We start from the raw sequence: 62,341 nt of genomic DNA, 5'->3' as shown, positions 1-62,341 counted from the left end.
GCTTTTTTGTTGAAGTATAGCCACTCTTAGGTCTGTGATCGAGTGACCAGAGAGATTGAAGTGTTCTCCAACTGGTTTTTGAATGTTATAATTCTTGACGTCTGATTTGTGTCCATTCATTCTTTTACGTAGAGACTGTCCAGTTTGGCCAATGTACATGGCAGAGGGGCATTGCTGGCACATGATGGCATATATCACATTGGTAGATGCGCAGGTGAACGAGCCTCTGATAGTGTGGCTGATGTGATTAGGCCCTATGATGGTATCCCCTGAATAGATATGTGGACAGAGTTGGCAACGGGCTTTGTTGCAAGGATAGGTTCCTGGGTTAGTGGTTCTGTTGTGTGGTGTGTGGTTGCTGGTGAGTATTTGCTTCAGATTGGGGGGCTACAAAAACTAGACAAGCCATTTACAAAACACACTTTGATTCTCTACAAAAGAAAAAGGACACTAAGCTATCTAAACTACTATATGCCACAAGGGGCCACAACAATGGTTCCCGTAACCCACCCAGCAATATTGTTAATCTATCCAACTATACTCTTAACCCAGCGGAAGAATCTGTCCTATCTCGGGGCCTCTCCTTTTGCCCCTCCACCCCCACGAACATGATACAGTTCTGTGGTGACCTAGAATCCTATTTTCGACGTCTCAGACTCAAGGAATATTTCCAACACACCTCTGACCAACATATTAACCCACAGAGACCTTCCTGCCAACACTACAAAAAGAAGGATTCTGGGTGGACTCCTCCTGAAGGTCGAAACAGCAGCCTGGATTTCTAAATAGACTGCTTCCGCCGACGTGCACGAGCTGAAATTGTGGAAAAGCAGCATCGCTTACCCCATAACCTCAGCCATGCAGAACACAGTGCCATCCACAGCCTCAGAAACAACTCTGACATCATAATCAAAAAGGCTGACAAAGGAGGTGCTGTCGTCATCATGAATAGGTCAGAGTATGAACAAGAGGCTACTAGGCAGCTCTCCAACACCACTTTCTACAAGCCATTACCCTCTGATCCCACTGAGAGTTACCAAAAGAAACTACAGCATTTGCTCAAGAAACTCCCTGAAAAAGCACAAGAACAAATCCGCACAGACACACCCCTGGAGCCAGGACCTGGGGTATTCTATCTGCTACCCAAGATCCATAAACCTGGAAATCCTGGACGCCCCATCATCTCAGGCATTGGCACCCTGACAGCAGGATTGTCTGGCTATGTAGACTCCCTCCTCAGGCCCTTCGTTACCAGCACTCCCAGCTATCTTCGAGACACCACCGATTTCCTGAGGAAACTACAGTCCATTGGTGATCTTCCTAAAAACACCATCCTAGCCACTATGGATGTAGAAGCCCTCTACACCAACATTCCACACAAAGATGGACTACAAGCCGTCAGGAACAGTATCCCCGATACTGTCACGGCTAACCTGGTGGCAGAACTTTGTGACTTTGTCCTGACCCATAACTATTTCACATTTGGTGACAATGTATACCTTCAAATCAGCGGCACTGCGATGGGTACCCGCATGGCCCCACAGTATGCCAACATTTTTATGGCTGACTTAGAACAACGCTTCCTCAGCTCTCGTTCCCTAATGCCCCTACTCTACTTGCGCTACATTGATGACATCTTCATCATCTGGACCCATGGAAAAGAAGCTCTTGAGGAATTCCACCATGATTTCAACAATTTCCATCCCACCATCAACCTCAGCCTGGACCAGTCCACACAAGAGATCCACTTCCTGGACACTACGGTGCTAATAAGCGATGGTCACATAAACACCACCCTATATCGGAAACCTACTGACCGCTATTCCTACCTACATGCCTCTAGCTTTCATCCAGATCATACCACTCGATCCATTGTCTACAGCCAAGCGCTACGATATAACCGCATTTGCTCCAACCCCTCAGACAGAGACAAACACCTACAAGATCTCTATCATGCATTCCTACAACTACAGTACCCACCTGCTGAAGTGAAGAAACAGATTGACAGAGCCAGAAGAGTACCCAGAAGTCACCTACTACAGGACAGGCCCAACAAAGAAAACAACAGAACGCCACTAGCCATCACCTTCAGCCCCCAACTAAAACCCCTCCAACGCATCATCAAGGATCTACAACCTATCCTGAAGGACGAGCCATCGCTCTCTCAGATCTTGGGAGACAGACCAGTCCTTGCTTACAGACAGCCCCCCAATCTGAAGCAAATACTCACCAGCAACCACACACCACACAACAGAACCACTAACCCAGGAACCTATCCTTGCAACAATGCCCGTTGCCAACTCTGTCCACATATCTATTCAGGGGATACCATCATAGGGCCTAATCACATCAGCCACACTATCAGAGGCTCATTCACCTGCGCATCTACCAATGTGATATATGCCATCATGTGCCAGCAATGCCCCTCTGCCATGTACATTGGCCAAACTGGACAGTCTCTACGTAAAAGAATGAATGGACACAAATCAGACGTCAAGAATTATAACATTCAAAAACCAGTTGGAGAACACTTCAATCTCTCTGGTCACTCGATCACAGACCTAAGAGTGGCTATACTTCAACAAAAAAGCTTCAAAAACAGACTCCAACGAGAGACTGCTGAATTGGAATTAATTTGCAAACTGGATACAATTAACTTAGGCTTGAATAGAGACTGGGAATGGATGAGTCATTACACAAAGTAAAACTATTTCCCCATGGTATTTCTCCCTCCCACCCCACCCCCCACTGTTCCTCTGATATTCTTGTTAACTGCTGGAATTAGCCTACCTGCTTGTCACCATGAAAGGTTTTCCTCCTTTCCCCCCCCTGCTGTTGGTGATGGCTTATCTTAAGTGATCACTCTCCTTACAGTGTGTATGATAAACCCATTGTTTCATGTTCTCTGTGTGTGTGTATATAAATCTCTCCTCTGTTTTTTCCACCAAATGCATCCGATGAAGTGAGCTGTAGCTCACGAAAGCTTATGCTCTAATAAATTTGTTAGTCTCTAAGGTGCCACAAGTACTCCTTTTCTTTTTGCGAATACAGACTAACACGGCTGCTACTCTGAAACATAAGAATAACAATTTCTTCTTAACAGGCATTGTTATTCTCTTCCCCTAGTGTTCAGGCTGTGAGCAGATGAGGGTTTGTGCATGTACCCTCTTCAGGTATGTGGGGGAAGCAATCAACAAAGTCTTAGGTCCACAATGGCTTGTAGACCTTCTCTTGTTGGGGAGGAGATGACATCTCTTGTGGTAAATTAGTATTTCACGCTTGGAAATGCTTCCCCCCTGACGGTGGGGGATTTACAGTCTTAGCAAACATTTTTAAAGTTAGAGACTAACAAATTTATTTGAAGTGAGCTGTAGCTCACGAAAGCTTATGCTCAAATAAATTTGTTAGTCTCTAAGGTGCCACAAGTACTCCTTTTCTTTTTGCGAATACAGACTAACACGGCTGCTACTCTGAAACCTATTTTTAAAGTTACAAAGCAAACATTTAAATATTACCTTGTACCATGGGATACAGATATTATAAGTAGGTTTAATACAAGCCGCAACCTACAGTCATTTCATAAAGTCTGAACACATTCTTATAAAACTAATATCTATTGTAACTATACTAACCCACAGGTGAGCCAGACGGGTTCCAGCTATGCATTTGTCAGTGTTCAGTGAGACCTGGGGACTTGGCATAAGCTGGCACCACACCTCTGTCCCAGGGACTGGCTTGGGGGTGAGGGAGAGTTGGGGGCAGATTAGGGGCAGGAGGAGGCCTAAGCAGGATATTCCTATACCCCACCAATTGCCCAGCTGCTCCACGGCTCACAGAGGCTGTGACAAGCAGGACACAATTTAGGACCGTCTTCAATTTAGGACAACCTGCCCTAGGGCCATAGCATCCCCAGCAGCCACAGGACAGGGGTCTGATTGGGTGCAAGATGCCCACCCTTGAGCCTTATCCTGGCCTTTTACAGATGGGGAAACTGAGGCACAGAGAGAGTAAGGTGTCCAAATCAGTGGAAAAGCTGGAAATTTAACCCAGGAACCCTGATTTCCAGTCCCTGCTCTAATCACTGAGTAGTGGTGCCTAGATTCTACCAGCAGGTGGGAGGGGCAGCAGATAAACTGCTTCTTCCCTTTCCCTGCCCAGTCTTGCATTGGGTCCTAGCAACCATGTGTTTTTTCTGCTTTTCCACCCTCAGCCAGTGGCATGCAACTCAGTGATGTATGTCCAGGTCATGCCAACTTCTCAAGGTGTTCCACCTAGTCCAGTTAGACACAGCCCCAAACCTGCTAGGCAGACATTGATCATATACACCAGGGGCCACCGAACAGACAGATTCAAGGAGCAGCATAGGAAGCTCTGGGTGAAATCGCAGGGAAAGGTGGAGTGAGTGAGTGCGGTGCTGTGAGCCCAGGAGACCGACATGGCTCTCTCCACAAACAGAGATGGAACTGAGCTGCAGCAGAAAGAGCTACTCAAATTTGTACCCTCGTCCCGAGCATTTGGAACTGGGATTTTGACTTCAGTCCAGTGGCAAATCTGCACTGTTAATAATCAATAGGATATCACCGTTGCTCTTACTAGGCATCTCCAAATCAGTGATGAATCCGGGAGTCCATGCGGTGTACCGCACTCGCCGCTATATCAGTTCCTCTTGGGGAGATGGTTTTTACATCAATCTGCCAAACAACCCCCCCCCCCCCCCGGCTGTGAATTGTTTGCTAACCCTCCAGGCAACAGTGACATCAACATGAAGATGGCGGGAAGATTTATGGGTGAGGACAGGAGAGCAATGCTTAGCTCCACTTTCCTGGGCCCAGCAGGAGCTGATCAGCTAACAGCAGGGCAGGAATCCAGAGTAGCTGGAACCTCAGATTCATGTTCTATTTCTGGAGTGTCCGACATGGATACCAGCCAGTCGAGACAGAGTAACCATGCAGAGTGACTTTAAGGACACAGGCTCAGCTCGTGCAGGGAGGGAGGTGCACATGCAGCTTTCAGACAGCCTTGGGGGGGCTGGGGGAGAGGTCTGGTGGGGGGATGGATGTTCTAATTAAGATTGAGAGGAGAGGAAATCATTCACACTTCATGAAACTATCGTTTCTCTCTCCTGCTCAGGAGCATTTGCCCTGAAGAAACAGAGCATCTCTCATCCATCCACACCATGTGAGAAGAGTTGGGGGGCGGGGCTCAGTAATATGAGTTGGGTTGCACCTAATAAATCACATGCTGGTGAATGGAGCTGCTCCTGTTCCCCATCACTAAGGCAGGGCAGGGGTTGGGAGGGGAGCGGGGACTGGGCTTGCTACTAAAGCAGTGAAAAATTGCTATGCAATTACTCATAATTAAAAAATAAAAATTGCGATTTTCATGCTGGAAAACAGTTCTGGGTTCTAGCCCTGGAAGCTGAGGGCTGCAGGGAAAGCTCACCATGCTGCTTCGTGCCACTGTGCCACCTCGGAGAGAAGGCAAGCAAGGAGTTCAGCAAGTGAGAGCCTGGAAAAACAGATTAGCCCTGAAGGTCAACAGCCTCAGACTCAGACCAGGTGGGGTGAATGTCAAAGCTGCTGTCCTTTGAGAATGCCCTGCCCTGAGCAGCCAACCTAGGGAATGCAACAGCTGACCTCAGCTGTCATGACAGTGCATATGGAGGTCAGCTGGTCTCTCTTGGGCCCAATCCACCGAGCGGCTTACATAGCAATATTCACTCCTCGTCCCTCAGTCTTGGTCACTTATGCCCTGCACTAAGCACAGGAATGGAGCTGGGGCAGACATGGTCCTTCACGTCAGTAGAGCTGTGGCATAAGGGCCATGGGAAACAATGCATATTTATTATTTATCTTATTAAACCTGCCCCCTCCCTCCCCGACATGCCTCTTACACCATGGGCTTGGGCTGGGCTGATATAGGGCTACTCTGGCAGCTCAGTGTCAGGGGAGAGGTCCCTTATGCAGAGGGTATTTCTCCAAGGAATGGGCCTGCCACCAGAGTGGCATAAACGGGCATTAGTGCAGGGAAAAATCAACCCCCTTGGCTTCCATGCTGCAGTGAATTGTAGGCCAGTTCTCTGGAGAACAGGATAATATGGTCCAGACGGCTATCGAAGAGCCGCCTGGCCCAGCTCCCAGTGAAGCCAATGGAAATACTCCCATTGACTTCTCTGGGAGCTGGCTCAGGCCCTATCTCAGGGGTCAGCAACCTGCGGCATGCGAGCTGATTTTTACTGGCACACTGCTGCCAGAAGGGGTCCCGGCCGCCGGCCCCACTCAACCCGCTGCCTGCCTGGGTGAACAGAACCCCGGGCTGGCAGCGGGCTGAGCAGGGCAGGCGGCCAGGACCCTGGCTGGCAGGGGCTGGCAGATGGAATCCCAGACCAGCGGGGGGCTGAGCCGCTCAGCCCGCTGCCAGTCTGGGATTCTGTCTGCCGAACCCACTCAGCCCGCTGACGGTCTGGAGTTCTGGCCCCTTGCCAGCCGGGATCTCGGCTGCTGGTCCCGCTCAGCCTGCTGCCGGCCTGAGTGAATGGAACCCCCAGCCAGCAGCAAGCTGAGCCGGGCCAGTGGCCGGGACCCTGGCTGGCAGGAGCCGGAGGAACCCCCAGGTTCTGTCCGTCACCCAGCTCAGTCCGCCGACAGTCTGGGGTTCTGGCTGTTGGCCCCTTGCCAGCTGGGGTCCCGGCCATCTGCCCTGCTCAGCCTGCTGCCGGCCTGGGATACCAGTTGCCGGCCCCGCTCACCTCGCTGCTGGTCTGGGGTTCCAGCCGCCCGGCCCCGTGCCAGCTGTGATCCAAGCCTCCAGCTCTGCTCAACCCTCCTGCCAGCTTGGGGTACTGGCAGCCAGCCCAGAGCTCTGCTCCTGGACTGGGCCCAGTGCTCGGCAGCCCTTATCAAAAATGAGACTACAATTAGCTTAAAAACTTGAAAACTTAAAAACTTTGTATATTACAAAAAGAAAAGGAGTACTTGTGGCACCTTAGAGACTAACAAATTTATTTGAGCATAAGCTTTTGTGAGCTACAACTCATTTTATTGGATTCATGCAGTGGAAAATACAGTGGGGAGATTTATATACACAGAGAACATGAAACAATGTGTATTACCATACACACTGTAATGAGAGTGATGAGGTAAGGTGAGCTATTACCAGCAGGAGAGAAAAAAAGCCTTTTGTAGTGATAATCAAGGTGAGCCATTTTCAGAAGTTGACAAGAACGTCTGAGGAACAGTAGGGGTGGGGGGGGGAAAATAAACATAGGGAAATAGTTTTACTTTGTGTAATGACCCATCCACTCCCAGTCTTTATTCAAGCCTAAGTTAATTGTATCCAGTTTGCAAATTAATTCCAATTCAGCAGTCTCTCGTTGGAGTCTGGTTTTGAAGTTTTTTTGTTGAAGAATTGCCACTTTTAGGTCTGTAATCGAGTGACCAGAGAGATTGAAGTGTTTTCTGACTGGTTTTTGAATGTTAAAATTCTTGACGTCTGATTTGTGTCCATTTATGCTTTTACGTAGAGACTGTCCGGTTTGGCCAATGTACATGGCAGAGGGGCATTGCTGGCACATGATGGCATATATCACATTGGTAGATGTGCAGGTGAATGAGCCTCTGATAGTGTGGCTGATGTGATTAGGCCCTATGATGGTGTCCCCTGAATAGATATGTGGACAGAGTTGGCAATGGGCTTTGTTGCAAGGATAGGTTCCTAGGTTAGTGTTTTTGTTGTGTGGTGTGTGGTTGCTGGTAAGTATTTGCTTCAGGTTGGGGGGCTGTCTGTAAGCAAAGACTGGCCTGTTTCCCCAGATCTGTGAGAGTGATGGGTCGTCCTTCAGGATAGGTTGTAGATCCTTGATGATGCGTTGGAGAGGTTTTAGTTGGGGGCTGAAGGTGATGGCTAGTGGCATTCTGTTATTTTCTTTGTTGGGCCTGTCCTGTAGTAGGTGACTTCTGGGTACTCTTCTGGCTCTGTCAATCTGTTTCTTCACTTCAGCAGGTGGGTACTGTAGTTGTAAGAATGCTTGATAGAAATCTTGTAAGCGTTTGTCTCTGTCTGAGTGATTGGAGCAAATGCAGTTGGATCGTTGAGCTTGACTGTAGACAATGGATCTTGTGGTGTGGTCTTTTTTTTTTTTTGCAGATACAGACTAACACGGCTGCTACTCTGAAACTTGTATATTACAGTAATTATTAAAAAATGTATAATGTTAATAAATACATAAGTCTGATGAAACAAAATAGTTGTACTTATGTGCCTGTGCTTAATTTATGTTTTCGATGATTTACCTTCAAAAAAAAATATGGCATGCCTTGCCCCCCCAAAAAAGGCATCTTGCACCCCCAAGGGGTGCGTGCACCCCAGGTTAAGAACCACTGCATTGAACTGATAAGATCTGCACTTTAATTTAATTTTAAATGAAGCGTCTTAAACATTTTAAAAACCTTGTTTACTTTACATACAACAATAGTTTAGTTATATAATATAGACTTATAGACAGAGACATTCTAAAAATGTTCACATGTATGACCGGCAGCGAAACGTTGAATTAGAGTGAATAAATGAAGACTCGGCACACCACTTCTGAAAGGTTGCCAACCCCTGCCCTATTTGAACATGTGCTGCAGTAGGTGTTGTCTTCAAATGGTCGTCAAGGGTAGCCTCCAGCAGAGCCCATTGTGCCCATCTCAGGGAGATTATGTTGTTTTGGGTGCCAACAGCTCATCTCCAAGGTGACTGAGCATAATGGAATGTCTGCCTTGCTCTGCCTCCCCAAAGCCCCTCCCAGCCGCTCTAGAAATCAGCCTCCTAACTTGTCAGGATAAAAAATCCAGACAAAGCATCCTCTCCCCACACCCGCGAGTCAGAGATTAAACCAGGATTTTGCCATGCTCAGTTCTTGTTGTGCAGTAAAGCTGGATAACATCAAAGCTGCAGCAGACACAGGAGTCTTTTCTGTCTTGTTTCCAGCTGCATAAAAGGCCTGAAGAAGACATTTTTCATAACAAGTCACACTGGCTTTCAGAGGCAGCCCCACTGGGTACGTGGCTAATACTCTGCATTGTAGAGAAACCCAGATCCACTTGCTTGCTCCAGGCTAGCCAGGAGTGGGACTGCTACAGAGATTCTGCTTCTTTCCCATTGGCTTCCTGGAAGAAAAATTTCACTGCAATTGTCGAGAAGAATCGGAATAAAGCCAGTGTCCCAGCCAATCTTCCCTCTCTCACAAAACCTAACAAGTTCCCACGGCGGTCGATTTAGCGGGTCTAGTGAAGACCCTCTAAATTGACCATCGATTGCTATCCCATCGACTCCTGTACTCCACTGGATCGAGAAGAGTAAGGGGAGTTGATGGGAGAGTGTCTCCCATCAACATTGCGTAGGGTGGACCCCGCAGTAAGTAGATCTAAACTACGTTGACTTGAGTTACGTTATTCACATAACTCAAATTGGGTAGCTTAGATCGACTTTTCCCTGTAATGTAGACAAGGCTGAAACGTGCACTGCCACAGCTTCACTACTCCAGCACCTGAACTAGCTTGAGCAAAGCTAGCTCGGGCATGCCTCCACGTGTAGGTATAGCCAGAGGAAGCCACCTTCTATTCCACACACCCAATTCCATCCAGCACTTAATCCCTGGCTAGAGGCACACACCCCATGTACACCTTACCATGGGGCTTCTTATTTCCTGGGGCAATATTGCCTCTGACAGGTTTTTCTTTTTTTCTTTTTCTTGCTTGCCTTCAGTCCTTTTATCCCAAATGCTACTAATTCTCTATCCCAAACCAGCTTTTCCTGGGGAAAAGTCACTTCTCAGCCTCACAGTTCCACCCAGGCTTGAGGTGACAGTGTTGGGAATGGTGGTGGCGTGCCAGTCATTCTGTTGCTGATGGCTTCATTAAACAGGGCTTTTAGTGGCTTCCTGCAGAGTCAAAGGAACTTTGGCAATGCCCACCCCTGGCTCTGAGCTTTGTATGGCTTGGGGCTGCATGGCAAGAGATTCTGAACATGCCTAAAGCTCACAGAAAAGGCCTTTTCCCTGTCATGTTTCCATCTCTACTTGTCTTATTGAATAAGTTCTTTAGCAGAATTTCTACCTGCATTTGAGCTTCAGCAGCCACAGGCCAGTGCCTTCTGCCCCAACATGTATGTCTAAATCAAGCAACTTCTTCTGTCTACCTGAAATGCAAACAATTCTTATTCTGCAAATGAGCTCTTTACTCAGGGGGGACAATAAAGGGAATGATGGAATAAACATGGAGTTAGTGCCCTCCATAGGCAACAGACAGTATAGAAAATCATAGCAAGGTACAAGCTGTCAGCATAGTCTGTGTGGTATGCAGATTGTAATGGATTTTTTACCTTCAGTCCTTTTGGTATGATGTCCATCTGTTTGCATTTGGAGAGGAAGATGATGTCTGTCTGTATCTGTACGAGTTTTTTCATGAAGTGGATAGATTTCCATTCTATATGGCTAAATTCAGTGCCTTGCATAATGACAGGTTTCAGAGTAGCAGCCGTGTTAGTCTGTATTCGCAAAAAGAAAAGGAGTACTTGCATCCGATGAAGTGAGCTGTAGCTCACGAAAGTTTATGCTCAGATAAATTTGTTAGTCTCTAAGGTGCCACAAGTACTCCTTTTCTTTTTGTGAATACAGACTAACTCGGCTGCTACTCTGAAACATAGCAAGCTACAGTACTTTATTGAGCTGGCCGAAATCAACTCCGGCAGAAAATGCTGATTTGATGAAATTGAAACATTTAGTGGGAATGTATTGATTTCATTGAAACTTTGGGTAGGAAGTTATCAAAACACCTATAATATAATATAGTATAATATTCTAGATGATAACATCAAAATGAAACATTTTGATAAGGTTGAAGCAAAACAGTTCAGAATATTTTGTTTAGCAAAACATTTCCAGTTTTTGACATTTGTCCCAATTTGGGATGAAACCAAATTTTAAAATCTCGGAATTTCCCACAGGACAAAAATTCCATTTTTTGACACGTTCTAGAATTTCACTTATTCACCAATAGACTAACAGCCATTAGTTGTTTACCACTGGCAGATTAATGTGGCAGATTAATGTTATGATTGGACAAGTAGGTCACATGACCTGTCTCTGCTCCCTGACTTGATCAATATAATTCATAGAATCAGGTTTCCAGTTGGAACACTTGCAAGTAGGAATTTGTATTCTATGAATGTTCAGTGGTATTCACGTAAGAGTTGCTATTTCCATGCATGTGCCTGTCAACAACCTCTACCTCAACAGAACACCCAGAAAAGAAAGAAAGCTAAAAAAGGGTATTGACATACTCCAGGTGAAACACTTTGTTCAGTACTTACCCAACCCTGGTATCAACAAAACACAGATGCTGCTTATAGAGAGGTACATGTTAGGTGCATAACTTGCTTAGGTTGCTTTTGAAAAGCTCACTCTCCACCTATCTGCCTCTTTGGGTGCCTAAATCCCTTTAAAAATCTGGTGCTAAGTGCCTGAGTGACCTTTAAACATTGGACTTTGGCACCTAAGTCACTTAGATGCTTCTGTTTTTTTTACCCAAGGCGCCAGACAGTGGAGAATCAATCTCCTATTCTGTAATGCTCTTGGTGCACACTCAGATTCAAGCACAAACACCACTACCCCCAACAGTAACACATACAACCTTGCATATAAACAAGTCCTAGGAGCAGATGAACAGGGGGCCACTGTACCACGCAGAAACTTCCAGGGGCAGGGGCACTGTACCGCCCAGTCTTTTTGTTTGTTTGTTTGTTTTGGGTTTTTTGGCCACTTTTGAAACTGGAGGTGCCAGAAACATTTTTTGCCCTCGCCAGCAAAACAGCAAGGGCTGCTTCTTGCAGACAAACACCTCCGTTTACAAGGGGCCAAATTCTCTCCACTAAACTGTGCTGATTCATTGAAATCACTGAGCTATTTTGTCTGAGTAGGGCAGGATTGGGCCCATCTATAATATTCTCTATATGTACTAGCTGAGCCACTGTACTGATTTTCTTTCAGCTAAAAATCAAAGCTTTAAGGCTGCACTGCACAGAGGAGATATCTCGATGCCCTGCCCTTCCAGTGAGGATGTTCCCAAGAGCCTCTGAAACGCCTTCTGGCTTGCAAAGTCAAGGTGATGGTGAGAAGTGCCTGACAGATAACGAAGGGCTCTGAAGCTGTAAAGTGACCCTTGCCTAGTTCCACCTGAAATGCTGCAGGTAAAGAAGCTGCCAGCTGCAGAGCCTGTAGGCATGGAAATAGGGTTGATTGTGCCAGCCAGACAGCTCAGTGCAGCAGAGCTATATAACTGGGCACAAGTTATGAGCTTCACTGTTTAAAAAGTTTAAAATACTTACTAAGGAGATAGACTGTGGAGAGAGAGAGAGAGATTTGCCATCTTGATTTCTCAGGCCTGGTCTATGCTACAGAGTTAGGTCGACATAAGGTAGCTTGCGTCAACCTAACTCTGTAAGCGTCTACCCTAAAATGTAACTCGCCCACGACACCGACTTACTAACTGCACCTCAGCGAGAGGCACAGTGCTTAGGTTGTTGTAGCTAGGTCGACGTAGTGCCAGTGCTTTTCCTTGAAGAGATATGCAGCATCAGGCCTCGTGGGTTTGTAACCTCTGGAGCAGGGACTGTCTCTTACCATGTGTATGTACAGTGCTTAGCACACAGGGGCCTCCATCTCAGCTGGGACCTTTCAATGCCACCATAACACAAAGAATAACAGTAAATATGAAATGGACGGATTGCTTTGCTCTTTCAGGCTTATCCTCTGGGGCCCGTGTGGTAGGGAGAAGGGGGGTGCCCCTTGTGATGATACCTGCTGCTTTGCTATGGCTGGTTAAAGAGCCAACCTCCTTCAATTTGATAGCCCCCGCCCCCATCTCATCTCTGCACTACAAACAGCAGCCATAGGTGACGTGCAAATATGTGCATTCCAGCATGAGCAAAACTTCTTTGATGGACTAAGGACTAACTGCAGGCTAGAATTTATGAGGCATTCGGAAGGGGCTTGGCACTGAGAGCAGCTGTCTGAATTCAATCTATTTCTGTGTCTGAGAAGCGTAGCAAATCCCTGCCACTGCCTGTCTGAGATAAACACTTTTTATTTTAAATAACGGATGGTATCAGTCAGCGAGTGTTTGCCTTGCTTGGTGTCCCACATCCTCGCATCCACTGAACCCTGAGTTGGTCTAGGCCTAGAATCCCAATCACTTCTCTTCCCCTTCCCCCTCCTCCTCTATGCCCAATGGCGATAATGTTCCCGAGAGCCTGGCTGCACCTCAGCTAAAGTTCCTTGACTTCAGTCAATCAGGTTTTCAGGCCTGGGTACTGAGTGATCTGAGACATCACTGCCTGCTTTGGTTGCTGATCTCTGGGGGGATGGAGACAGCCCATGTTGATTCTTTTACCTCTGACAGCAGCTTTTGATGCCATTGACCATAAGGATTTTAGGGGTGTTTGGAGTCCCTAGCAGAAGTGGATGGAGTTGCCCTTATCTTATTTCTTTGGAACAGCCTCTGCCTCATGTCTGCAAAGACAGACAGATGGACAGACATCTGAACGGATTCTTTTTTCCAGAGACAAGCTGGGTGAGGTTATATCTTTTACTGGACCAATTTTTTCAGACGCTGACAGCTTCCTACGCAGTTTAAAGACTCAGGCTCTGACACAGCTATTTATTCAGATTGCTGGCTATTCATGCACAGTCCTAACCTTTTCCTCACCGTTTGAAAATCCTGTTTGTTGTCAAGAAATTGGGAACTGTTGCTGGGTAGAAGCAAGGCTAATAGCAAGAAATAGAAAGCCAGGGTTTAAGCGTTTATTCCACTACAAAACGGAACATAAAACTTCCTTTCAAAATATTGCTTTGAGATGCTTGGAGAACCTATTACTCTGTCTGAAGTGCTTCATTGCTAATGGCAACATCCCTTCCCTTTCAGAGAAATAATGAGATGCGGCAAAGTGTTTGTCCTTTCCCCTGTCTCTATAGCAACAGCACAGTCGGTGCACAAGTTGTGAAGTGGGTATTAAAAGAAATTGTGTACTTAGAAAACCAGCTATAAGAGGGAAGCCTCGTTAACATGGTACGCTGGCCAGGGAGCTGCCAGGGAGCACCAGGAAGCTGCTACTTCGATGTGGAGTTTCCATCCAGAGGGTCAATAAAAACACCTGAGAACATGCCGCTGATGTAAGACAATTCAGGGCATCCTACAGCTGTTTTTCTATCCTTGCCTGTATATCAAATAGTGTTGACAAGAAATGCTCATATCCATAACAACCCCTCACATTATTCAGCCCTCTAAACTTGGATGCAGACCTGGACTGGTGGAGATCCTCCCTCCTCGGCCCTACCAGTGTCAACTTTGATTAGTCCATATCTGTGCACTGTGGGATTCTCACACCCAGGACCGGCTCTAGGCACCAGCAAAACAAGCACGTGCTTGGGGTGGCACATTTCCAGGGGCGGCACATTCATAGGCGCTGACTTTACCCAGCGCTGGTGGGTGCTCGCGCCTCCCCCCTGCCCCAACTCCTCCCCTTCCCCGCCCCCATTCCAACCCCTTCCCCAGATCTCTGGCCCCGCCTCCTCCCCCGGACGTGCCACATTTCCCCTCCTCCCTCCAAGGCTTGCCACACAAAACAGCTGTTTTGAGTTGCAAGCCTGGGAGGGAGGGGGGAGCAGCGGTGCACTCAGGGGAGGAGACAGAGGTGGAGCAGAGGTGAGCTGGGGCAGGTGCGCGGGGTGGGGAGTTGCTGGTGGGTGCAGAGCACCCACGAATGTTTCCTTGGGGTTGCTCCACTCCCGGAGCACCCACGGAGTTGGCGCCTATTTCCAGGGGCGGCACATTTCCAGGGGTGGCATTCCGGCCAAAAATATTTTTGCTTGGGGTGGCAAAAAACCTAGAGCCGGCCCTGTTCACACCTTCCTCTGAAACACATGGTGTTGGCCACTGTCACAGGCTGGACACTGGGCTGGATGGACCTTGGCAGTCTGGCAGTTCCTATGTTCCTAACTGTCCAGCTCAACCCCACTGAGACTCAAAGGACCTGATTATGCCACCGTAATTTACACTGAGTAGTACGCACCTGACTGTGGAGGTCACCCTACAGATTCCATAAGAGCGTGGGTTATGAATGAATGGGACTACACCCAAGGTAAGGTGCATACAAAGGAACATACAAAGGGGAGAACCGGGCCCAAAGACAGCAACGAAAGGGAGTCAGTGGCCCAGGGGATAGAAAGAAAAGAGCAGAGGGGAGAGATTGCCATGAGGTGGGGGTTCATTTCTTTAAAGTGTCACCTCATGCTTCCATTTCCGAACTAGCTAACACAAGGAACAGGGCACCATGTTTGCACATGACTCAGGGAAATGTCGGTGAGCAGGAGCCGAGCCCTGGTTGATATCTGTGGCTAGAGATAAGCGCTTCCTCCCTCTGGAAAGGAGGTGGGAAGAGACATTCAGATATTGTGATGGTGGGAGCAGTACAAGCACCATGGACTCTGCTTCTCTAGCTGCCTTTAAGTTGCCAGGGAAACAACCCTGTCTGGGAAACAAACTGCTCAACAATGATACAGTCTTAAAGTCAGGAGCCACGTTGACCCCAGAGGCAGTCAGAAATTCAGCTGCTCCGCTGCAATGCATGGTATACAGGCTGCATCAGACCAGTCCATATATGATGGGTCCAAAGCCCTTTAAAGCTAACGGAAAGACACACACTGACATCAGTGGGCTCCAGCTCAGGCCCATAGAAATGAGATTTCCACGGGAGTATTGCCAGAGCAAACAGTGGCTACTAAATACTCACTCCTGCCATCTCAGTGACACAATGAAGGTGTGGACAGGTAACATCAAGGTGGCACAATGCTCAGGTGTCCTGGGGGAGTGTGCTTCCTACTCTGATGGGGGTACAACATGCACACACTCCCTGGGGTGGGGGCTCGAGACCCAGGGCAGCCACTTGCTTGTGCAGTGAGACAGCAACACAGCTGCAAGGGAGGCTGATGCTGTGGCATCCTCCCTCGGCAGCACTCCTAGGTTCTCCTAGATTCTCCAATTGGGAGGTCTATGTAGCCAGCCATTGCTCAGACAGATCAGCCAGCCAGAACCTTACCAGTGCACCAGAGTAGAAAGTGCCTCTTGAGCTCAGTGTTGGGGAGTGTTGCTCATGCAGCTGGAGTGCTCAGAAAAAGTATTCAGCTCCTTTATTAAATTACTCTGTATTAGAAGGGCTCCTATATATACACATGGTTTGACGCACGGCATGTTTAAATATACTTGTGAAATTGAATGCCTTGATTAAAAAATGTGCTGAAGAGCTACCACTGAGCACTCAAAATCAAAGGACGAGGGTGCCAAGGTATATATGCTGATTGAAAGCTCTCTGGGAGTCCTTCAAAATAGGGATTGCAAATTAAATAAATAATGTTTGATTGATTACATGAATATGGCTGGGACCATCTCCTCTCACCAGGTATATGCCTCCCAAGCTGCTCCTTAAACTGCAGCTATTTGGTTTGCTCCCAGATTGTGTCTCTAAACTAATTAGCTCAGAGAAGCAATCTGGGACCAGATAATTTCAAATGAGCCATATTTTACTTTATTATTGAATTTGAGGTGCATCCACTCTTCCCCATCCTTAAATACTGGCTGTCCAGTTATTCAGATCTCCAGCACAGCTTTATGGAGCCTGAGCATTATAAGTGAACTGTATTTTTACTTATTTTTAATAATGTGCTCCCTCCTCTTTATGAAGGTGTTTGTTCCTGATTTGTGGCTATGTCTCCGGTAATGATGCCTATTTTAATGGGATTTCAAATGGACCAAGGAGAGCTATTAAATTGCAGTCTGAGTCCCACAAAGAGGATCTCAGCAGTATTTGCCTCTCGGCTATCTGCCTGCAGATCCTGGATGTCAGGGGTTTGGAGTCTCTATTAAGGTTATAGGCACCAGTGGCCAAATTCATCCTAGCTAGCTCAGGGAGTGATCCAATGCTCACTGAGGTCAATGGGACTCTTTTGACTGACATCAGTGGGCATTGGATCAGGCCTTTAATTCTCAATCACTAGACAGTTTGACATGAATAAAGATGGGATGATTTGGCTGCAGGGGTATGAAACAATGGCAAGTAATCACATGGGGAAGGGTTTGTAGGATCGAGCTCTAAGATAAATGTATTACTGTTGTACAGTGTAACAATTAACAGAGAATGAAGGCAGAGCTTTATGGGGAGAGCAAAAAAATGGAGAGGGAATGTCCTATCTGTTATACAAGAGGGAAGGAGTGTGCCTGACCCATTTCCAAGAAGTACTGTGAACATGGAATAGCTGAGGGGACCAAAGAAGTTAATCCAATAGTTAAAATGCATCATGATTACTGGCTTCATTTCTTAGGCAGATTGATCTTGGGATCTTTACCTGCTGGAGGGAAGGTTAAAAAACACACCAGCTTTGAACCCTGATTAACTCTGACTCAATTCTGTTATCGATTCCTCTCAAAGTTACTAACTGCCCAGTCCTGCCAAGGTTGCCACAAGCGAGCAGCCCCAGTATGGTCAGTGGGGCAAGGTCCAGGGGGACAAGTTTCTTGTGGGAGGAAAGGTTTGCCAGGATGAGTCCTGAACACCCAAAGCAGATGCCTCCAGCGTAGAGTTAAACAAGAGCTATGATGGTCTGTTCCTATTGCAGGGAGAATGGTTAGTTCCCAGAGCTTTTCCTCCCTCCCACTGAAAGGGAAAGGGCCAACAGTTTAAGCATAGTTTTATGAATTTATTTTAGCTTCCATGTTTTCTGATAACTACCTCTGCCCCGCCCGATGCTTTAATATAACTCGCCCCCTACTGGCTCAGTTGTACCTACTTGACAAACACTGATCAATCCTTGCCTTCTCAGTTTCTCATCTCAATTGCATCTTCACCAGTATTTTTCTTACAGCTGCTTATTTAACGTTTACTCTCTTGGCTGGCTGGCTGTTCTGTAGCTAGAGAGCAATAACATTGCTGGCTCATGCATTAGCAAAGCCAAGTACTGGACATTTTTAAACTAGATATTTAGAACGGAGGACATTCTCCTCACCTGCCAGCCTGGAACACCGGGGAGGTAATTACCTTGATGGTACGAAGGCCCAGTAGCTATTTTCAGAAGGAATTGGTGCACATCAAAGCTACTTTGGGGCCATACACTCCAGTCTTCACATAGACCTTACACAGGCAGAACGCCAACTGACTTCAATGGGAATTTTACCTGAGTAAACATGGGACTTAGGTGCCTCCATAACTCTCTGGATCCAGGCCTTATATCAGTAACGGGGAGTGTGTAGGACAGTGGACACTATTAGACACATGCACAGGTAGGTGCTGCAAAACAGATGTTGAACCGTCTCTGGTCCGCTTTACAGCAGCGATCAGAGACCGTAGAGTTTGATAAGAGGCTGCCTGGGTGGAGAGAAATTCAGGCAACTCCTCGGACGAGTTAGCAGGACTTCTCTTGAGGCAAATGTCAAGTTTTGTCCTGAGACATTCAAATTTCCTCTGCAAAATCTACAAGCCAAGTCATACAGCAGGTAAAGCAAGAGGCAGTGTTATCTAGTAGATAGAGCACTGGCCTGGGATGCAGGAGTACCATGTTCTGTTCTTGACTGTGCCACTGGCCTGCTGGGTGACCGTGGCTAAGTCACTTAACCGCTATGTACCTCAGTCTTCCTATCTGTAAAATGGGGATAATGACACTTGCTTTCCTTTGTAAAGCACTTTTTTTGAGCCCTACTGATGAGAACTCAATATAGTTATTATTTTAGATAGTTGCGGTGAGCACTGCTGGGCTTACCTCTTGTCATGTAAATTTGAGAGCCTGTCCTGGTAAATGAGGAGATTGCTAGTATTTGCACACACAAGCAGATTTTTTTGAAAGGGGAGTGTAAGGGAAATGTGTAAAAGAGGATCCACTGATGAAAACCGCTGCAGGAATGAGCAATATGAAAGGGGAAGCCTGCTGCTGAAGGACTGGAATCCCCAAGCATTGGTTCCACATCCAGTTTATGGCCAAATTGACTTTAACAGTATTTCACATGGCATCTTTGGGCATGATCCTGCCATTTGCACATCTTCTAACTATTCTAGGGCCCTGGGATATAACTGAATAAGTAACTGTCTGCCCCTGTTTCTTTTCTTCTTATCCCCTTCTCAATCACATGTATAGATTTCGATTACATATTCCTCCCCTGATCTGCCTTCACAGTTTCCTTTAATGCCTGAATGAGAATAGATTATGTCCAGATCCACTGCATGCCCCACAGCTCTGTAGTGCAGAGCAGTGAACTTCTCCCCAGGGTATAAAAGCTCCATTTTGAAAAGGTCCCTATAGTACAATAGTTTCCAAATTTTAACAATCAGTGAACCCCTTTAACTAAAATGTTGTCCCATGAACCTCCTCCTAAAAATGAAAATTTCCCAGGATTTTCTCCTTTACCTGAGTATAATTCATAAAAGCAGTGATCTTGGAAATATAAAATTTGTTTTTATGACATGCTTATTACACATTATTTATTATTAATTATTAATCATTACAGTATTTTTATTACATTATGAAAGTGGCAACACTCTTCCAAGGTTTCACTTTTGTAACTTGTATCAGTTTGATTAAGCCTGTTAGAAGACAAGGCTCCTATGTTTCATCAAGGAGTATCAGATGTGAAACAGCATGAAGGTATTTAAGAAGCCAACTCAAAGAGTTCCTCCTACACAAAAAGAACAGGAGTACTTGTGGCACCTTAGAGACTAACAAATTTATTTGAGCATAAGCTTTCGTGAGCTACAGCCCACTTCATCAGATGCATAGAATGGAACAAATAGTAAGAAGATAGATATATACATACAGAGAACGAGGAAGTTGCCATACCAACTCTAAGAGGCTAATTAATTAAGATGAGCTATTATCAGCAGGAAAAAAAAAACTTTTGTAGTGATAATCAAGATGGCCCATTTCAGACAGTTGACAAGAAGGTGTGAGGATACTTAACATGGGGAAATAGATTCAATTTTTGTAATGACCCAGACACTCCCAGTCTCTATTCAAGCCCAAATTAATGGTATCTAGTTTGCAAATTAATTCCAGTTCAGCAGTTTCTTGTTGGAGTCTGTTTTTGAAGCTTTTCTGTTGCAAAATTGCCATCTTTAAATCTGTTACTGAGTGACCAGAGAGGTTGAAGTGTTCTCTGACTGGTTTTTGAATGTTATGATTCCTGATGTCAGATTTGTGTCCATTTATTCTTTTGTGTAGAGACTGTCCGGTTTGGCCGATGTACATGGCAGAGGGGCATTGCTGGCACATGATGGCATATATCATGTTGGTAGATGTGCAGGTGAACACAAGCATTCAGGTCTTGAGCAGTCCAGGCAAACAACACATGTTACAACAAAGCTTAAACTTGTTCTTCATAATAATTTTAAAAACAATACTAGCTGCCTATTTAATTTTAAAAACAGCAGAAAAATGTCCACCTCCCTTTCCATTTCTTATAAAGAGTCTTGAAGTTTAAATCACCTCAGTGTGATAGATGTTTGCTTTGATCTGCTTAGCTCTTGGAAGTCCAGGGGCTTCAGGACAGCTCTGTCTGCCATTAGGACTTTTTTTTCCTGAGAACCCCCTGTAACATTTCGCGAACCTCAGTTTGGGAACCACTGTTATAACAGAATGAATGGATCCTCTGCAGGCTCTGGCAGGGTTGGGGTTAAAACCCTTCTCCAAACAAGTGCCTTGAAAAAGCTTCCAGAATTGCAGGAGAATGAAGCCACCTAACTGCCTGCAATCTACTACTAATCAATGTTAATTGCTCAGCTGCAGAGTGGTCAGACAGGAGTGTGAATTAGCTCCACCTTCTCTAAGAGGAAATATAAACCAGAGCTGGGGGCTGTAACTAGAAGCTGCTGGAGTTGTCTTGTCTTGTCTGTGGTGGAGTGTGGTTGTGGGGACAATGAGATTGGGGAGGCTGAGCTTTTGCAAACACCCTCCCCCATCGAGCCTCTTTTTTGAAGTTTGCAAAAGCATCTACAGATAAACCTTTCTCCTGTCACTTAAGCCTATGAATTTAAAGAGGGAAAATACCAGAGTACATGTTTTCCTGTCATTATAGGGAAACTTGTACTGAGTATCAGGTGAAGAGGAGTTCCCTGAAAGTTAGGCTGGCATCAGGGATGCCCATTTTCTGGGGTATTAACACTAGAATATTCCTCTCCCTTAGTATTTTGCTCTTGATCAACTTTGCATCTCATTTCTCTCCCTCTGTCTGTTTCTTTGCTCCTGGTCACATGACTCAACTAACATTTGTGCTGAACTTCCCAAGCCTGGTGGATGGGATGTGGCTGGAATTAGGAAGAAAGAATTTGCTCCTCTCTCATTTGTTTGGGTGCTGGTTGCAGAGAGCCTTTTCCCTCCACGCTCTGCATTAAGAGTTCTCAAATGTTACCAAGCTGCCCAACCTGAGTCTGTGGGCGAGGCTGCTGGTCCTTTGTTGGGCCTGATCCAAGGCCTGACTATTTAGACCCAAAAGCTGCTGCTGCTGCAAGAAAACACTGCTTAAGGACGACCCCAGGGCACACTAATACTTTACAGTGTAATGGTTGTCCAGGAAACACCGGTCTCCCAAATAGCCACAATAGGGAGGGGGGATGCATGTTTATGTAAAAGAGAGTTTCAGATTCTGGGTACAAAACACTAACAGTCTGTGGTCAAAGCACCCCTGGTTTAGCAAGACAGGTTGCTTTCCTGCTCTCTGCAATGTAATTTCATACAGAGGATTTTGCTCCAGCCTGCTTGTGCATATTTGTACATGCCTTTTGGTATTAGTCTCCTACAGATTCTGCCTTCCCCTAAATGCAACTTATCATAGAATATCAGGGTTGGAAGGGACCTCAGGAGGTCATCTAGTCCAACCCCCTGCTCAAAGCAGGACCAATCCCCAATTTTTGCCACAAAACTCTAAATGGCCCTTCAAGGATTGAACTCACAGCCCTGGGTTTAGCAGGCCAATGCTCAAACCACTGAACTATCCCTCCCCCCAGCTTCTAAACTTCTAAAAGGCCTAGTCTCATCTTTCTTTAGAGCAAGACATGGTATCTTTCTAAAAGTCATGCTGTAGCTCAGACAGAACTTACGGGTTTGATGCAAAATTGACTGGTGAGGTTCAGTGGCTGTGTTATGCACAAGGTCAGACTAGGTAATTGGCATGGTCCTTTCTGGCCTTAAATCTGTGGACCTTTCCATCTCCTACAACCTCTGCCTTTTGGATGCTTTTCTATTTGCTTTGTGAACAGGGATCAGAGGGTGCAAATATCTGTTTCTCCCCTAGAGAAGAAAAAGAGAATCCCTAGGATTATTTTATTCATTTTTAGAGCATCAGAGGTGAGCTGTGCTCTGTACAGATAAAGAGAAACGGACCCTGCACCACAGAACATCAATCTGAGCTCAGTGCTGATAAAATACAGAAATACTTAGGATCAGTGTCCAATGGAGCAGCTGTTTTAAAAAGGAGGGGTGTTAAGGTCAACACAAGCTAATTCAGTTTGTCCACTTCTATGGCTCCTATCTCCACAGTAGCCGTGCCTGAGTTGTGACTAAATGCTGCCTGAGTCATTTCTATCAAAGACAGGATTCCCAGTTCTAGTGCCAGTCGGGAGCACTTTACTTCTAACATCTGAATTCCCACACTGGCCTCACATATTCAGTTGCATATTGTGAAGTCCCGATGCGCTGCCTTTGGCATGGTTCAGGTAATCTTGGTAATGATGGAATCCTATCGGTTTGTCTCCTTTTATTCTGCAATTGTTGCCATTCTGACACTTGTACCTGCTTGGTGAAGTGCCTATATTAGGCCATTCCTTAGCTTCCTTCATTGGTCTCTCTTTGGGAGGAATGTGTCCCAGGGAGAGGCTCATTGGAAGTATCTGGATATTACAAGTGCTGCCAGTCCCCAGGACCTTTCCACACCCTAAGAAGATGATGGTTACTTCACAGCCTCTCATTATTTAATGCAGCTCCTTGCAGCTGTTAATTTATTATTAATTATTTGTATTCCTGGCTGGGATGATTTAGTTGGGGATTGGTCCTGCTTTGAGCAGGGGGTTGGACTAGATGACCTCTTGAGGTCCCTTCCAACCCTGATATTCTATGATTCAATGGAAGCTCGTAGACATGGATCGATGTAACCTCATTCACCCCTGTTGACTGCATGGTAGCAATGCAGACAGTCATACACGTGATGGAGGAGTGAATGATTAGAAAATTGAAAGGGTGAGGCAAACCTGCAGACCAGGGCTGCTCACCAGGGCTGGCCTTATCATGAGGCGAACTGAGGCGGCCGCCTCAGGTGCCAGACTGGGGAGTGGGGGGGGACCACTAGGACCCAGAGTGTAGAAAATTGTGTCTGCTGCTGGTGCATGTGTATTCTCTCTGCTCTCAATGCACAGAGATGGTGGAGTGCTGTGCTGGACGAAGGAGGTCACAAGAGACATAACAGGCAGGCAGGAGAAAAGGTGAGAGGGAATAACAGAAAGCAGCAGGAGCTGCAGAGAGAGAGAGGAGGAGGAGCCTCTTATGTACCTCTCTAGCACCATCAGGAGCCTGGACTGATTAACACCAGCTTCTCAGGGAGCTTACTGTTTCCCAATGCTTCCCTGAACCCACCTGAGGAGAACAGGCAGTCAACTGAAGTAGTAGGAGCCAGTTAGGCCCTTAAGACGCTGATATCTTCCCTCACTCAGGCCCTGCTACCAGCCTGCTTATTTGTCCCTTTCAATTGAGTGTTGAGAGCCACTATAGCTGGCACAGAACAGCAGTCATGAGTGAAAGAAGAAAAGGCCCCTCTGGGAAAGCATTCAGAAAAAGAAAGAAAGCAAAGGAAACATTTCAATCTAAGCAGGAAGGAGCTCTCCTGAGATACATAGACACAAATGTTCCCGGTGAGCCTTCCAGCCCCAGTGAGGATGTGAGTGGTGAGGAGATGCCTGATCTTCCAGTTAGTCAGAGTACAGATGACTTGGCAGCTACTGCAGCATCCATATCTCCATCTCAAATGGATGTAACCATGCACATTCCTGAAGAAAAGTGTAGATCAGAGAAGAGTGTGGTGGAGGCACAAGAAATAGCTGCTGCTGAGTTTAGTTCCTTAAGTCTAGATGATCCAGGGCTGTGGATCCACTTGAGCAGTAGCCTGAGGGACTTCCTTGTACTGGATGGGCCACAGCAAGTGAAAAACTTCATGTTCCCCAAAGACAATGAAAATAGAAGTTTCCATCCAACACATTACTGGCGTGAAATCCCCAATGGTGACCAATACAAAGGCTATGGCTTATGTATTCAAAATCCCAGAATGCTGCACACTGTTTTTGTTGCAAACTCTTCCAGTCTAATGTTCCAGCCACATTGGGTTCTACAGGAACAAAGGACTGGAAAAATCTGGTTAGAAATCTGGCATGCCGTGAGAAGGCAGCAAATCACCAGAGACCATTCCATAGGTGGAAAGTGCTTGAGATGAGACTAAGGGTAAAGGCCACCATAGATGATCAGCATCAAGAGAAGATTCCATCAGAATCTCTTTACTGGCAAAATGTTCTGAAAAGGCTCATTGCCATTGTGAGAATGCTTGCTACCCAAAACCTAGCACTTCGTGGCACTTCAGATCAACTGTATGTGCCAAACAATGAAAACTTCCTTAAAATTGTGGAGCTGATGGCTGAGTTTGATGCTGTACCCCAGGAGCATCTAAGAAGAGTCGTCACCCAAGAAATGTAGAAACACCACTACCTTGGAAAAACCATTCAAAATGAGATCATAGAGTTACTGGCAACAAAAGTCAAACAGAAGATTGTGGCAGATCTGAAGTCAGCAAGATATTACTCTGTTATTCTGGACTGCACATCTGACATCAGCCATATGGAACAAATGACTTTAATGGTGCATTTTGTAACAACAATGGAACTTAGTGAAAATATCGCTGCAATGGTGACTGTCAGAGAGCATTTTCTAGAATTTTTTGACATTGATGATACTACATAAGCTGGTATGACAAATGTGCTTCTTAAAAACCTGGAAGATACGGGAATTGCGATAGCTGACATGAGAGATCAGGGCTACATGGTGCCAACATGAAAGGAAAGAACAGAGGAGGGCAGACACGGATCTGAGAGTTACACCCTCGAGCTTTTTTTGTCCCATGCAGTTCTCATTCATTGAACTTGGTGGTCAGTGATGCAGCATCAGCTTCTAGTGAGGCTGCTGAATTTTTTAATGTAATTCAAAATATCTATGCATTTTTCTCTGCATCAACTCATCGATGGCAAATTTTGAAGCAACATCTGGGAACATCTTCGCTGACATTGAAACCACTGAGTGCCACACGATGGGAAAGTTGAGTGGAGGTGATAAAGCCTATCAAACACCAAATGCCATAGTTGCCGTTATGGAGGATAATGCTATGACAGGAACTGTTTGTGGGAGAACAGTGGCAGAAGGAAATGGAATCACCAGAAACATACATAACTTCACATTTCTGTGTGGCTTAGTGTTGTGGCATGACATACTGTTTGAAATAAATGTTGTAAGCAAGAGACTCCAAGAGACTGTTGACCTTGATATATCTGGAGCAATGGAACAACTGGACAAAACAAAATCATACCTATAGTCTTACCAGTCAGATGAGGGATTTCAAAAGTTCTGAAGAGTGCACAGAAGTTGGCAGAGGAACTTCACACTGAAGCTATTTTCCCACCCACTCAAGAATACAAGAGCCACCGAAGAAGAAGACATTTTGATTTCAAGGCACAGGATAATCCCATAAGAGACCCAAACAACAATTCAAAGTTGAATTCTTTAACCAGGTGCTAGATTGTGCAATTCAGTCAGTTGAAGAACGTTTCATGCAGCTCAAGGAACAAAGCACTATATTTGGGATGTTGTATGATATTCCAAAACTCCTCACTATACTTGAAGAAGACCTACACCAGCAATGCAGGGCACTAGAGACAGTGTTGACACATGATGACATGCACGATATTGATGCAAGTGATTTAGGTGATGAACTGCAAGCCCTTTCAAGATACATTTCAGCAGGATCAACTCCAAAGGCTGTTCTGGAATATATGTGCACAAATAAGATGACTACCCTCTTTCCAAATGCTTTTGTTGCTCTGCGCATACTTCTAACACTTCCTGTAACAGTTGCCAGTGGAGAACGCAGCTTCTCCAATCTGAAGTTAATAAAAACACATCTATGCTCCACAATGACACAGGAGAGGCTGGTCGACCTTGCAACCATCTCAATAGAGCATGAGCTGGCCCAGACTGTGGACTTTCAGGAAGCAGTTTAAATCTTTGCAACCAAGAAGGCACAGAAAGCACCACTTTGATTATTCAAACAGATAAAAATGCCAGTGTTTACATTGCAGACAAGAAAAGTTACATTTGCTGTTCAGGCGTTTGAAAGTTAAGTGTTACTTAATATTTTTGAACAAGGCATTTTAAGTTGTTAGTTCTCCTTTATTGGGGTAGGTAGCAGAGCAGTACCATGAGAGGAGTAGAACTGGAAGAAGACATAACTGAGAGCTTTCAAAGTTTTGGCCCAAGCAAGGGGACATGGGGGCGTCATTTAAGCTTCCTGCCTCAGGTTCCAAAATGTTGTGGGCCGGCCCTGGGGTTAAGAAATCAAAGGGTTGGCGAGGAGAGTCATGCATAGGAGCTGATGTCAGATCTCTGCCCTTATAAAGGAAATCAAGAGGGATGTGAAGTTCACTGCTAATTGATAGGGGGCAGACTCTGTAGGAAGACTGCTCCTGGCACTATGTTCCAGGTGTGTCAGTGAAGAGAACAGTAGCACAGTCAAATGGTGGCGAATATAACTAGCAAACAGAAAGGAACAGCATTTCAAATGCATTTCAGCTCTTTCTTGTCATTTCCCCTTGCCGTGAGTGGCAGCATGAGGCAATTGTTGCCCCAGACTGATAGAAACCTCCCTTTTTAGCACGTGCTTTAATGCCTAGCATGCTGGATTTAATAAAAGCTGAACAGCAATGGAGTAACTCTATGGAGCTCAGGAACGTGGCTGGGAATTTCAGTCTTGTACAGTTATCCCAGCTAATTGCCTCTTATGAAGCCATCAGATGACATTTTGCCTTTCACCTACATGGGTATAATCTGATCGCTGGGAGCAATGGCCTTTCAAAAGAGTGATAATTATATGTGTGTGTGCTGCTGTAACCATAGCAACTCAGCACATAACTGATAGTGGGCCCCTGTCCCACAGGGCTTACAGCCTAAGGGGAGAAGCCAGTGCAATGCAATCCAAGAGAAGACAGGATGTACACGTAGGTGGGCTGTGGGTTTTAAAATTTATGAGCACTTAGCCATGCAGAATTTGTGTTTTCAACACCAGCCACAAGGCCCTCTTTTGTGTTTCTCTTGAATAGCTCTTGCTTAAATTTTGGGGAAGGATAATCAGGGTCACTAGGGAAAAAAGGGAAAGGACCAATGAAGAAAGAGAGAAGGGAGCAGAAAGTATGGTTACAGGTACTCTAAATGCCTACCATAGATTATGTGGCATTTAGAGATGGTAGCAAGACAAGGGACAGGAGCCATCTTTACCAAGCCAGAGCCTTTCCAGAGAGGGGGTTCCCTTTGCTATGTTTCTTGGCTCATTATCCGTATTCTTAAAACATTTCTTTTTACACATTTCTTTTATACTTTCTTTTATTGAAAAGAACAAACCCCTAAAAACAAAGAAAGGGGATGCTAGATTGACAGCTTGGGCCAGCTGTGAGTGGTATTCAATTTAGCCAGCAACAGAATCCCCACAGAATCCTCCCACTGACTTATGCAATGTCAATTTAAAGCTGAATTGTTTTTAGATTTTCATTGATAGTTGAATTGATGGTGATTATGTGAAATTGTCAACCAGTGCAACAGGTCTCCAGCCCTATCTGCCTGGTGTAAAATTACATCCATTTACTCTGGCTGGAGAGGCTTGGGATATTCTATTTGCCAATGAAATCTTTGTGAGTCACTATCAATAGCCTCCTGCATTGCAATTGTTTTAATTCCATCCTGCTAATAATTTATTTTTTGACCACAGACAGGTGCCCTTCACCAACATCCTTTTTTGTGAGCTGAAGGTCGCCAACTTCCTTTACCATGCAACTTAAAACTGCCTAAATGCCACCACAAAATCAGAGTTAATGCCCTGCAAGCTTTGCCTTGAGGGAAAATAACCCATGGCAGCTGGTGGAACTGTATTTTGCAGCTGGTACTGCAGGAATGTGCCATATCCAAACTTGGACTCACTAGCTTTCTGCTGTTGGTGAATCATAGGAGTAAATGATGAATACCTATCTTGTCCCATGTCATCCATACCATCACCCAATGCAGAATTATTCCTGTGAGTATGTTCTCCAGAGTTTTGCCCAGCCGAGGTTTAAATGTGATGCAGCAGATCCTGCACTGGACTCTGATATTTCAGATCTGTCTTGCATAACACAATGTCTCATTTTAGGAGGACACCTCAACTACAGACCATCTAATCTTCTGACTAGTTTACCAGCCTCCCTGTGGATATCTTTTGCTGCCGAAACAATTTATTTGCCAGTTGCACCTTAAAATAATGAACAGTCCATTCTTTCTTAACAGAACATAAGAACTGCCATACTGGGCCAAACCAATGGTCCAACTAGCTCAGTATCTGTCTTCTGACAGTGGGCAGTGCCTGATGCTTCAGAGGAAATGGACAGAAGAGGACAATTATCAAGTGATCCATCCCCTGTTGTCTAGTTCCAGCTTCTGGCAATCAGAGGTTTAGGGACACCCAAAGCATGCCAGCCAGTCCTTACTTTGCCTTGCAGGTTAACAATAGGTGCACCCCAGTCCCTGAGTCCCTTTGAAGCATTCCCATGTAGCGTCCAGTCCCCTTATCCACTGAACACTCACAAAAATCCTAGGTCTGCTGTCCCCAAAGAAGCAGTGTACGCACCAAGTTGTATGATTCAACTCAGGATCAGCACTTTGATTAATATCACAGCACTTAGATATAGTTATAGTGAAAACCAATAAGAAGTTTATTATCAAAGATTCAATCGATAATGAGTAAGAATTATCAAAGATTCAATTGATAATGAGTAAGAATATTGGAAACAAACGGTTACATATGCAACAAAATCATAACATACTTTCTAGAGACAAAATTTAACCTCCTGTCTGAAGTTTTTTTCTCACAGACTTGTTATATTTCTTCTGCAGCTTTTCAGTCCAGGCTGGCTGAGATCCTGTTTTCATGACTGTAAATGCACTTCCTGTTTACTTCCCAGATGTGGGACGATGGAGTGTCTTCTTTGCATCATAGATATATCCCCAAACCTTATTATTTTTGCACACAACCAGGACAACCACCTGTGGTTTATTTTTCCTGGGTGCTCCTTCACTGTTGACTTCACATCTCTTTGCTAACTTCTGACTTTGTATGTAAACTGACATCCATTGTGTTAGCTTACCATGCTTAATTTATATTCTGACAGAGAGATACACTTTTCTTACCTCCTTTTTGGAGGACAACCTGATTTGCAGCCCTGCCTTGATATAGACTTTAAAACCATATTGCCTAGAGGTAAAGATAATTCCTTACACAGTATTGGTACATACATTTCACAATGATATGAGTGACCAGAGTGACCCCAGCTTTCATTTAAGACTTCACATAATGTTCTTTGGTGAACCAGAATGTACATCCCAGAATCAAGATATTCCTGTAACCCCCTTGCCGGTTGGCAGTAAGGGGTTCTTGGGTCACAGCAGTTACCATGTGTTCATTTTACTGTAAGGGAGAAATTGCCAAACTGGATCAGACCCCTGGTTCATCTAGTTCAATAGCTTCTCTCCAATAGTGGGGGATTCCCTTAGTTCTTCCTCCCTGCATCCTCAACTGCATGTCCCTCCCTAATCACGTTGGTTTGTTAACTGTAGACTGCAGGCTGTAGCTTGGCTGGGTGACCAATGAGAGATCTTCAATAGACGGCACTCACCTATCAGGGATATCTGAGCTGTGGCAATCTACCTCAGCCTGGGAATTAAGCTACAGAAAACAGAAGGAAGTTGAATCATTTTGTCTAGTAAAAGCTGGATCCCTGCTTCACTGAAACACCTAAGGGGATAGATAAGTCCAATTGTGCCCCTAGAAGCTCTCCTTCATTCAGAGAAGAGACAGTGGTATTCTAATAAATGTTCTCCATTCTTCATACACCTGTATGTGATACACTATGCTACTTCCAATATAGTCTCCCAGTACTTTGAAGTAGTGCACTCAGCGAAATCAGATTGAGTAGATATTTGTAAAAGGTCCTAAGAGAACTGGCTAAGTCAGTAACATACCAGATGCAATCCGTGCTTCTCAATCATCAACAATTTCCCTCTAAACAATTCAGAATAAGGAATTGTTTAAAATAAAATAAACCCAGCAGTAACTGAAAGAAATTCTTGGCTGAAATGAGATTGACTGGAAACAGGATTTAATAGAGGCAGGATATTGATTGTAGCTAGCAATGTTTGTAAAGAATTTATGTGAGCCATGTAGTTTCAAGTTCAAGATAGCCCCTAGACTTTGGCGACCTAAATGCCTAAGCGTAGGTCATTATAATTTAAGAGGGTTCAAGAAAGGAGCACTGGCTATTCTAAAATGAGTGGCCAAGGGGCAAAATTCTTTGAATAGAATTCTAATACTTCAGTCCCGTCCTGGGAATTATGATTCCTGTGTAACACCTGCTCTGATTAAGATGGTGTGTATTAGATCCTCATCACTATTTTCTGCTAATTACTGAGGTATACGATTCAATGTAAGGACAGATCTTTAGCTGATATAACTCAGCATAGCTCTGTCAATCTCAATTGAAACTATGCTGATTGATACAAGCTGGCCCACCAAGTCTCATTTCCCAGGGATTCTAGTATTTGATGAGCATTCTGATGATCATCAAAAGAAAATGGTAAAATAAATAAATAAATAAATAAAACCTGAAACAAAATTGTTAAATTCACAGAGACTTGTTAGAAGTTACCATCATTTATTCATACAGAACTGGAAGGCTCAGAGTCTGAGCTCAAAAGGTTTCAGAGTAGCAGCTGTATTAGTCTGTATCCGCAAAAAGAAAAGGAGGACTTGTGGCACCTTAGAGACTAACAAATTTATTTGAGCATAAGCTTTCATGAGCTATAGCTCACTTCATCAGATGCATTCAGTGGAAAATACAGTGGGGAGATTTATATACACAGAGAACATGAAACAATGGGTGTTACCATACACACTGTAACTAGAGTGATCAGGTAAGGTGAGCTATTACCAGCAGGAGAGCGGGGGGGGTGGGGAATCTTTTGTAGTGATAATCAAGGTGGGCCATTTCCAGCAGTTGACAAGAACATCTGAGGAACAGCGGGGGAGGGATGGGGAGGGAGGAATAAACATGGGGAAATAGTTTTACTTTGTGTAATGACCCATCCACTCCCAGTCTTTATTCAAGCCTAAGTTAATTGTATCCAGTTTGCAAATTAATTCCAATGCAGCAGTATCTCGTTGGAGTCTGGTTTTGAAGTTCTTTTGTTGAAGAATTGCCACTTTTAGGTCTGTAATTGAGTGACCAGAGAGATTGAAGTGTTCTCCAACTGGTTTTTGAATGTTATAATTCTTGACGTCTGATTTGTGTCCATTTATTCTTTTACGTAGAGACTGTCCGGTTTGGCCAATGTATATGGCAGAGGGGCACTGCTGGCACATAATGGCATATATTACATTGGTAGATGTGCAGGTGAACGAGCCTCTGATAGTGTGGCTGATGTGATTAGGCCCTATGATGATGTCCCCTGAATAGATATGTGGACAGAGTTGGCAACGGGCTTTGTGCAAGGATAGGTTCCTGGGTTAGTGGTTCTGTTGTGTGGTGTGTGGTTGCTGGTGAGTATTTGCTTCAGGTTGGGGGGCTGTCTGTAAGCAAAGACTGGTCTGTCTCCCCAGATCTGTGAGAGTGATGGGTCATCCTTCAGGATAGGTTGTAGATGCTTGATGATGCATTGGAGAGGTTTTAGTTGGGGGCTGAAGGTGATGGCTAGTGGCATTATATTATTTTCTATGTTGGGCCCGTCCTCTATTAGGTAACTTCTGGGTACTCTTCTGGCTCTGGCAATCTGTTTCTTCACTTCCGCAGGTGGGTATTGTAGTTGTAGGAATGCAAGATAGAGATCTTGTAGGTGTTTGTCTCTGTCTGAGGGGTTGGAGCAAATGCGGTTATATCGTAGAGCTTGGCTGTAGACAATGGATCGTATGGTGTGGTCTGGATGAAAGCTAGAGGCATGTAGGTAGGAATAGCGGTCAGTAGGTTTCCGATATAGGGTGGTGTTTATGTGACCATCGCTTATTAGCACCGTAGTGTCCAGGAAATGGATCTCTTGTGTGGACTGGTCCAGGCTGAGGTTGATGGTGGGATGGAATTTGTTGAAATCATGGTGGAATTCCTCAAGGGCTTCTTTTCCATGGGTCCAGATGATGAAGATGTCATCAACGTAGCGCAAGTAGAGTAGGGGCATTTGGGGATGAGAGCTGAGGAAGCGTTGTTCTAAGTCAGCCATAAAAATGTTGGCATACTGTGGGGCCATGCGGGTACCCATCACAGTGCTGCTGATTTGAAGGTATACATTGTCCCCAAATGTGAAATAGTTATGGGTGAGGACGAAGTCACAAAGTTCAGCCACCAGGTTTGCCGTGACATTATCAGGGATACTGTTCCTGGTGGCTTGTAGTCCATCTTTGTGTGGAATGTTGGTGTACAGGGCTTCTATATCCAGAGTGGATAGGATGGTGTTTTCAGGAAGATCACCGATGGATTGTAGTAGCTCAAAAGGAAACGAATGTGTTTCTAAAGGCTGGCTGGATATCTGAATTTCTTGTGTGTGTATCAGACATTTCTGTCTAAGTCGAGTTTAACCTACAGCTGATGCCCACTGCACACCTATTGGGTTCAAGCACTTCTTTGAGGTCTTGAGAGGAGGCAGAGGGAGTTGCTGGTAATTCTGCTTTATTATTGAAATTGGCAGAGCTGATCCAGTTTGAGGTAAAAACCTGTTTAAAGTCACTACCTTAATACCTTAAGTATCACCTCTGTGATACCATAGGGGTTTGTTAACATGGGTCACTGTGCTCTAGATTTCACTCATCATGTCCACCAATGTCAGGTAAAATGCCTAACTACAGCTGGTCAACAATCCTAAACTTATTTTGATAATGTGTGTAGTGCTTCTTGTTCATCAGACTTCATCTACCACCTCACTGGCACCAAGCAATTTGTTACGAGGGTATTTCTGGGGGTATTATACCCCATGCCAGTGGGGAAAACACATCACAAACCAGTGGATGAATGGCCCACTAGTGACTGAATGTAGATGCAGTTGCTATCATTTTGATGCTGAATATGTCCATTAGAACCTATTGGCTCATTAGGACTGGAGGCCTATTAATATTTGGGTTTATTGCTCTCACAAATTGAAACTAATGTATATACTTACCTCCTATCCTGCTAAACTGGAATTGTTCTCTATGTCCATTCTGCCAGGCACAGCAGACCAGGATCATTCTAGTTTGTGGATCAGCCACAAATGGGAGAATAAGACCCGAGGTTACACAGAATTGAAAATTCAGTAGCAGGCGTTGAATCCCATGACGGGTGAATCTGCTGTCTTGGTTTGGCTTGTTATAGATATACAGACCAGCCATAAAATTAGGGTGCAGCTCAGGGCTAAGATTTCGGTAGTGTTTGGATTCAGGAGTTTGGTTTGAATTCATCTCTAGATTATATCTGCTTTTTATCAATTAAAAGAGGTGGCTGGGGTAGGGGAAAGGCTGAAAAGTCCCATCCAGGTCAATAGTGCTCTTTTGCTGTATAGAAATACAGGATTTGACATAGCAAACATTCCAAACAAATTTACAAGCAAACCCCAGCTCAGCCAGTGAAGGCTTGTACTGGTCTTTCATTATGCACAGTTCTTCAGTGTATTTATTAAGGTCTAAAGCATCCATTCGCTGAGTACCTGGGGACCCCCTCTCTATCATCCCTGGTGCACGCTTCAGTATACTCTATATAACATAGCTAGGCGCTGTAATCTCTTTGGGACAGCGATGGTCTGTTCACTACATGTATGTACAGCTTTGAATGTAGAGGGGCCCTGATCTGTATCAAGGGCCTTAGATGCTACTGTAATACAAATAAATAGCTATAATCACAATATTTCCCTATTCACCACGATCATACATACAAAATTAAACTTGTTTACCTGCAGAGTTGTATGACAGATTATCTCATTATAGAATAGGAAACCAGCTGGAATGATTGTGTCTTGAATTTCTGGAGTGGCACTTGGGCTACTTTTAATTGAGGTCATTAATCATGGCACATTTTGATGTATATAGCAGCTTTCCAAGTTTCTATTATACCTTGCGTGTGCCTACCACTGTTTTTGAGACCTTTACACTTGATGATTTTGTGTGGTGGCAGCTGTTCTGCTCTGAGCTGCATGTTAATCTTATTAATGACCTCTACTTAGTGCCACAAAATATTAAGATAAAAGAAAAATTGTGTCCTGTAAGCTGTGTCTTTTACTTGCTCCTTTGGTACAATTTTCACATGCTGTAGCCATGGTAATTCTATCCAGTTCTCTTTGTAGAATCCAATTGAAGCTGTGATTTAAAATCAGTGAGCAGAACTCCCAGTGATAATAACAATAATGAGAAAGATGGTTCCTAAAGACTCACATACATTAATGACAGGCTAGCTGTTAGCACATTTGTTCATAAATTCCCAAACAAACATTCCTATAGTATGCATCTGAAACAACAATTTGCATTTTTTAAACATTTTCTTTGCCTTATAATTATTTTGGACCAGATAGTTAAATAAAAGACAGTATAATATATACACACACACACACAGCCACATATCACACCAAAACCAAATATATGCTGTATAGTCCTCAGATAGGTCAGAATGAAGTGCAGGTTCGGTTCTCAGAACAGTTCTCTTCTGTAGGTGTACTGGATAGCTGCACATTTGTGCTCTAGACATACTGTTCAGTCCCTTTCTAATTTGAGGATATGGAGCTGTAAGATGCCACACAGTGACGAAAGAATCTCCAATGTATGGTGAGAGTCTCACAGAAAGTCTCTATCGCTCACCAGGATTACCAATGGCTGCCGTTTGTTTTATGGAGCAAAATCTTCCCTAGGAATTCCCAGGATTCAGAATGTTCCTTTTAATCATGTGCAATCTTCTATGCTTTTGATCTAGTCCAAATAATAACTTGCAAGGATGGGACATGCTCCACTGGATGGTTTCATTGAACTGTACAATTCTGAATATCCATTTCTCTTCTTAGAGTGTAACAACAATTAGAAACAATAATATTACACATTTACATAGTACCATTCATCACAAAGGGTCCCATGACACTTTACAAACTTTTACAAATTATTTACGGTATCTAACACAATCATTTTGCTTGCCACTGAAATGCAGCCACCTCTGGGATAGCATGTGGCAGCTGTTCAATAGTACACAGCAACATCATGCTATAGGTTACAGCAGAAAGAAAAGGAATAGTACTGTATGCAATTGTAGATGCTGGAGAGACTTTAAGTAGGAAGAATAAAATTTTCCAAATTGGAATTTGGCCAGGACAATGGAGCTGACACCTCTCCTATTATTGAAAGCCCTATGGGATCTTCATTTAATGACTTCAAGTGGCCTGGGTCTTGATTCTATGTCCCACCAGAAAGATGACACTTCAGCAATACAGTGCCCCTTACTACTGTTTGGGAGGCATTGGTTCAGAGAAAAGATATCCTACTGAAGACCCTGTACAACCCCCTGCGGCACCTGGATTTTCTTAGGTTTCCTATGCAAACCCTGACTAGGCCCAACAAATAAAAATATTTATGCATGACAGGAAATGTAATTGCACCACCACATTAACTACAGACCTTGCAAAATGCTGGCAAAAGTCTAACACACAATCTAATTGTGAATAAATTAGCATTCAGGAAAAGCAAATTAATTTGCCCTCTACAAATCTATTTTGTTCAATGCCCTAGAGAGCTCTTAAATTAATCTTGTTGTGTGCTCTCCACATATGGCAGAAACAATTTTCAATAAGACGTTCCAGACAGTGTAAAATACAACCACGTACTTCCCAAAGTCTATGTTGTTTCATGGTCATCACGTTTATCTGTAAAGTTTATTTTTCTTCACTGTTGCGGAGAAACCATTTAGATCTTCTTGTTCCGTGACATCATGATCGGAGCTGTCATGGGAATAGTCCTTCACGACGCTATAGTACACCGGAACATTGTACTGGGTGGGGTTCTCAGTCCTTTTCTGTTCACATTTGCATAACTTTTTGAAAGCTGCTCTAAATTTCTGAGACATCAAGTTGTAAATGATGGGGTTGATGGCACTATTCAGGTAAATGCACATCCTACAGAAGAGGAGGAACCAGATGTTGAGGTAAGGAGGGTCCAGGAAGGAGTTCACTACCACCAATGTGCGATATGGCATCCACAGCAGCGCAAAGAGGATCACTACCACAGCCAACATCTTGATCACCTGTTGAGTTGGGAGGAACAAAAAATAAATAGCTGATGTTACACTTCTTCCAACAGGACCTTCTCACTTTTGAAACTGCAGAGGGCCAGCTCAGGGTCTGTGCATCACTTAACTCCCATTTAAGTCTTCAAAATTAGGCTAAGTGGGGAATAGATCTTGGGCAACCCCTCTGGAGGGGGCCAATTTCACTCCTGTGAGTACATATTATCTAAATAACACACTTACATAACAGGTCTCCCGTCATCATTGAAAACACTTAAAACCCCATTGGAACCAATCATTCATTGGCTGGGAGATGAGCTGGATAGAAAGGACTGAAGAGGTCAGAATTTCTGACTGTATGCAATTTTGAAAATTGCTTGTGACAATAACAAAAATGAAGGGGAGAACTATCCTGTTTGCTAGGGCAGAATCCAAACAGCATTTGATGCAGGATGCATTCAAATTACTTCTCAGATATTTAACTGATTCTTTTGGACTCTTTTGACTTTCCGCTCAATTTAAACATTTCAGATCCAAGTGATTCTGCCAGTTACTGGTATTAGAGCACCCAGACTCCAGCATGAATTCCAGATCTGTTCCCAGAGCAATTTTTTTGCAGAGTAGCTAGTGAATATCTTTAAAATCCAAAGCATCTGCAAAGTTCTGTATTGGCACATTAGGAAAAAGGACGTGATGAGAATTCAGAAATGAGCTGCGGTTCCTCTCTGCTGTACTCCAGAATTTTTAAAAAAATGCATTTCTCTTATATTGATTTTCTACAATAATCCAGATCAGGCAGTTGTAAACAGCCATTTCTATGAGTGATTATATTCCTTTCAGCACATATTCATTGAATACACATGCTCTTCAGAATGCTTTATATATGTTAGTGGGAGTACGACATGCATATTAAGGGGATAGGCACCCCTAAATGCCCCAAAGGGGGTAGTTCAGTAATTATGCTTTTCTGCAGGAAAATAGATTTTTTGTCAAGATCTGACCCCCTGGTTTTCTTGAAGTATGGTTTTCAGTTGGTTACAGGGTACCATACCCTCTAGAACGCTCTCTGTGGGAGCTGAGAATGGTGACATGTCGCAATGTAATGCCTGAAACAAGAAACGGATTACTACCAAGCCTGGAAGCCAGAGTACAATACGGTGGTGACACAGGGAACATCCCAGCATGAGATAGTGGGATGATGCTATGAATTACTGTGTCACAGCTAAGAACCCAATGGACCAGTTATTATGTCTTTCTCCTTCTGGGAAATACACATGAAGGATTGCAGTTGGTGTGAAGTTACTCATATCTGACAGTTCTACCATGGAAATTGTTACTTACAAGGAACGGGATGGCTCAGGGGATAGTAGAGTCATATAGAACTTTGTGACTTTGTCCTGACACATAACTATTTCACATTTGGTGACAATGTATACCTTCAAATCAGCGGCACTGCGATGGGTACCCGCATGGCCCCACAGTATGCCAACATTTTTATGGCTGACTTAGAACAACGCTTCCTCAGCTCTCGTCCCCTACTCTATTTGCGCTACATTGATGACATCTTCATCTGGACCCATGGAAAAGAAGCTCTTGAGGAATTCCACCATGATTTCAACAATTTCCATCCCACCATCAACCTCAGCCTGGACCAGTCCCCACAAGAGATCCACTTCCTGGACACTACGGTGCTAATAAGCGATGGTCACATAAACACCACCCTATATCCGAAACCTACTGACCGCTATTCCTACCTACATGCCTCTAGCTTTCATCCAGATCATACCACTCGATCCATTGTCTACAGCCAAGCGCTACGATATAACCGCATTTGCTCCAACCCCTCAGACAGAGACAAACACCTACAAGATCTCTATCATGCATTCCTACAACTACAATACCCACCTGCTGAAGTGAAGAAACAGATTGACAGAGCCAGAAGAGTACCCAGAAGTCACCTACTACAGGACAGGCCCAACAAAGAAAACAACAGAACGCCACTAGCCATCACCTTCAGCCCCCAACTAAAACCTCTCCAACGCATCATCAAGGATCTACAACCTATCCTGAAGGACGACCCATCACTCTCACAGATCTTGGGAGACAGACCAGTCCTTGCTTACAGACAGCCCCCCAATCTGAAGCAAATACTCACCAGCAACCACACACCATACAACAGAACCACTGACCCAGGAACCTATCCTTGCAACAAAGCCCGTTGCCAACTCTGTCCACATATCTATTCAGGGGATACCATCATAGGGCCTAATCACATCAGCCACACTATCAGAGGCTCGTTCACCTGCGCATCTACCAATGTGATATATGCCATCATGTGCCAGCAATGCCCCTCTGCCATGTACATTGGCCAAACTGGACAGTCTCTACGTAAAAGAATGAATGGACACAAATCAGACGTCAAGAATTATAACATTCAAAAACCAGTTGGAGAACACTTCAATCTCTCTGGTCACTCGATCACAGACCTAAGAGTGGCTATACTTCAACAAAAAAGCTTCAAAAACAGACTCCAATGAGAGACTGCTGAATTGGAATTAATTTGCAAACTGGATACAATTAACTTAGGCTTGAATAGAGACTGGGAATGGATGAGTCATTACACAAAGTAAAACTATTTCCCCATGGTATTTCTCCCTCCCACCCCCACCCCCCCACTGTTCCTCTGATATTCTTGTTAACTGCTGGAATTAGCCTACCTTGCTTGTCACCGTGAAAGGTTTTCCTCCTTTCCCCCCCCTGCTGCTGGTGATGGCTTATCTTAAGTGATCACTCTCCTTACAGTGTGTATGATAAACCCATTGTTTCATGTTCTCTGTGTGTGTGTATATAAATCTCTCCTCTGCTTTTTCCACCAAATGCATCCGATGAAGTGAGCTGTAGCTCACGAAAGCTTATGCTCTAATAAATTTGTTAGTCTCTAAGGTGCCACAGGTACTCCTTTTCTTTTTATATAGATTTCTGGTTCCAATCTATCCCATCTAGCACCAAATCCCATGCTTATAGGTAATTTTTAGAAATACTCAAATAGATTGGTAGTGACCAGCAGTCATTATAGTCTGACGGTTGGCTTGGTGCTCCACATGAAATCCACTGGGTTCCATCCAGTTCCAGGTATAACCGTCATAACTGGTACTACTGTCTCAGCTAAAAGGATTAGGAGTGACCATGGAGACTGAATTATCTTCTGCTCAATAAAGGGTGTATATTCATGTCAATGCTGAGGCACATTCACAGGGCATTATGATGGAGTCCCACATTGCTGCAATCTGTGCTGTCAGTGATCTGTGTTGGTAGGATTTTTTGTCCCCAGAGCAGTCAAACCAGCGCAGTAAAGAATAGACTTCCTTACCAACCCCCACATGTGGTACTTACAATGCAGTGCATCAGCTTTACTATATACAGCTGTTATATGTTAGTAATATAACATTCAACTAATCTGTTAAGGTCAATATAATTGAAAGACAGTTGTCCAAAATATTTTCTATTTACCATGGCTGGAGATGGAAGATATATGAGGACTTGAAGATGAGGATGGGTTTTACACTGTTCCAAAGGATGAAGATGGTAACCTTGATGGTTAAGCTTTGCAGGTGCCAGTTGGGATGTTGCTATTGATAATGACAATGAAGGCGATGAACCTGATGCTAAAAATTTGTAATGGATACAAAAAAAATGTATATATGAACATAAGAAATATTGTTATAGCAATTAACTGGGAGAAACTGCTCAACATGATGGAGGCCAACTCACCACCTGGAAAAGTAGTGGTCAGCACAGATAATCAGCCAGTTTTGTGCACAGAACAAAGTAATTAGGGAAACACAGACTAGAGGGAAAGCTCACAAGAAGACACTTGTATCCTTTTAGGAAGAGAGAGGGCCAGATCCTCAGCTGGTGTAAAGTGATGTTGCTCCAAGTAAATGGAGCTATGACAAGGATCTGACCCGGAATGTCTAGCAATCGTCTCTCTATACATTGTGTAAGGTCCAAACACTTCCCCCTGAATCACTGCACATTTACCTGGTACTGGTACCTGGTATCACATTTACCTTGTATTGCTGAGGTTTGATTCTGTAAGAGAACTTGGAATGTGTTCACCTTGGACAAAGCTGTAACAATCGATTGAAATCAAGTGCCTGTGTTAAGTGACCCTGAGTACAAATTCATTCAACCTTTAGTTCACCTCTACTAAACAATTTATTTAGCTTGGTCTCCTGGGTGGTTGAGACAGACTTGGCTGTATATTCATTTGGTTTACACAAGCTGCAAGCATCCTTGTCCTGTCTGAACAGGAACTCCATTAAGCCCTGGCTGTCTTCTGGGATAAGCAGAAAATTCAGTATTAGAGATTTGAGGCTTAGTCCAAAAACTGCAGAAATTAATGGGACACTTTCCATTGGCTTAGTGAGCTTTGGATTGGGCCCATGCAAGATAGTCGTCTGAAAGTGTGACCTAGAAACCTTCGCTAGCCAGTCTAGGCAGACTGGGCATTGAGCACAGACATGCCTTCCTAAAGTGATGAGCTATCAGATTCCGAATGGCATACAATAATCCCTTTCATGTACATACTCTGAACACAAACTTTGACATGTTTAGCTGTGCTCTCTGGTGGACTTCACTTCCCGCTGGGGGACCGGAGCTTCATTTAAACATCTAAGATGACTTTTTTTCTTTGATTATTTGTAATTCTCTTCTTTTTTGGTTTGAAGCACCATCATGTTTGTGAAGGGTGACCTGTTCATTCATGAGTAACAGTACCGGTCACTAATGAAGAGGGAATGTTCCCAACATGAGGGAAATTAACATCTGGCTACCGATCGTTTCTCAAGCCATAGGAAATTAGGATGGAAGGAACCATTGGTCCAGTTGTCTTTTTACCAGAACAACCCCCCACCCCTTTTTCATCAGGTGCTTATAGAAATGCTAGGAGTCCTCAGTACTCATTCACTCTATTTTTACCTGACTTAACATTCACAGCTTCAACTCATTCCCACAGTACCTGATTCCATGTCACAATAACTCTCTGATCAAAAAGCCTCTTCCTGATCTCAAGCCTGAATCTACCCTTCCTCAATTTTTGGTCAAGTTCTGTAATTTTACCTTTTTCCCATCACATAAAGCCAGCACTGATTTAACCTTGAGAAGAATTGTATTACCTTTATTAAAATCACTTTTTGTGTGACTTTTCCCATACACTGAGCACACTGATCTCTGTCTTTCATCATAGGACACTACATCCAGACCAATAAGTCAGGCAGCAGTTCTGAAATACGTTTTCTAAGATGTAAATGTCCTTAGTCAATCTGTACTGATCACGATCTCACAGATGGAGACCTAAGCAAAGCTGCATCTAATGGAATCCTTTGACTGCAATATCATTTATTCCAGGTCTCTCACAAGCCCACTTCCATTCCAGTATCACTGAGAGTAAAAAGGTCCTACGTCATAGCAGTGCATGATTGACAGGAATCTTTTGCTGTCCTCTTCTGTTGGATACTCTAGGTCTCCCAAGGCAATGACTTACCTCATGCTGACCTGGTGAAGAGTGACTACAGAACACAGTGAGTGATCATCCTTTCTTTCTGACTTTAATTAAATAATAGATTCCCCATTTAACCACCTTACCCACCATGCAGTACTTACAGGACATCAAAGTAGAATTGTTAAGCAAAAGAGAATTTATGAAGGTTAAGTATATCATAAATAATATGTCATGAGTAGCAAGGGTTATCTGAATGGTTTTAGTGACAAATGTCCTCAGTGACTTTGCGCATGTTTCATCCCAGATATATCCGTCTCCAGTTGCTAAAAATAATTCTATTCCATTGTGGACCAGACATTTGCTGTTGGAGATTTTGGTTACAACACCTTTCTGTTTTGGGGGATGTGCAGCTCTGCCTGTTACTGTGGGGCCTGATTCCCCGCTTCACTGACAGCCTGTGTCATTTGCACCAGTGCAAAGCGGGTCTCAGATGTTACTCTTCTGATCTGGTAGCATTTTGCAATGCCTTGCATGGCCTTTAGGTGACGTAGAGGTGCAGGGTAACAGAGAACCATGTTGGTCTCCTGCCTATCCATACAGAAGCAAAGCAGTTACTTAAGCTGCTCCCTCATCCATCCTCCTGAGGAAAAATTAGACTACAAAGAGTCGCTAGTTCACTGCTTAATAATAAAAAGGGGGGGGGGGCTGGGGCGACACCAGTGGAAACATCAGAGAGGATGTCAAAGTTACCCACTTTTCCAGACTAAGAGGGGAAGAGAGAATCTGTTCCTACAGTGACTACAAAGTACAAGACTATAGTAAATGAGCTACCCTGCCGAGTACAAGAAGACATGGCAAAGTGAGAAGGGGCATCAGCACCCTCGAAGACTTTCTAGCCTTCTAAAGGCTCCTCACTGTATTTCAATGAAAAACGAGCCCAAGCAATTATGTGGGGTGGGTGCGCATATGTGGTCCTGGGGGCATGTTTGTAAAAATTCATCCCCACTTGAGGGCCCTACATGATATTTAAAACACACGCAACTTAAAAGTGAGAAACTAAAGCATATATGGGGACATTATCCCCCTGGGGAGACAGCTGTTGGTATCGGCTAAAGAGAGAACGCTCTGATGGACACTGAGGAATCTCGGTATAAAAGCTGTTCCTTGTTACAGCCTCTCCCCAGCAAAGGTGCTTTCCCCCTGCCCTGGAAGGAGAAGGCTGGGGAGCCATAGCAATGCAAGCAGCGAGATCAGCAGGGGTCTCTAGGGACCTGGGCTAGCACAGCTTCAAAAGTCTTGCAAAATGATTATTGTGTCAGATCTCAGATAAAGTGGGAAGAGTGAGTTGGGGCAGACAGGGAGGGAGAGATCAAATAAAACGTCTGATGAGTTAGGGCCTTTTTTATTCAACCGGATTGGCTGAAATAATCCATGGCTTCCAGACACCCAACTGGACATCGAGCTAAAGCCAAAGGCACTAAGCTTTGTGGATAAAGATTTCTGTCCAGGCACCTTTCCCTCATAGATATTAGGCATTCACTGGCATCTTGGTTTTTGTTTTATTATTTCAAGAATAAAAGATGCTGGGTGATTAAAAGCTAGATCTGAGAGAGAGAGAGAAATGAACAGTTCAGGGTTTGTTTGCATGTCACCCTTCTGATCCCACCTGCTCATTCTTAATGATAGCTCATAGCGTAAGTTATAACTGCTCAACAGAAGAAATTCAGATGAAAGTCAGCTCCCTGCCTCCGAGGGGAAGAATCTCAGTTACAGTATCAGCTCCTTGTCCTGGGCTGGAGCCTGGACTCTAGGACCCTGGGGCTTCAGAGTTCATGCTCCAACCCAAGCCTGAATGCCTACACCACAGTTAAACAGCCCCTTTGCCTGAGCCCCACAAGCCTGAGTCAGCTGGCATGAGCCAGCCAGCTGCAGGTGTCTAATTCCAGTATAGATACCTCCCCGATGCACTCTGTGATTTCTCTTACGGCTGCTTACAGGTTTCATACCTGGCAGGTGGCACCAGGGAGAGAAGATATCTGCCTTCCCCTTCCTACTTCTGACATTTGACTTTGCATTAGCGAAATAATTGAGCATGCAAAGCAATTTAAAAGTGTTGAAGAGAAATGTAAAGGGCCTCAGAAATGGGAACAAATACTTATAGTTGTCTCCAAGCACTCAACTTACTGAGCCTGATCATTTAATCATAGGGCTAGAAGGGACTGCAAGCTTCATCTTCTAGTCTAGCCCCCTGCTAGGTTGCAGGATTTGTTGTGTCTAACCTCCAAGACAGATGGCTATCCAGTCTCCTTTTGAAAACTTCCAGTGAAGGAGCTTCCACAACGTCCCTAGGGGTCTGTCCTGTTGTCCTAATTTTCTTATAGTTAGGAAGTTTTTCCTGAGATTTAATCTAAATCTGCTATGCTGTAGTTTGAACCCATTGCCTCTTCTCCTGCCCTCTGTGGCAAGAGAGAACAACTTTTCTCCCTCTTTTTTTATGGCAGCCTTTCAAGTATTTGAAGACCACTATAATGTCTCCCCTTAATCTCTTTTCCAAACTAAACATACTCAATTCCTCCAGCATTTGCTCATATGGCTTGCATTCCATCCCTTTGATCATCTTTGTCAATTGCCTCTGGATCCTTTCCAGTTTTTCTATATCCTTTTTATACACTGGTGACCAAAATTGGGCACAGTACTCCAGCTGAAGCCTAGCCAGCGATGAGTAGAGTGGTACTATCACCTCCTGTGACTTGCATGCTATGCTTCTGTTAATGCAACCTACAATTGCATTTGCTTTTTTTGCAACAGCACCACATTGCTGACTCATGTTGAGGTTATGATCCACCGCAACTCCCAGAACCTTCTCAGCAGTGCTGCTGCCAAGCCAGTTGTCCCCCATTCTGTATTTGTGGATTTGGTTTTTCTTCCCCAAGTGTAGCACCTTACATTTGTATTGCTGAATCTCATTTTGTTGTCTATAGCCCAGTTCTCCAATTTATCAAGATCCCTCTGAATTTTAGCTCTATGCTCCAAAGTGTTGGCAATCCCCCCTCGCTTTATCTCATCTGCAAATCTGATCAGTATGATCTCTGTTCTGACATCCAGATCATTAATAAAGATGTTAAACAACGCCAGACCCAGAATGCCTGTGGAATCCCACTTGAGACCTCCCTCCAATCTGACATTATTCCATTAATAGTTACTCTTTGTTTGCAATTGTTTAACCAATTATGTATCCATTTAATTGTAGCTCTGCCAAGCCCACATTTCTCCAGCTTACTTAACAGAATGCCAAGTGGGACTGTGTCAAAAGTCTTGCTGAAGTTCAGGTTAATATCCACTGCATTCCCCTTATCCACCAAATCCGTAACCCTATCAAAGAAGGAAATCTAGTTGGTTTGCATGATTTGTTCTTAGTAAATCCATGCTGGCTGCTAATAATTATGCCAGGGCGTGCGACTGCATGTGTGTGGGAAGCAGCTTTCTTCTCAAAAATCTCTCTCAACAAATGCCTTCTGCATCTCTGTCTTCATCCCGTTCCCCTAACAAGGATTTTCTCAGTGTGACACGCTCGTTTCATTCCACACAGCTCCACACGGAAAAGTCACAAAATGGAACCAATCCACAAGTCTCTCACTAAAGCACAAACTCAGCAAAGAGAAGTCTTTCAAAGCAGTTAAACAAACAGGAGCCATAACTGCTAACTCTAACTTCTTGGAGCAATGAGAGCTGTTTGCTGTAATGAGCACAACCATCTCCACAAGCATCTCTTTGAACACTGTGCCACGGAGGGGGGACGAAATGAGCTACACTCGAAAGCTCTGGGAGTGAAGTCAGTTTTAATCCACAGAACAACTTAACTCTAAGCCAAGACCTCGTTATGAGAGTGGCACCTTGGGTTGCAATACATTTTTGGGGGGCTTTCGTCTTCCATCACTGTGAATGCATTTCCACTGTGTCTGAGTCCACTGCTCCCACTGTACAGAGCTTACTGGAGTTACAGTCCTCCCAACTGATTTTAGTCATTTAGGAGATGGCTGCTGTTTTGCAATCCCACTCAGTATCTCCATCCCTACTTCCTACATCTGGCCTTAGTGAGTTCCTTAGGCTGTATGCTTTCTTTCACCCCTTCCATCTGCTACAGTCTCACTTTAGGCAGCTGCTTTTGAGTCCCTGCTGCTGTTCTCCAGTTTCCACACCCTCTCACTTCCCCTTGGACACCTTCTCTCCTGCCTTATTTTTGTCCTACCATTCCAACACACCTTCGGCCCCACTTCATGTGGTCATCCCTCTAGCCTCTTAGTCCTGGCCACGGTGGTTTAAAGAATATCTCTGCTGCCCACTGGTAGTTATTTATTATCAGATAAGATCATGTTACATTTTTATTTATCAGGCAATTATCCCTAAGCACATTGTTTCCAACATAAACCTTGCAAAATAGCCTCCCTTATGAAAGTCACACTAATCCCTGCTCTGTGTCTGTGGAATTCACACAGATCATCTTAGGTAAATGAGCTTGTTCACACATTACATTTGAAAAACTAACCAATTGCACCGCTTGAACCACTTGGACATGTGCAGCCTAAACTGGCTGGAGAAACTCGCTGTAACACATATCCTCTCTTGCCCCTCCCCTCCCAGGTTTCATAGATTCATAGATTTTAAAGCCAGAAGGGACCATCATGATCATTTTATTTGACCTCCTGTTTAAAGATGGCCAGGGGATCTCACCCCATAATTTCTGCATCAAGCCCAAAATTTCTGTACAAGCTACAACATCTCTTTCAGAAAGATATCAAGTCTTGATTTAAAGAGTTCAAGTTTCTCTAAGTATGCTCCAAATGGTTTTTTAACCTATTAATAATTTATAGATTCATAGAGTTTAAGGGCAGACAAGACCATTAGATCATCTAGTATGACCTCCTGTACATCACAGGCCATTAAATTGGCCATAACTGCTGTATGGAGCCCAATAACGTGTTTGACTAATGCATTACTTGTGTTTTTCTGAAGCATATCTTCCAGAAGAACATCCAGTCCTGACTTGAAGACATTATGAGATGGAGAACCCACCACTTCTTTTGGTAGTTTGTTCCAATGGTTAATCACTCTCACTGTTAAAAACTTGTGCCTAATTTCTAATTTGATTTTGTCTGGCTTTATCTTTAGTATCTGGTATTTTCTCCCTGTGAAGATTCTTATAGACTGTAATCAAGTCACTACTTAATCTTCTTTTTGAAAAGCTAAACAAATTGAGCTCTTTAAGTCTCTCACTGTCAGGCATTTTCTCCACCCCTCAAATCATTTTTGTGGCTCTTTTCTGCACCCTCCCCACTTTTTCAACATCCTTTTTAAAAGATGGACACCAAAACTGGATGCAGTATTCCAGGATCAGTCTCACCAGAGCCATACATAGAGGTAAAATCATCTCCCTACTTCTGTTCACTACCCCGCTGTTTGTGCATCGAAGGATCGCATGAGCACCCTTGGCCACAGCATCACCCTGGCAGCTCATGCTACGTTGCTTGTGCACTATCATCCCAAGCCCTTCTCAGAGTCACTACTTTCTAGCATACAGCCCCCATTCTGTAGGTATGGCCTGCATTCCATGTTCCTACATGTATAACTACATTGGCTGTATTAAAACACATTTTGTTTGAAAGGGCCCAGGTTACCATGTGATCCAGATTGCTCTGTATGATTGCCTTGTCCTCATCGTTTACTACTGTGCATATCCATGTGTCATCTGAAAGTTTTATCAGCAGTGATTTTATATTTACTGCCAGATCTCTGATGCAAAGGTGTACCTTATTTCTGGTCTGAATCTGTCTCGCTTCAGTTTCCATTCACTGGACTGCTGCAAGATCAAACAGCTGGGGCATGTTGTATCCACTCCTGTCTGTCATGTTAGTCACATAAGCCCTAATCCTGAAAACATTTATACATGAGTAGGCCCATAGAATAAATAGATAAATTCATGGAGGATAGGTCCATCAATGACTATTAGCCAAGAGGGGCAGGAATGGTGTCCCTAGCCTCTGTTTGCCAGAGGCTTGGAATGGGTGCAGGGAATGGATCACTTGCTGATTGCCCATTCTTTTCATTCCCTCTGGGGCACTTGGCATTGGCTGCTGTCAGAAGACAGGATACTGGACTAGATGGACTTTTGGTTTGATCCAGTATGGCTGTTCCTATGTTCTTTAATTCAAACATCTATGAGTGTTTGCAGGATCCAGGTCTTAGAATGTGTAAGCTCCTCAGAGCAGGGATCTGCCTTCTATTTGTTTCCTGTGAGATGCCCAGCATACCTGTGAACAGTAGGAGATAACAAATATAATAATATTTATTGTTATGTTAGCACCACCTGCAGAAGCACATTTGTATTAGAAAATCTGCTGATTTCTAGTTGCCTCCCTTGTGTTTGTACCTACTTGGCAATTGTGCTTTTAAACAAGCTCCTGTATTGACGCAGAGAAGTCTCATCATTAGCATGTCTATGGAGGTTTTTATCCTAGTATTTACCATTCCAGATAAGACACCTCTCCCCATTTTTTAATTATAATACAGCTTCTGGTGCTATTCAAAGTTTCTGACACAAATGACAAGGTAGCTTTCTGAAGGCCACCAGGAATATTTTCTGTGACATTTTCAGAAAGCTGCCAGTGCTTCTGGCCAGCCTATGGAAAGCATGAATGACAGAAGGCAAATAATCCACACCAACAACAAATGATTCATAAGCAAATGAGCCTGTCACAGGTTTTGAACCAGTATCACTTGTGAAGCAGCATTCTGCGGTGCTATTCAAGAGATGAATGTTCCTAAAGCCATCTGGGTTGTCTTGTGGTTGGAAAGAGATTTTAACCATTTCTTAGGTTAAAAACTTCCAAAGGCACAAATTCTTCCTTGCCCTTGGAACGGTATCGCTGCCACCACCATGTGAGTTAGACAAAGATTTAGGAAAAGGACCACTTGGAGTTCCTGTTTCCCCAAAATATCCCCCCAAGTCCCTTCACCCCCTTTCCTGAGGAGGCTTAAGAGTAAACAAGGTGAGCACAGACCAGACCCTTGGGTTTTTAGGACACTAAAAACCCCAATCAGATTCTTAAAAACAGAACTTTTAATATAAAGAAAAAGAAAGTAAAAGAAACACCTATGTAAAATCATGATGGAAGATAATTTTACAGGGTAGTAAGATTTAAAACACAGAGGATTCACCTCTAGGCAAAACTTTAAAGTTACAAAAAAACAGGAATAAACCTTCCTCTTAGCATAGGGAAAATTCACAAGCTAAAACAAAAGATACTCTAACGCATTTCCTTGCTATTACTTACTATTTCTGTAATTTTAGATGTATCATTCAGTAGGAGCTGGATTACTTGCTTGGTCTCTCTCTTTGTCTCCGGAGAGAACAACAAAAGCACAAACAAAAACCTTCCCCCTCCCCCCCCCATTTGAAAGTATCTTCTTTCCCCATTGGTCCTTCTGGTCAGGTGCCAACTAGGTTAATGGAACTGATTAACCTTTTACAGGTAAAGCAGGGATTTTATTCTACTCTTAGCTGTATGTTTATGACACCACACAAGTGAATGGAGCATCATGAATCACCACAGTTTATGAATGATCTATTAGCTGTTCTTCAATCCAGTTCACAGAATTTTCATCTAGATCAAATTTATCCAGTTAGCTTTCAGATGGCATTGTTAGATGCTCTATTAAAGACAAGATTTATGATACTTAGAGCACTCTTTCTGTTTATTCCTTCCGCAGCTGCATCAAAATAGCTATGTGATTTATCTGGCGTGATTTTGGAACATAGATAATTTACTATTAAGGGTAACAGCACACAGTTAAATAGCTTCACAATGACTCTAGTGGGTAGAGTAAAGGACAGGGAGTTGAACTCCTGGGTTCTGTTCTTGGCTCTTTCTTTCACTCGGTATGTGAAACTGGGCAAGCCATTTAAGCTTCTCTGTGACTCAAATTAGCCATATATAAAATAGGCGTGATGATCCTTTCATACATCACGTGGGTTTGTGACACTTATTTCAAGTAGGTAGAGCACTTTGAGATCTTTGGATGAGGAGTATAAAAATAGATAGGAAAAAGGCAGTGGCATTTTGATCCCTTCATTGTTATAGAAGAAAAACCGGTACTTGAAAACATACGCTGCAATTCAAGGAAAAGCTGACTGCCCGTTTAGTTTCACCTCATATCACTTGTCTCAATACCACCAAGTACAATGTGAAACACATACTAAGCAGCCCTTACATTCCAATTACATGGCAGCCTGTTCCCTGGAACCCCATAAAGTTCATTGCCTTCCAGTCAGGAGACTGATTACTTTGTTTCTGATATAGGGACCTGATCCTCTTTCCATTGAAACTAATGATGAAACTCCCATTCATTTCAGTGGAGCAGGATCAGGACCTAAGTGAATTAGGGACATAAACACATGCTTCAGGGCGTAAGCAAAACTAACTAATGGAGGTTAAGAAGACACTTCCCCAGGGAGGAAGTTATTCCATGACTGCCTAGAGTAGGGTTTCTTGCACTTTCCTCTTAAGCTTGCATGCCAACAACTGTTAAAAACATGATACGGACTGGACTAGATGGACCATTGCTCTAATCCAGTATGGCATTTCCTATGTTTATTCCTATAAAGTGGGAACTTGCATATCAATTTAAGCCTAGAGGCATAATTTCTTTTCCTACTGATTGAACTCAGAATGTTGATGAGTATTTATGTTAGACTCATTTTCTGAGTGCTGAATGGACCTCAAAAATTGTTAAGTTTGGTGCAGATAAGTCTCCAGAAATGTGTGCACTTCTCAGTACTCTCTGTACCATGTGGGTCTGCAGACCTGGGTTGGCAAGCTTGGGTGAACAAGATTTTGCATGAGATTTGAGGGCATTTTTGTCCACACATGAAACTAATGTGAGAATAGCCTTGCCTTTGATAATTCTGACCCTATCTGGGAAGCAGAAAAAACAAAAGTATCACCTCAAAACCTTAATGGTTCCATCTGAGTTTAGTCCTAAAAATCAGTGAAGGTTTTTTTCAGAGAAATTGGGCTTACTTACCCTACTATTGAAGTGCAACCACCTTTGGGGTGGAACATAGCAACTGTTTAATGGTGCACAACAATACAAGTGTTTGGAACAGGAAATTAAGAAGAATTCTGGATCCAGCGGAAATTGCCTGGGCAATGCAGAGAGTGGAAATTCAGCCATGACATTCAGATTAGCACCCTTATTCTGATGAAAGGGGATGTTTAATGACCATAAGCTTTGGCTTTATGTCTCACCCTTAAGACTGTGGTTAATGCATCTGATGAAGTGAGCTGTAGCTCACGAAAGCTTATGCTCTAATAAATTGGTTAGCCTCTAAGGCGCCACAAGTACTCCTTTTCTTTTTGCGAATACAGACTAACACAGCTGCTACTCAGAAGCCTGAGCTAATAGTGTAGCTAGCCTGCTTCCTCTCCATCAGTGTCTCTTTAAACAGACCCCTTTCAAACGCTGTTTGTCTGGACTCAGCAGGACACATCTAACAAAGTGCATTAGGAATCCACGTGAAATACAATGTTCTGCAAGATGTGGCATAAGAAAATATTTCCAGATAAAGAGCCTCCTGCATATATCTGTCCTCTCTCCTTTTCCATGATAAACAGAATCATCTGTGAGAAAATGGCACAGAAAACATTTTGAGGTTGATTGTGTCCTTTACACAAACAAGCATCTGGAAATAAATTATCACAAAACCTGCATCCTTTCTCACTCCTGAGATGTGCCCTTATGCAATGCAGGACAGAGAGAGATTAGCAGAACAATCAGAGGCCAGCTATGTTATATATTCTTGCCTGTACCAAACTTTCAGATACAGAAGAGGCATTTCCACTGCCTCCCCCCCGAATGTTTTTCACCCTTACAGGGCTATATAGTCCATCTTCTCAGTAGTCCCTTCCATAAGGAAGGCTTTGCCACTGGGGCACCTGTAGTGTATTAGCTTTACTGTTTACTTACAAACCTCACTTTTTCTAGGGATTGGAGTCAGCCACGGAAATCTCTCATCCTTGTACTGACTCTACTTAATTGTAAGATCACAACCTAGGCGGTGTGATGGCAGGAACTCCTAGTCAATGTGATATAGAGAACATAAGTATTTGGGGTTCCGATATATTGAACACAGTTCACATACAGAACCTTGAAATGGGGGTTTCTGGTATGTCTTTCCAGTCAGTATTTTTCCTCTAAGGTATTTTAGTTGGTATTTATAGCATCATAGAAATGTTGGGCTGGAAGGGACTTTAGGAGGTCATTTAGTTCAGCCCTCTGCACTGAGGCAGGACCAAGGAAACTTAGACCATCCCTGGCAGGTGTGTGTCCAACCTGTTCTTAAAAGCTTCCAATGATGGGGATTCCACAACCTTTCTTAGAAGCTTATTCCAGAGCTTCACTACCCTTATAGATAGGAAGTTTTTCCTAATAATTTACCTAAATCTTCTTTGCTGCAGATTAAGCCCATTACTTCTTGTCCTACCTTCAGTGGACATGATGGAGAAGAATTGATCCCAGTCCTCTTTATAACAGCCCTTAACATATTTGAAGACTGTTATCACGTCCCCACTCGGTCTTCTTTTCTCAAGACTAAACATGCCCAGGTTTTTTAACCTTTCCTAAGAGATCAAGTTTTCTAAACCTTTTATCATTTTTGTTGCTCTCCTCTGGACTATATCCAGTATGCGCCATCTTTCCTAAAGTGTGGCACCCAGAATTGAACATCGTACTCCAGCTAAGGCCTCACCAGTATTGAGCAGAGTGGAACAATTACCTCCTATGTTTTATATATGACATTCCTGTTAGTACACCCCAGAATTACATTAGCCTTTTTTGCAATTCAATTTGTCATCCACTATAACTCACAGATCCTTTTCAGCAGTACTACCATCTAGCCAATTGTTCCCCATTTTATAGCTGTGCATTCAATTTTTTTCCTTCCTAAGTGTCGTACTTTGCATTTGTCTTTTTTGAATTTCATCTTGTTGATTTCAGACAATTCTCTAATTTGTCAAGGTTGTTGAACTCGAATCCTGTCCTCCAAAATGCTTGCAACCCCTCCCAGCTTGGTCTCCTCACAAATTTTAAAAGCATACTCTCTGCTCCATTATCCAAGTCATTAATAAAAATATTGACTAGTATCGCATCCAGAAGAGATCCTTGTATGACTTCACTTGATATGTCCTCCCAGTTGGACTGTGAACCATTAATAACTTCTCTTTGAGAATGCTCTTTCAGCCAGTTGTACACCCTCCTTATCGTAATATAACCTACACCACATATCCCTAGTTTGCTTTTGTGAATGTCATGCGGGACTGCGTCAAAGCCTTACTAAAAACAAGGCATATCATGTCTACAGTTTCTCCCCATCCCCTTGGCAATAACCTTTATAATAGCTGGTAAGCTCTTTAGGAAAAGGGCTGTCATTTATGATATTTGTACAGCACCTAGCACAGTGGGGTTCTAGCATGATTCGGGCCTCTAGATGCTACTGCAATATAAATGTTAATAATAATATGCATGTTAGCCCATTGTCTTCTGAAATCCTCCAAAGCCCATTGAATGGGAAGCTGTAACAGTTCCAAATATTATGCTGGATGCAATCAGACATGCTAATAATCCTGTCATCCTTGTTGAGAGGCTCCCAATAGTATGTGTGCATTAAACAGATTTACTGTCTGCCAGGTAAATGATTCACACCTACTGAAGACTCTCAAATGTTTCCAAAAAAAGAAAAGAAAAGGAAAGCTGGAGGATAATACCACAAAACAATATTTAGCTTGCTGACTCTGGCCTGATAAACTCATCTGTCTCTGTTTCCTCTCCGCTGCTCTCTGTGAACTGTAATAAATGTATTAAGCTCTAGGCAATTTGCTGTTAAAAACTGGATGGCTCTCGGCTAAATATTAATGGGAAGGCTTTCTACTACAGAGACTCATTGAATAATGGAAGAATCTAATGAGGAGAAAGTAGTGGGAGCAAGAAGCATGACTACATTTAAGGCAAAGTTTGGCATTGACATAAATGACTTGGATATTCCATTTGAGAACTTGGGCCAGCCCGTCTCCTGGTAGCTGATAAACCATTTTACCCTATGGGCCTGATTCACTTCTCATTCTGCTTGACTTCTGTGTAGCTGCTCCCAATTTACAGCATTAGAAGTGAGAGGAGAAGCGAGACCCTACAGTTCTCTCCAGCCTTCACAGCAGCCTTAATTTTAACATATGACAATGGCCCCTGTCAAATTTAACAAGATGATGACAGAAAAGTTAGAAGAAGAAAAAAGCAGGTTTTCAAATTCTTTCACATTTACAATTTTCTGAAAATGGAACTAGAGTCAGCAAAGGAAGAGAGACATTTTCAGCTGCAGCAGCTAATGAACTGCAAAGAAATGCACGCACTGGAGCTGTGTGTGTGAGAGAGGGACACACACCATATTTTATTATCTCCTTCCCACATCTTATTATCCTCTTGCTGATGTCCCCCTAATATGGCTGCAGATCTCATGTATTCTCCCACTTGGTCCTTCCAAACTGCATTTTGTGGGGTTTCCCCTGTAGCTGCAGTTATCCTACCGCCTCCAATGCTTGCCCTGGCTCTGCTGACAGTGGTTTCTTCTAGGGAGGCAAAGAATGAGGAAAGACCTTTAAAGTGATCTTTGGACCATGCAGTAAACCTGAATAGGACATTCTGGCTGTCAGTCACAGGGCAGTGAAGCCTGAGCTGTATTTGGAAGGTATCTTCCTACTCACTGTCTCCCAGGAGTCCATCTCTCTCTGGAGACAGAGAGACCAATATTTCCAAAGTTTATTTCCCACCATAATCTTTCTGGGGTTCCTGGGTCTCACCAAGTTGACTCACTTGATAGTTCAGGAAGCTTCATAATTCAGATGGATCACGAGGGAGGCAGTGCAATCCAGACAGTGCTAGGAACCAGGAGATGCATGTTCTTTTCCTGCTTCTGCCACTGACTTGCCATGTGACCTTGGGCCCTACTCTTCATCTCTCAGTGCCTCTGTTTCCTCATTTGTGTTGGGGGATAACAATACTGAGCCACCTTTTTAAAATGCTTTAAGAGCTACAGGTGGAAATATTATATTAATTATATTAATCATTATATTATTGTTCATCTCTTAGCCTCATCCAGGGACTCTCAGGCAGCAGCAGATCGGAAAGGCCATAAGAAAGCTGAGGCAAACCAGAGAGCCCTTGCATGCTGAGAAGTCCCAGAATGCTATGGGTTGTGCCTTCTTACAAACAACACATTCTGGTGTGACCAAAAGGAGACAGTGTGTTCCTATGGTAAGTATCCTGCATCAGCTGGTCTGCAAGAGCAGAATCAACAGGCCTCTGCTGGACCTACAGAGTCGACAACTGTTGCTAAGGAGAGTTGAAAGTGTTATATGGTGCTATGCAATGCTCCACAAAAGACAAGGCAACTATGCTGAAGAGCAGACAGCCTACTTCAGGCAATGATGGCCATCAGTCAGGGGAGGCAGCCCATAAAGAGGCAACTTGTGTAGCAATTGTTCTTTGAAGAACATTTTCTGGACTCTCCAACCACCAGAATACAGTTCCAATGTGGTTGGATGCCTTACAGACCGAGAGCCACATCCTAAACTATCAAAGGCAGCATAGTCTAGAGGAAAAAGCATGGGGCTGTAAGCCAGGAACTCCTGTGTTACAATCCTACGTCTACCACCGACTGGCTTTAGGTAAGTCACTTAGCCTGGGATTTTCAAAATGAGGTGTGTGTATTTGTGGATGTACCCTGAGTGTGTGATTGTGGTAAGTGTGTGCAGATGATGGTTAGATGTCTAAGGGCCCATTAGAACAGGCTATGAGTGACGGGGGAGTTTCTGTGATTACAATCAGGAAATGAGGGATGAAATCTTGGCTCCAGTGAAGCCAATAAGAGTTTTAGCCTGGGTGTGTAAAAGCACATGGACAGTTCTAAAAACTCTTAAACGCTGAGCTGGTGTGCAATATTGATCATATTCCTCTTACTTACAAGGGTGCTGGGAGAACTAGTTAATGTCAGCCCAGGGCTTTGAAGATACAATAGGCTGTCTGCTGCATGCCAAGTCGTATACCTTCCCTCACTACACACACACCACTAGAACTGGTTGAAAAAATTCAAATTTTGAAATTTTCTGATGGAAAAAAGGGGACACCATTTAAAAAAGGGGACACCAAAAGAGAGTCCCATTTCCCAACCAGCCTTTACAAAGAACTTATCAGTATCAGTGCATGCATACCTCAAAAGTATATGATCCTTACAATTTGTAGACACTAAGGGCCAAAGTCAGCCCTGGTTTAAGCTCTTAAAGTCAAGGGAGTTGCACCCACTTGCACCAGGCTAGAACTGGCCTTGCAAACTGCAGTCTCCAAATCCACATCTAAATCCTCTGCCTGTCCATTTCTGCTGTAAATTATCAAGCATAATCCCAAAGGGCCTCACTTGCCTATTATTTACATGTCTAAACCACTCCAGTTCCTTTATTTCAAATGCTAACATTTTACCCAGTTATTTTACAAGGATTCAGTATGTGATCTAAACCTTTCCATGGGAAGAGAAGAGACCAAGAGTTAAAGGAGAAAGACTAGAACACACACACATGTACAGCTTAAGAGAGCCAAGTACAGAACTCTATTCTGTTGCACCTGGTATTTCAAAATTTTCTCCTCACTGAGATGTAATGACTCACTCCTTGCTTGGATTCGCTAAGCAGCTCTAGAAATGGCACCTCTCCTGCCGCCCTGCACCAATGGAAAAGTTGACTAATACACAATAAAGTAAAAGTGCAGGTGTAAAAATAGAGGTCCCACATCTGGACACTGTGATTGTCCGCTAAGAGAAGGAGGATAATAAGCTTTCAGATAGTTATTGTCCAGCTAAAGTGTGGGTTAGGCAGAGGATGAAATCATGTCCAGACAGAATGGTGAACGCTAACAGGAACGAACCAGCTAAACAGGGACTAACCAGCAAAGAAAAGGGAAACATCTCCCCCTGCTGGAGGACAGCTCCTCTTTTTACCCAAGGCGAGTTTGCTCCCTAGAATTAATTCATATGCTATTGGCTCAGAAAGGAGTTCAGAGGGAAGGGATGGGAGTTTGAGTAACAGTACTCCTGTCTCAGGTGTGTCTCATCAGATCTCCTCTTCCTTGGCAATTTTAAACTGGAAGGGTTAATTAATCATGATTCCAGTTTGGGAGTGAAGCTCAGGTCACATTATGGTAATCGAACACCTTACTAATCATGGAGCGAATTAATAGCTAGCCTGCAACAATAACCGCCTTTAGCCAAGACTGCTCCATTCCTGCGGAATGCTTCCCTTTCTTGTGGTGTGTGTAGCACAGGGCAATCGCTTCTCTGCCCTCTCCGCTGAGACAGGAACTGTGGGGAACCAATGCCCTGTGTAGTCAGGGGCCTTTTAAAAGAATTCAGCCTTTTATCAGCTTTCACTCCTTTTCTCCTCTTACCCCTGACAATTTCATGACACAGGGAAGGGAAAGAAAACCCAGAAATAGCAATAAGGCAATAGCACTATTCCTCTGCTCAGCCTCATTCCCCCCACACAACCTCGCTGTTTACTGTGAGTGGAGCGATCATGCTTTTAAATCCAAGAAGCTCTGGGCTCTGTTGGGAAGCATGCCAGCTTTGGGGGGTGTTCCAGGAGAAAAGGATCCCTAAGCACCCATCAGGTGTAATTGATTAGATGGCGTTCCAGGGCCTCTGCCAAGTCAGGCATCAGAGTCGCAGTTCTAAAAGATTTTGCCCCACAGAGAAGGCCTTTGCTGCCATCCCTCAGAGTAAGGCAACTCCGCAGGCTTGTCTGTTTAGAGAGATGATGACTTTCTAAGCAGCCACCCGACGGGTCTGTTTAATGCATCCTGACCATAACAGGGGTAATGCACTAAGTCGCCTATACCCTTTCCAGGATGTCACCATGCCAACCATCTATAAACACCAAGAAAAAACTGCCATTCAGACCAATTCCCAGAGTCTTTATAACACATGAGAGACAGAGAGTGAAGACTTCTTTAGGAACGCAGGAACACCACCTCTCTCATACCTCCAGTCCCTGCCCCATCCCACCTGTCTCGTGCCCTCCATCCTCCCAATGCCACCCCCTCTCAGGTGCAGCAGGAGGGGGGCAGCATACCGGCTTTCAGGATGTACCTGTTTCCTGGAGCTCAGAGCCCCCTTGTTGCCCTGGCAGGAGAGCTTCATTGAGCTGGAGCTGGGCGGCTTGCCCTGGTGCATGGAGCTGAGCCTGCCGGAGTCCTGGGGGGTGGCAGGCAGGGGGCTCATGAAGAGGATGCGGGCAATGAGGCCATACAGGACAGTGGCCAACCCCAGTGGGATGACATAGAAGACAGTGAAGTCCAGGAAATAGATGGGCAGGTATAGGTTCCTGGAGACCCTGTAGCCACAGCTGACCTGCACCCCGTCCGAGAAGGTCGCCTGGGCAGTGTCCACGAGAAAGAACCACATCATGCAGTAGAGGGAGGTGAAGAGCCAGACACAAGCAATGATGCGCTTGGCCCGGGCCACAGTGCAGAGCAGCTGTGCTTTGATGGAGTGGCAGATGGCAATGTAGCGCTCCACCGTGAAGGCGGTGATGGAGCATGCTGAGATGTTTATGCCCAGGTACTGCAGGTAGGTGATGCACAGGCAGCCGGCGTAGCCGTACACCCAGGAGGCCACCACCTCCGATATGTTGGGCAGCCCTGCCGCCAGCAGCACAATCAGGTCTGCCATGGCCAGGCTCACCAGGTAGCAGTTGGTGGGGGTCACCATGTGCTTGGTGCGCAGCACCACCAGTACCACCATGATGTTCCCTGCGATGCCCACCCCACAGATCAGCAGCACCAGCAGGATGGTCACCACCTGCAGCTCCAGAGGGTGCTGGGGCATTTTTCCTAGGGTCTGGTTGACCCTGCTGTTGCCCAGAGGGGGTCCAAAGGCCAAGGTCTCGTTCTCCATGGGGCCTTGCTTGGGAGATCTCCTGCTGGTCCCCCGGGCTCCCCAGATGCTCTCACCAGCTCCCTGGCTGCGCTTCAGGAGTCCTGAGCAAGGAGAGACAGAGAAAGTCAGTTGGTTCAAAGGAACCGCCCTGATCTCTCCCTTGCAGTCCCCATCAGGCAATCACCCCTCCTCCCAGTTACTTCCAGCGTCTTCCCCCAAAACTCTAGAGGCCCTTTGATTGTGCTGCTCAAGAGTTAGGCAGGGTTTGTTTTACATCTAAAGGTCCTCCCTGCCCCAGCACACACACATGCACCCCCCCCAGGGCCACTCTCACACACACACCCTGGCAACCCCTCACAGAGCCCAACATACACCCATACCCCAGCACACACACAGAGCCAACACCCCCTCATGCATCCCAACACACAGACACCCCAGCACCCCCTCAACACACATCCATACCCCAGCACACACACACAGCCAGCACCCCCTCATGCATCCCAACACACAGACACCACAGCACCCCCTCAAAATACACCCATACCACAGCACACCCTCCAGACACCCCAGCACAAACCCCCAAAACCCCCTCACACACCCCAGCACGCACACCCTAGCATCCCCTCAACACATACCCAGACCCCAACACACACACACTCAGCACCCCTTCAACACACACCCATACCACAGTGCACACACCCGTACCACAGCGCACACCCCAGCATCCTCTCAACACACACCCATACCACAGCACAGAGACACCCCCTCACGCACACCTACCACAGCACACCCCCAGACACCCCAGCACCCCCTCAACACACACCCATACTACAGCACACATCCAGACGCCAACACACACACACCCCAGCATCCCCTCAACACACACCCAGACCCCCCCCACACACACCCCAGCACCCCCTCAACACACATCCATACCACAGCACACCCCCAGACGCCCCAGCACACACACCCCAGCACCCCCTCAACACACACCCATACCACAGCACACCCCCAGACACCCCAGCACCCCCACCCCAGCACCCCAACACACCCATACTACAGCACACCCTCAGACACCCCGGGACACACACCCCAGCACCCCCTCAACACACACCCAGACCCCAACACACACACACCCCAGCACTTCCTCAACACACACCCATACCACAGCACACCCCCAGACACCCCAGCACCCCCACCCCAGCACCCCCTCAACACACACCCATACTACAGCACACATCCAGACGCCAACACACACACACCCCAGCACCCCCCCCACGCACCCCCCCCCACACACCCCAGCACCCCCTCAACACACATCCATACCACAGCACACCCCCAGACGCCCCAGCACACACACCCCAGCACCCCCTCAACACACACCCATACCACAGCACACCCCCAGACACCCCAGCACCCCCACCCCAGCACCCCAACACACCCATACTACAGCACACCCTCAGACACCCCGGGACACACACCCCAGCACCCCCTCAACACACACCCAGACCCCAACACACACACACCCCAGCACTTCCTCAACACACACCCATACCACAGCACACCCCCAGACACCCCAGCACCCCCACCCCAGCACCCCAACACACCCATACTACAGCACACCCTCAGACACCCCAGGACACACACCCCAGCACCCCCTCAACACACACCCAGACCCCAACACACACACACCCCAGCACTTCCTCAACACACACCCATACACAGCACACCCCCAGACGCCCCAGCACACCCACCCCAGCACCCCAACACACATACTACAGCACACCCCCAGACACCCCAGGACACACACCCCAGCACCCCCTCAACACCCCCCCAGACCCCAACACACACATCCCAGCACCCCCTCAGCACCCCCCCAGACCCCAACACACACGCCCCAGCACCTCCTCAACACACCCCCAGACACCCCAGCCGCAGCCGCAGCGATTCTGGGCTAGGGGAACCGCGAACCCGCGGCACCGGCAGGTGTCCCGCTGCCCCAAACTTGCGGCGCCCGCCATCGCTTCGCGGCGCCGGCGCCTTCACACCGCCCGAGCGCTCCTCTGCCGAACCCCTCTTGCCCCTAAGCCGGACAGAGAGGCCGGGCGGGGCGAACTTCACCCGCTCGGAGCTCCCCGGCCGGCCGGGCGGGGTGGCCAGTGGCGTCCCGGGGCTGGGGCTGGGGCTGGGCTCCGACCGCCCTCGCGCTGCCGGTGCCCGCCGGCCGCCTCCCTCCCGCGCGGCTGGGGCTGCGGCTGCGGCTCTCCGCTCAGCCGCCTCGACCTGCCCCCCGGCGTGGGGGGGGGGGATTCCCAGCTGCCGGCCGGAGCCGGAGCCGGAGCCGGAGCCGAGCGCCCCCAGGCGCGCGGAGCCGGAGGGCACAGCGCCGAGCCCAGGGGAACAGGGCGCTAGCGACTAGTCCTCCCCCCCGCACGGGGCCGCCTCTCCGTGTTCAACTCCCCGCCCCCCTTCCTCCTCTGGAGGCACTGGCGTGGGTGCTTGCCCCCCAGCTACCCAGGCCTGACTCCGGGGGGGGGGGGGGGGGGGGGCTGTGCAGCCGGGCTCAGCTTCAGCGTGCGGAGGAGCCCACCTCGGCAGTTCACTCGCGCTCCTGGGGACTTCTCCGCCCCGGGGAGCCGGCTTGCGCCGGTCGCTCAGAGCCCAGTCGGTTTGCACCGTCCCCGTTTTCAAACGCCTCTCTGCCCTGCGCTCCAGTCCCCAAACCTCCCCTCGGAGCTTCAGCTCCTGACCCTCACGACAGTTCTTCTGAGCTTTTCCTGGGGGCCCATCAATTATCAACTCTTGCTTCTCTGTATGAAGAAGGAGACGCGCAAACCCTGGGCATGTACAGTCAGGGCTGCATAAAGTGGTGTAACCCCTTCCATAATAAAGGATCTACCTACAAGTACGTAAAAGGTTGTTATAAGGAAGAGGGAGAAAAAATGTTCTCCTTAACCTCTGAGGATAGGACAGGAAGCAATGGGCTTAAATTGCAGCAAGGGAGGTTTAGGATGGACATGAGGAAAAACTTCCTAATTGTCAGGGTAGTTAAGCACTGGAATAAATTCCCTAGGGAGACTGTGGAATCTCCCTCGCTGGGGATTTTTAAGAGCAGGTTAGACAGACACCTGTCAGGGATG

At 45.1% G+C, this 62,341-nt stretch overlaps 1 protein-coding gene across 3 annotated transcripts; it reads right to left on the bottom strand.

Annotated features, from left to right (window-relative positions):
- Positions 1–32,806: 32,806 nt before the first annotated feature.
- On the bottom strand, positions 32,807–61,926 carry LOC119841547 (thyrotropin-releasing hormone receptor-like). 3 transcript variants are annotated; one of them, XM_038369024.2, is made up of 3 exons: positions 61,792–61,926; positions 58,413–59,302; positions 32,807–36,687 (listed from the first exon to the last, which is right to left on the bottom strand). In XM_038369024.2, the coding sequence occupies exons 2-3, from the start codon at positions 59,217–59,219 to the stop codon at positions 36,307–36,309; spliced, it is 1,188 nt and encodes a 395-aa protein (XP_038224952.1). In that variant the 5' UTR covers positions 59,220–59,302; positions 61,792–61,926; the 3' UTR covers positions 32,807–36,306. The 3 variants fall into 3 exon arrangements, with proteins under 3 accessions (XP_038224952.1, XP_038224951.1, XP_038224950.1); XM_038369023.2 differs by lacking the exon at positions 61,792–61,926 and adding an exon at positions 61,106–61,560; XM_038369022.2 differs by lacking the exon at positions 61,792–61,926 and adding an exon at positions 61,119–61,559.
- Positions 61,927–62,341: the final 415 nt, after the last annotated feature.

The sequence above is a fragment of the Dermochelys coriacea genome, chromosome 13 (assembly GCF_009764565.3).
Source record: "Dermochelys coriacea isolate rDerCor1 chromosome 13, rDerCor1.pri.v4, whole genome shotgun sequence".
Classification (NCBI taxonomy): Eukaryota; Metazoa; Chordata; order Testudines; family Dermochelyidae; genus Dermochelys; species Dermochelys coriacea.
This window is presented reverse-complemented; position numbering and strand designations above follow the sequence as displayed.

What these genes read in the sequence shown, in the direction of transcription:
- LOC119841547 (XM_038369024.2), bottom strand. Translation starts at nt 59,219, where the DNA reads ATGGAGAACGAGACCTTGGCCTTTGGACCCCCTCTGGGCAACAGCAGG. An exon ending in CTCTGAGCTCCAGGAAACAG is followed by an intron (nt 36,688 to 58,412) that starts GTACATCCTGAA and finishes CCAACTCAACAG; the next exon opens with GTGATCAAGATGTTGGCTGT.